Raw genomic sequence first — 72,089 nt, forward strand, 5'->3', positions numbered from 1 at the left:
ACAATAACAAGCTGTAACACCTGTGTTTCTTTGATTGGCAGAGCACCAGTTATGAAGCCTGAATATGAACCATCATATTTATGGGTTGAAGTTTTTCAGTCCTGAAAAATTTAGAAAAATATCCAGAATAAGAATAAATTTGGTATTTTATCAGCCTCCTGTGAACTCTGAGACAAGGGACTTGAAAAGAATAGCAGAGATACTTATTTAATTTTTAGGATATTGGTAGAGTTTACCTTCAAAGAAGACCAATGGGTAGGTTTATGTGCTCTTTCATACTTCAGAGACCAATAACGGTAAATTTGCATTAGTTACTTTTTAATTAGACAACTCTCTGCAACAATTTGATTGAATCATTATTTCCATTAAATATGTCTTCTCCTTTCTGAATTGTTTGACTTCAGCTTCTGATCACTGATTTTGCCATTCCTTTCTCATATTTCACTTCACTCTGTGAAGTTACACTAAAAGTCATTCCCCAGATTTCTTATTGATACACACTCTGTATTATTTTATTTTATCCATTAGTGTCCCGCATTTACTCCATTTCTTTAATTCTGCTGGTGTCCCTTTCCTATATTTGAGCACAGCACTTATAATTTGCCCAGTTACTTCTATGCTGCCACTGACAATATTTTGACAAAACCACATTTGCCTTTTCAGCTCAGCCAAGGCCAGAGTTGTGCTGGATTAGCTGGCTCTTTCTTACCATTACAATAATCCATCAAATTGATAATCCAATCCTCATTTGACTATCTCCCACGCACTCACAGCTCAAAATAGCCTGAATTTGGTAAGCTTCCAGGTGCCCTGCAAAGATGAGAGAACTTTAAAGCAAGGTTCAAGAAACACTTGTCATAGTGGTTGAAGGGGTAAAAATGAGTAACTCAAGATGTTTAGCTCATTGCATTTCTCCTGGAACAAGTTACTGAAATGGTGATTTTTGTAGAAGCATTGTCATACTGCACAACAGTGGAGTGGTAAGTTACTTTCCTGAATAGCTTTACATCCAAGTACAGTGAAAAGAAAAAGATTTCCAGAATCACACCAGGGAATTAGCCTTAATGTAAGTAAAGTTCTGTTTCTTTTATAGTAGAGAAACGGCGGATGAATTTTCTATTATTTAAATGTCTTAATTTTTTCCCCATATTTTACTTGTGCACATACTTCCTTCAGCTTTTGGACCTAAGATTGTCTATGTTACTTTTCTTTAAAGTTTGTTCACTCTTCAAAAAAGGGAATGAATATGTGAGATTTAATAAAATATTAAATTCAACTTTTAAGAGACTGAAAGAACAAACAGCTTTCAATTCCCAAATCATGAATATCAAAATGAGCAATTTGCTTCACATTTTTAAGTTTTGATTTCAAAACCCAGACAAAGATTCCCATCCCATTAATAAATTACTCTTTGGAACGGAAAAAAGAGGACTAATCATTGGGTTACCAGTTCAATAGTCCCATATTTAACCATCATGCTTGAATTGATAAAGTAGTAGTGATGCCTTTGAAATAGTTATGTGCCTTTGTTGTGTAATCACTAATTATTACAGCAATTCCAAATGTTTGATAGCTGTATAAAAAAGAATTTTTAAAAAAAGAGATAAAAAATAGGAACAACTTCACCACATAGGTATTCTTTTACTTTTAAGTTCAAAGACTTTAGTTTGCATGGGTTTTTTTGTATTCATGTAGCACTTACACTTCAGTCACCTGGCTTGTATTCACTTAGTTTTTCACCATTAGCAAGCACAGGGGAATTTCAGCTCAAAAGTCTGATCAAGCTGAGTGTTAGAGAAGTCTGAATCTCCTCACTATAGCCCAGATTTCTGCTTTTTCAGATTCTCCCCACATTGCAGGGATGCTACTTTGGCATCGAAATGAAATTTGTTCATTTGTTTCACTTTTCTTCATTCCAGCATGGAAATGAAAAAAGAGGAATCAGATGTACCAGCAGATTTTGCCACAGGGAAGGATTTTCTAGTGCTGATTCCACATTGATCCAGAAGTTTAAGTTCCAAAACCTCAGTAAAATGTTTCTTTAAATTTCTTGCCAGTCCACAGTTACTGACTTACTGCTAATTTTCCACCCTTCTCAGCATAGGCAATGGCATACTTGATGATCTGAAGGAGCAATATTGGGAGTTTGAGCCACATCCAGGCAGAGACTTATATCTCTCATCTTAGGATGGATATCTTGCATAAGGAAAATCATCTTGAGGTGCATACAGGAAAGAACTCAAAGAACCCCATATAAACTCAACATAAGAGTAAATATTACTCTAATTTCTGTAATTAAAGACTAAAGACTGGATTGATTCCATCTAATTTTAAGTCTCTATGTGGAGGTCCTCAGAGGAATTTGGAAGTGTCTAGACTGTCAGGCATGGTTGCACCAAGACTGTGTGATGCAGGAAGCCCCCCAGGCTTCACCAACACTTCCCTCATTCCTGGATTTGCCTGGCAAGGAAAAGTGAGCATGCAGACAGCAGGGAAACACAGTGACATTCAGCCAGGCTACTAGACTGCATAAGTGAGAGACCAAGACCTTGGGACAAACAATTTGGAAATAGCTGCTACACTTACTCTAGTCTTCCTCCATGGTCAAGAAAGACAGAGAGGAGTGTCTGGAAGACACATTTTGATCTAACCTAACTCTGGTCCAGCTCTGAAAATTTGGAAGAGTGAAGGGAATTTGTCTTTTGCCTTTCAAAAGTGCTTGTTAACTCTCACATAAGAATCAGTGCTTCTTTTGTCATAAAATAAATCTGGATAGCAAAAATTTTTGTTTGCTTATTTTAATTAGTTTGTTTTAATGTACCCTGAAAAGTATTCATGCGTATGTGTGTATCTATATATGTACAGATAGATAGATAGATAGATAAATTTATATGTAGATATAAATGTGTCTGTCTGGAATATCTTGTTTCTATATATACAGTGTCTTAGATACAATATTGAAGACTGTTAAGATATAATTATTTTTTAGCTAAAAATATGAGGAAGAAATTTTAGTCATTTTAATGGGAAAACAATGCTTTTGGAAAATACCGTAATACATTCTTTGACATTGAACATCTAGTTCATGCAGGCAAAATATTTATATTTTACTTTTAAAATCAAGATTATCTTTTAAAATATTTTTAATCATTCTGCGTCCCAGTTTTGAATGGAACACAGTTCATTTTCATGTCAGGGGCTGGTACAGTGTTGTGGGGTTTTTTGGATTTCTGCTGAACACAGGGTTGATAATATAGAGAAGTTTTTGCTACAGCTGAGGGGTACTTACATAGAGCCAAGGCCAGTGAGCAGGCTGGGGGTGCTCAAGACGTTGAGAGGAGACACAGCCAGACTGACTAGCCACAGCTGGCTCCAGCTGGCCACAGGGATATCCCATGCCATACAGCATCATGCTGAGCATACAAAGCTGAGGGGAGAAGAAGAGAGGGGGGGACATTAAGAGTAATGGCATTTTTGTTCCCAGACAACAGTTACACATGAGCAAGCCCTGTTTCCTGGGGATGGCTGAACACCTGTCTGCATTTGAGAGGCAGTGACTTAATTCCTTATGTTGTTTTGCTTGCATGCACAGCTTTTACTTTACCTATAAAACCATCTTTATCTCAACCCACTAGTTTTCTCACTTTTCCTATTCCCTCCCCCATCCCACTGGTGGTAGGGTGAGCAAGAGCTCCCTAGGGCTTGGTTGACACCTGGAGTTAAGCCACAACATTGTAATAAGAATTTAGATATTCAACTTACTTTGTGGAAAACTAACCAGCCTGAATACCCAAGGTTAGGTGCAACATAAACTGTGATTCTAAAGATGCAGTGTCTGAAATGTAGCAATGGCAACTGGAGCTTATTTCAGCAAAGTATTGATTTTTTTTCTCACTCCTTGCTACAAACTGGCAAAGTACCTTGTCTTGCCATGGACAGCAATAAACATGGAAAAAACCTGAGATATTCCTCAACATTGAAATTTAAATGCAGTCAGATCAGAGGGGAAAAAATTTAACCCTCACTAATTTCATCTGAGTTTATTCCATGCCTATAATATTCAACCTAGTCCAGTCTCTATTGCTGTGGTAGGGCTTTTATTGTAGCCAGCTGTACACCCCTACAAACACAGAATAATCTATTGGGAGCACCCTGCACTCTCACTGTTGAAGATGGCATGTGACACAACAGAGATCTGCTCTGCAATGAAGGATCTTAAAGGCTGAGGTGAGGAAGAACAAAGAAGAAATAAAATCAGCCCACAATCACTCATTATCTAATCTGTTTTGCTTTATTATTTTTTCTTCATATGTTTTTAAACCTCTCTTCATTTTCCCCTTCCCCCTTATTTCTGAGAAGTGTTTGCTTCTAAAACATTGTGTAGCACATGAGCATTGGAGAAATCTGGATTTGTTTTTCAAAGTTATATCTTCTGAGGATTCAGAAATTGCTGCAAAACAAGTCATTATTAATTGATCTGTACAATACTACAAGCTTTCGTACTTTCCTTTGTAGTTCTCTTGTTCTCTTTTTCTGCACCTACGGTTTAGTATTTTAAGGTCTCAACACCTACACCTTTTAATTCTGCCGTGAAATGTTCTGCAACTTCACTTTTCTGTTATCGCTTTGTGTTTTGCAGGCAGAGTATTGATTTAATTTGCAAGCATTCCAGCTTTCTATAGCTATAGTTCTTCATTTTGTAACCTTTTTATATGAATATGTCTAAATCTCTAGAAAATTGAAATGTCACTAGTAATACCTGCTTCTACTTAATATGTCAAAAATGTAGTTTTACAACGAGGTATAAAAAAGACATTCTGATTATTGATATTTAACTGTAAAGAATATGAGACTGCCATTATTTACAAGTGCTTTATTACTTTCTTTTATGAATAGGTTTAAAGAACTTTGTTAATTATATGCTGTACAAGTGCAAAAAAAAGCCTCTACTTATACACTTTAAATGCCCTTTTTTCTATATAATTACCTTTAAAGTAAGATGAGCATTGCTGTATTGCATTAAATTTATACTCAGATATGTTCTCTGAATGTGCTATAAATGCAGAGGTTCTTTCTTTCTTAATAGAATTTCACTTTTCTCATCTAGAGTTTCAATATTTCAGAGGCCTTTTCATTTGATTATACATGCAAATCACTTGGGAGACCTAATACACTTAGCTAAAAATTGCTCATTCCTGTATAACAATATCATCTACCGTGAAAAAGCCTTTCAAAAGTGGTTCCAGTTCTCCACAGATTTTCTCTATTTCCCTTGAATACAGACCCTGCTGCCTGGCCAAACTGTAACCAGAGCACTCCAAAGCCACAGGCAGATTAATGTTTATGTGAAATACAAAGTTTAAACCACATTTGAATACTTCATTTGGGGGCAGTCATCTGTATGAGGCATGAATGACATAGATTACACTGCAAAAAGTACCACCAGGAGTATGTTCCTACTGGGGTGTTGTGGGCTGATGCTGGCTGGATGCCAGGCACCTACCAAAGCCACTCTCTCATTCCTCTCTGCAGCTGGACAGAGGAGACAAAATTTAGCAAAGGGCTCATGAGTTGAGTTAAGGACCATGAGAGATTGCTCAGTAAATACCATCAAGGGCAAAACAGGCTTGACTGAGAGATGCAAACTTCTTACTAAAGAAATTATATCCGGATAATTAGAAACAAAATAAGCCCTTAAAAAACCAACTTCCCCCACCCCTCCCTCCTTCCCAGCTCTACCTCTTGCCCCAGCAGGAGGCAGGGATTGGGGTTTATGGTCAGTTCATCGCTCAAGGCTTCTCCTGCTGCTCAGGGAGAGGAGTTGTTCTCCTGCTGCACTGTGGGGTCCCTCCCACAGGAGACAGTTTTCTTGAACTTCTCCAACATGAGTCCATCTCACGAGCAGCAGCTCTGAGTGACCTGCTGCAGGGTCAGTCGATCCCACAGGCAATAATCCTCCCAAAACTGCTGCAGCATGGGTCACTCACTCTTCCATGGGGTCAGTCCTCCAAGGACTGGTTGCTTCAGCTTGGAAGCAGGGCCTTTCTCTCCATGGGTCTGCCATGGGGTAACAGCTTCCTCCCAAGCATCCACCCACTCCAGCATGGAGCTCCTCCTCCACAGGCTTCAGGTTGGTCTCTGCACCACCATGGACCTCCATGGGCTATAGGGGCAGGGCTGCTTCATCATGGTCACCACCATGGCCTGCAGAGGAATCTTGGCTCTGGCACCTGGAGCACCTCCTGCTCCACTGACCTTGGTGTCTTCGTGCTGCTCTGCTCACATATTCTCACTCCTGCTCTTCCCTGTACAACCTTTGTTTTGACTTTTTGATTTTTTGCCTCATACACAAATACCACCACAAAAGTATATAAATAAGAAAGTGTCCATTCCTGACTTCAGGAACTATATGCATTCATAAAAAGATATAACATGAGGAACCTTTGTATTTCATAGTTCCAAAAACACAAATCAACACTTAGACCATGACATTGTACAGAACAGGAAAACCAGCTTTGTACAGGGAGTTTGTTTGCTCACTGAGAAGCATCACAGAGAACTGGAGGGAAAATGATCCATCTCTAAACCACACTTCAGCAAACTTCAACTGTAGCTCTTGCTTCACTTAAAAAACACCGAGACAAACCACCCCCTTCCAATTTTTACAGAAGGTGATTTTTAATTTTTTTCAAATTGAAAAAATATTTTGGAAAAATTCTTCTTTGTCTGGAGAGTTAATTTTCCTGTTCTGAAAAAACGAAGACCTTGCAAATGAATGAAGAGAGCAAAAATATGCATCAAATAAAATATGTCAAAATTATTAGTCTATATTAGACACTCTTGGGTAGAGCTATAGTCTGAAAAACCTTATCTTTTTCCCAAGGAAGTGGTTGTAGTCATTTAATCATCTGAAAATTTTTTAATTGTTCGTTTCCTCCCTTTTTTAAAAATTCTGATACCAAAAATCTATAACGTTTTACGTTGAGAAATATTTAATTGCCCTTCTTTATTTCACATTGTTCTGGGAGTTTTAGAGGAGTTTTCTAAGTAGAAAAAGTTCTTTAGTGGTGAGCTTTGGATAGGAAACAAGGGACTATTAATGGGTGAATGAATATCATTTTGTTGAGGACAAAACAGGTGATCCAATCATTTCTAAATGGACTACTTTCTGTTCTGAAAAAGTGCTAACAGAACTAAATAGAGATGATCAGAAAAATGAAAGAAGAGTACATATTGGATACTTTCAACTTTCCCTCTACAGCACATTGTACTTTTGAATTTATGACAATTTGTGATAAGCTAGCATCTCTTCATATATTAAAAAAAAAAGGTTAAAATTATCAGTATATTCTAGAAGATATACTGGAAATTTCAACAAATGAGCTGTAGTCAGCAAGTAGTATAGTATATAAAATCTGTTGATATTAGAGGAAATGGTTCTATAAAAGGTAGAGAAATAGATACACCAAAGATGTTCAGAACAGGAAAAAAGTTTGATAGTACATGAGCACTTCTGAAATGAAAATGACAAATTCTAATAGAAAAGGGCTAAAATAATTGAAAAATAATTTTAAAAAGCCTAAAACACCGCAGTTGCAAGTACAAAGATCTCACATTTAATAATTCAATACATTATACATACCTTATTTGTGCTTTGTGTACAACATAAAATGGCTCGCCTCTACCTATCTGTGAGTAAGGGCTCCAAAGACCTGGGTGATAAATTGTATTCAGTTAACAAGCTTCCATTAAGCCAGCCATGATCCCTTTCTGCAGCCAGCCATGATTCCTTTCACTCTCGAGCTCCATCCCATTGCATATGATTTACATGGGTAGTAGCCAAACTATTTCGGTCCAAGAAAGTGACCATGTCCAGGCCACAGTACCTGGACCAGCTTTTTTTGCCAGCCTCAGTAGTTGCACAGGTAACACATGGAGGACAGCTGTTCAGATGCTCATACTGACCCTGCAGACCTTCCAAAGGTAGGCAGCAGAAGTGTCTCAGGTGAATTTGATGTACGTGTACTGTCAATCAAAAACAAGTTTATACCTATACGATACCAAACAGCTTTACGCCCAGTTTTCTACAGAGTTATCATGAAATGTACTCTGAGTTGATAAATTAATACAAAGTATTTATTTTAAAGAGACAATCTGAGGAAGACCAAATTATTTGTTGCATTCAGTAGTAAAACACTAAGAACTGAGGTGCACTTCATCAGGTTTCATTGTGGTCATTTTGATACTATCATTAGTTAGAAGATCTCTTTTTCATAGGATATTTGTTGGCCAATGCACAGGACAGAAAAAACAGTAAGACATCACTGTCTATAAAAAATTTTTCCCTTGGAAACTGTAACTCAGTGGCTGAAAGAAGAGGAGAAAGAAAAGGAAGGATTTCTGAGCTGATGCCACTAAATATTGCCATAGGAAATATCCCTTCCCTGCAGGCATGGGAAACAGAAGAATCATACCTTTTCATGCATTGTTATGGATGTACATATAGTCTTTCACTATTAGTGGGAATATACGCAAAAATATCTGCACCATGCAAGCAATGGTCTTTGGTGCAGGGGTATCCCTTGGTTTTGGAAAGCTCCACGCTGTCACAGACTGTGGTAACATCCAGCAGATGCTTGCTGTTGCTTCCCTAGGCTAGTAAATCCCTACAGGCCTGAATGTGTTCTTGTGCTGAAGAGCTTTGTTGTGCACAAAAGGAATTGAAGGCTCACCCTCCCTGTGCCTACAGGGAACAATGGTGTCTATGAGGCTTCAGTGCTGTTCAATATTTCTGTCAAGGTTTCTGAAGGAAAAGCAAGCCTCTCTTTAGTGACATTTTGTTGTTCTGGTTTCTATTGTTGTTGTTGCTGCTGTTGTAGTACTATTATTATTAATTATTAAAAACAACTGTTTGGATTCTATTAAGGATTAAAGACTCCAGGGAAAGCATACTTGATGTTAAGAAATTGTAGAATTTTTTTCATTGCAGGATCATTTCAATTGTAGGATCTTTTCTCATTTTAAGTATTGCTGTACTTCAGGGATATATTTTAATCTAAATCACTTGAAAAACTGTCAACAGTACCGCTAATGGATTTAATTACAAATAATACTGTTCTGACCTTTCTCCATCTAGATGTAGACATTTCACCCTCCAAAAATGCATTTTTAAAATTCACTGATGACATATTGTTATTAATAGTCAGAAGACCATTGATGATATCCACAGATCTGAAGCTTTTGATTTAATCATCATGTTCTCTTGATTAAAGAAACTGCTATTCTTTGGTCAATTATTTCTGCTATTATCTTGATTTGATTTTCATGGGCCATTGTAAAAATGTGAGAGAGACAAATTCTAATAAAACTGGTACATACATATGTTATTTGAAAATGTTGATTTACCCTTATTTGAGCTGGAAAAACAAAACATTCAATAAGGAACAGCTCTCCAAACTGAATACAGAGACCTGGGAATCTCTGTTTTTCCAGTTTGGCAGAATCCTGTGTTTCAGCAGAGGTTACTATGAATTATGCCAAGTCTCTTCTGGAAGAGCTATACTATACATTAGATGAACACTGTTGAGCACTGTTGATGCTAACAGTCTGTGCTGAGACTGATGGGCAGGGTCTGTCAGAAAACAGCTGGAGCTTTGTGTCCTCACAAAGTCTTTCCACTTGACCTAGGCACTATGTAGGAAGTCCTGGCTGCGTCTGTATCTCCCAAAACTCTCCATGCAGCAGCCTGGCACACTTGAAAGGAAAAGGTTTTACCCTCCCTTCACAGCCGCCCAGCTGGGTCTTTCAGGACCAAGAGAGCCTTTGCACAACACAGAAAATGACCTGTGCTTGATCAAACCTACCAGTTTTCCTTAATGCCTTAAATGCCAGAGGATAAAACACAATTAAAAAAATCTTATTGGTGGATTTCAGAAAATTTCTAAAAAGCACCTTTATGCCCTCTAAGACAGTGACAAATCCAAATGACAGAAATGAAATCAGAAATTTTTCTGCAACTACTTATATGACATTATGCCAAGCAACCTTCAGGTCGTAATCCGAGAGGAAAGCCACACTTGCATCCTACCTGTTTACATGAGCATATTGAATTCTCTGACAGTGCAAATATGTTATTTTGCTTTTATAAGCTCAGTAAGACCTTACAAGCTTACTCACTTACTGAGTTAAACTATATCTGATTCAAAAATCTTGTTCTTCCTGTTATGAGCTGACACTCTTCTTCATGTATCTTGAAAACATCTCTGAATCAAGCAATTTTAGTCATGTGGAAGTTTAGTCATGTGGATTTATTGAATATATTGCACATTTAAAAATCTGCAGTTTTATTCTTGCTGATTTTGTTCCTACATCCTGCAACTGACCCCATATCTTTCCAAAGAGAAATTATTTGCTTTCAGTTATGCTAAAACATGATCCATAATTACAATTCTTCATTAAAGGAGATATCTATACATATACAAGGTGGGTGGGTGTGTAGGTGGGAGGGAGCCTGTGTATGATCTTTGTCCTTAAGGAGAGATTCCTGAAGTAGCTGTGTTCTTGCAGTATTCCCTTGGAGATAATAACACCATTTCAGAACATAATAGTCACCAGCTGGAGTTCAACCTACTTTAAATAGAGAATTTGAAAGAAATTTACAGACCGTCGTCCTAATAGCAAAAATTCTCTGTGGCCATGCTATACAAAAGCTAACCTGACTGCTTATTTGCCATTATATACATGCTTATTTTATCTGCTAGCTAGCTCCAGAGGAGGAAAGGGAGAGATGAGAGATTCAGTCATAGAATCATAGAAATTAAACCTTGAATGAACAATGAGACAATCTAAGTTTCTCACTCCAAAGCTAGAATATTTCTCATTACACACATTTGATAATGCAGCCAAACTTTTCCACTTCTCCCAGATAATGAAATCTTTACTGACATTTTTCAAGTTACTTTTCTGTCTAATAAATTCTTGGTTTTAGGAGTGTTTAAACACTTTATTTTTTTTTCTGTGATTTATTTCTTCTTTGTCATGACTATGCACCTTAAAACTGCTACCCTAAAACTATTTCTCTCCTACATGTGAAAACTGTTACCATGCTGCTCTTACTCATAATTTAATAAACTAGATGTTTTCAGCTTCAGAATTGGTCCCATATTATTTTTCCCATTGATAAAAGTGAATTATATCTCCTACTACTGGCTTAAAAACTTGAAAGTTTTACACAAGTTCTTCTTTGCTGAATTTGCCACTTGTTTCCCTATGAAAAACACTTATCCAACTCAGTAGTGAGTGAAATTCATTATCATATAATGACAGCTGCTTTTATTACATATTGCTTTCCCCTGTGGCATATGTTTTCAATACTGCTATTTATGATACAGCTTGAATTCTCTAACAGATAGTCAAAATCACACAACAAGAGTGCAAGGTTCTGAGCCAGATGAAAATTCAAAATAAAAAAAAGCATTTCAGTGTCAGTGCCACAATTCAAATGTTCTTTTCTCAGCCTATGGACTCATAACTACCATATTTTTTTATCATGCCTTTAAAAGATGCGTTTTTCTCTCACTCAAACTCTATGAAAAATCTTTCCTAGTGAAATATTCAAAGTCCTTACATGAATTAGTACTATAAGGCACAATAACGTTACAGCTATTTTTTTTCTGAGAGACAATTTGGTTTGGAAATTTAACTTTTTATTTTTAATTAGCCCTTATAAATATTGTAATATTGATCTGCCTGAGATATATGGTCTGTCTGTTCTTGTACTCTTCATAACCTCCAAAACTCCTAGCCAAATTCAGAAAAGGATAAGAAGGAGGTCAAAGCCTTAAAGAGAAGTCTCACAAGTTCCATTTAAATTGCTGTCTACATAGAGGACATAGAGCCAGATTGCTGTCCCACTAGGAATAAAACATCAGTGACAGCTCAGCAGTTACCTTTTTTGATTGACCTCTTGCTACCCAGTCAGCAAGTATTCTGCCAGCATGTCAGTGCAAAAGCAGCTCTGAGCTATGGAGAGCCTGTCATGTCCTCTGCACAGCTGATATCTGCAGGCTTGAGAGCAGCTGAGCAGACTGGAAAGGGGCAAGTCTAATGGAGATGGGCATAAACCTCAGCATAAATGGTCAGAGCTGCTCTAGCAGGACAAAGGAAGGGATATAAGGCTGTCAAATACAAATCCTCAAAACACAACTTCATTAGCTCTGCTGTTCTCAGAACCATTTGTTTCATTGTTTTAACTTATTAAGACAATAGAAACCAAAACACAACCAAGAAGCCACAACAATAAAAAGACTCCTCATTACAATGAATTTTGAACACCAAAAGGAACAGAAAATAAGCTTAGTATCTAAAAGAAAGTGCATTTTCCTTTTAGATTGTATAGATTGTACACAGCCAACTAAGTGATCACATTATAGAATTTGGCAGAGGAGGTTGATGGGACATAGAGCTACATGATATTGCAGTTGCAGTGATAGCATCTGAGGAGTCCATCTCAGCACCCTGCTGCACTCAGCACAATGCAAACATATGAAGGAAACAAATATTTTCCTCTTTCCATCTGATTTCGTTTTCACCCATCTTCTTGTCTCCATCTGTATATAAGGATAATCCCAAGGGCTGGGAAGGAAAACCTCATTCATAACAAACACCTGAAAACACCCACTACTGTTAAATCAGTTCCGTATGACAGCTACTCTGGTGGCATACTTGTTGGTTTTTTAGTGAGTTTGTTCAGTGGCACAGGGATTAAATGACTCTGATGGACCCCAGAGGAGCAGTCCCAGCAGCATTCTGTCAAGTTGCTGTCAATTTTCACTCCTTCTCATGCCACCACTGTCAAGCCCGTGAAACCGGACACTCTGTTACCGATGCAGCGAGATCAAGTTGCACCGATATTGCAGAGGCAGGTCTGTGAGCCGCTAGAAAACACTGGGCTACTGGGCTTCTGATTGCTACTATCTTGTGTAGTAAATTTATCTCAGAGCAGAACTAAACTAAAAAAATTAAATTTTTTGGCTAGTTGTTTTGTTGGCTGGTTTGAAGGAAAAAAGAAATTTTAATGAAGAGGGGGAAAAAAACAAGGAAGAGAAAAAGAGAGAGCGAGAGAGAGGGAAAGGGAAGTGGAAGAAGGTTGTTTCAGTCCCAAAAATAGAAATTAAAAAAATTTAGGGACAAGAACCTTAAAACCCCTAGCTAATTCATACTAAACATTATTGACTTTTTTAAACAGAGTAAGACATAACAAAACCACTCAGTAACAGAAATATTTCAAGAGATCCTTTTCAGCTTTTTTTATTATTAAGGATGAGTATGGGGAAAAGTTATCCAAACACCAAAAAATAACAAGCCAAATATTTTCCCTCTTCCCCCTAAATATCAAGAGATTGCTTAGAAAAAAGTGATTTTCAGAAAACAACCTAATCTGAATTTTTATTTATGTTTTCTGAGAGTTTGGGTAGACTTTTTACTAGTAACCTAGAAATTTCTTTTAGAGTGCCACTTTATGAAAATCAAGGAGCTGAGTTTTTATGACACTGGTGTCCAAAATTGCATCCAGCCCCAAATATCCCTCTGGTTTGTTGTGAGGTGGTGAGAACTCCATTCTTAGGAATCTTTCGCTGCTGTATTGGTTCACAAATATCTCATTCACTTCTCTTTGTCCTCTCTGTTTCAAGGGTATCAATAATTCACTAGGAACCCATACCAGCAAGACAGTATTCCTAACCCAAAAGGTTACAAAAGCCAGCTGTAAGGGACCAGCCTCCATCTAACCTCCTCCGGGTGCTTTTGCAAGGTGCACTGTGAGCACCAAACAGGATCTTTTCCCCAGAACTGGGGACACAGGCAAACCATGGGATAACAGCATGGACAGTACAGGTGTGGGGTGGTACACAGCCTCGTCCTCACCTAACAGAGAGGAAAATTTTTATCCATTTTGTGTCACTTCACTGTTACACGGAAAGAAAAGAAATGGCAGACTACCGGCAGATAGCATTGAAAAATCAGCACTGTAGAATCTTATTCAAAGTATTTCCCTTGAAAATTTTCCAAGAATAACAATGCTCCACACTCAATGGAAAATAGCCACAGCTTGGTCATAACTGAGGAAACACAGCAGAGAACTCTTTGTGATAAAGCTAAAGATATCCTTTTTTCACCCTTTACTGACCCCTTCCTTTTGTGCTCTAGAGGTTCTTAATGAAAAATGTTCACTCAAAAGATATATATATACTTTTCACAATCTAGCATGTGCAAAGAAGAAGCTATTCATAGAGGCAAATGCCCAGCATCTTATTTGAAATACTGTTCCTGCTGATAGCAGAGTGGCACTCAGAACAGGGAGTTTGTATTTGGACAAAACATTTTTTACAGTTACAGTGTGATATGACTAGAAGAGAGTACAAAGAAAAGCAATGAGAGGAAGGCAAGGACAAAGCTGATGTGGTTTCTATTAAAATTACTGTAATTACAAAAGTTTTCAGCAGCAGCATGTACGTGGGTGCACAGTTCTTATTGAATACTTGAAATACATCACCTGCTTCCCTGAGAATGATGACTCCAAGTTCAGTGCTGGCAGGAAGGTATGGGGGATCTGATGCCATTTCTAGTCAGGCAGCTATATTCCCCAATCCTTGTGCGTTCTTCCCCTGCTCTTGTGCATCAAGTTGCAACTCTCTAAGTGGAGTTAAACCACTCGAAGTCACTTTCAGAAGTGGTCCACAGCACAGCAATTAGGTCCCAGGAACAGTTTTGTTGGCTCCAGAAGACTTTAAGCTGGGTAGGTGTTTTGCTGCTCTCTGGATCCAGACGCAGTTCTCATATTCCGGCTTAAAGATGCCACAAAACATTTCCAGAGAACACTTGTCGGTTTTTAAGAAACGTGTTTAGCCAAAGAAACATAATTAAGACAGCATGTTTGGACTTCACTTATTTTTTACCAGATTTCAAGGGAAAGCAAGCAAAAAATTTTTTCCATCACACAAAGTGATGGAGCCAGGGGAGAGGAGACCATGTCATGACATTCTTACATTTTGCTACTGCCCATAAACAGTATCCAGAAAGGGGCAGCTTCATTTGCTAAAATGTTCTTTCTGACTTAAAGAATCATTTCTTTGAGGGTAATGGAAAGCATTACACTGGTGTGGTTTTATTTGCTTTCTCTTTTTTGTAAATAAGGGACCCAGCTTTCATGTCACAGCAGCTAGCAGAGAAATCATCCTTATCATCAACTCACTTGATTCTGTCTTTGTCATACAATAAGCTAGTAACATGATAAGTCATAGAATAAGCTAGTAACATGTCAACTGATTGATGTGCCATGGAATATTTTTTTAAATAATTATAATTTAGGGAACTTTTTCCTCTGTCCAAGCCCAAAGGGTCTTGTATGCTGCTTCTACTAATGTAGCTACTTATGTCATAAAATACTGCTGAAATCAATGGGACTATTTATGGAGTCATTTTCTATTCAAAGGGCTTGATTCTCTGATTATTTATTCTGTTTTTTCAGAAGTGTTACTCTGCTTACTTGAACAGAGTTACTTCTATTTTAGCTGATGCAAAAGAAACTACAGTCAAAGGTGACAGAGTCTGGCACTAAATGTCTTTGAAAAGAGTCGCTTCAAAATAAAGAAAATAATATCTTTGGATAAGTGCAAATCGCAATTTAACAAAAAGCCCAATCTCAACTTTGTATGTTCAGTTGGATATTCCAAACAAAAATGAATGCTCAAAGGTAGCATTATTTTTGCAGCTCAAACACTCCCTATATGCTTGATAAATAGCATCTGTCTAGAATTAAATCTTGCCTCACTGATGTCGTTAAGAGACCTTAAACAGAGATTAGATTTCATCCTGCAGAAACAGGCTTGAAAAGGTTTTGTTAAGTTCTTCATTTCATAATGCTTAGGTGCCCAATTCATGGGCCATTCCAGCACATTTCAATTATTTAATTGAGTCCACAATCTGCTTCCCACTACCTCCTTTCCCAAGCACCTCCAAGACGGGGATGGCCACCAAGCCCTGGGTGAGATGGATAATCCTGATAGCTGCATCTTCCTATTTCACAGCTGGGTATGGTCCCAACACAGGTGTCCTGAATGCCTGATGTGTACAAAGCTTATCCTCTTGTAGGGCGACATTCGAAAGCTCCCCTTTTTGACATTTCCAAGGCAGGCAGGGAGCAAGAAATTATCTGCAACTGCTTGTGCATGAGCTACTGCGGGAAATAAAAAGGCTTCTAAGAAGCAGCAGACTTATTGTGCCTGCTTTGCATGGCTTCTGAGTAAATGTGTGCATACTTTCAGATTTTATGCACATGTGAAGATCAGCTGTCCCAGTTATGCATGGTGGGTGGCATGCTGTGGCAAGAAGAATGGGCTCCACGGTCGTAATTGGTGAGCTTCTGATGAGCTGACTGAGCACAGTACACATCATGTAGCACTTTTCACATTGCCAAGTTAACAGCTATCACCAGAGGTAGAATTTAAACTGCTGGAATAAACAAAGTCAAGGGGAAGTATCTTGCTGAAATGTCACCTCCCACAGAGCTTGTGGAAAGCCATTACTATTGTAAAGGTGTGTATATAAGATTCCAAAATTGATATTATGTCTCAAAATATATACCTCAAGAATGCAAAGCATACGTCAAGGGCAAACAATTATCTTTCCCAGAGATTAAATAAGATTGGCATTTTTTTATATGTTGAAAACTTCCTGGTAGGTTTCAGATGGTATTTTATTGTCCAATGTGGTATGTCTAAATCAACTAAAATAGTTTACTTGAGGGAAAAATGTAAGTAATTTGTGGTTATAAAGTTCTAACTTACCTGCCTTACTTTGTCTGAAAGACAGGGCTATAATCTCGGACAACTACCAGGAGAATTAACTGGCTCACAAACTGGAAGAACCTTATCTAAGTGGGAAGTGTACTTTAGCTGGTGATAGAGCTGCTCAAGCAGTAACGCTGTGCCAAAGTAGCCCAGAAGTGTGGGTCTAAAGACCAAATGTCTTCCTCTTTTATTCTGTCCCTTCTATCAGGACTGTAAACATAAAGATACCTGAGAGAACAGAGGAACTCTCCAGCTGAAGTTACTGGCAGAGCAGGGGTCTGAAAACGTGGACTGAAGAGCAGGGTCTGAAACCAAGCAATCTGTGCAATGTCAGCCCTATAGGTGTTTCTTGGGAATGTCTGGTGCTGGAGTCCTGAGCGGTGTGTGCTGCAAAAGGGAGGGCTGTGCTGCATGGAGGGGTCTGCAGGGCTGGGACAGTGCTCCAGCTGAGTGCTGAGTTTCATCTTTGGCCCTGTTGCCTGTACTTCAGGACCAGGGCACAAGGCAAGGGTCCCGAGGTGCAGTGACTGTGGGTATTTCTTGGTGCTGGTGGGACTTTATCTAGGGGCAGCCCCACCAACAGAACAGGAAGACGTTGAAGGCTCTGATTCCAGCTAATTCTGTCTGATATATTGTTTATGGGCACTGCACAAAGACTAGGTATCTAGGGCATGTTACTGCCCCCAAAGGAGACAACAGACTAGAGACTGCATATGTCACAGAGGTTGATACAAAAAACACATTTCCAAATTGACCCCTGTAAGTACTGGTGAGGTTCCCTGCCCTCTCCAGAATTTCTTGCTCTTTCCCTGGCAGATCCCACAGCAAGGTGCCATGGTCCATAAGAATTGTCAGTTTTAACCAGGGAGCAAATAGCAAGAGAGGGAATGAGTGGAGGACGGGATGGTGTCACAAGTGTGGGTCGCTGGCCAGAGAGCTCCTCGCGATCCAGCGCAGACCAGCGGGCACCGCGGCTGGGTGATGGGGAAGGAGGCAGCGGCTGCTCCGTGGGACGGGGACCGACTGAGCTGTCCACAACTCACTGCAGAGCGTTTGCAGGCAGCCGGGACCATTTTTTGTTTGCCAGTGGCTATACGTGTCGCCCAGTCTGGGGCACTGTCGCACACAGTAGCTGGTGATAAAATAAATAGCTGGGACATGAGAATCGAAGCAATTCAAAGAAGACCAAGAGCCCTCAACAGGGAAGAGATGCCTTGGAATCTATTCTATTCACTATTCTATTTGAAAACTTTGACATACACAGTAGAACTGCATCTTTTTGAAATTTTTCCCTCCTCAGCCCTTCCCTGTCCCCTTGGCTGAGGTCACTCTGATGTCAGCGATGTATGAAACAGGTGCATGTGTGCGCTATTACTAACACTGTGAAATCCCAGACTGGTGTCCACTTCCCTGCCTCTGGCACCATTCCCCTCCTTGAGCTGGGGGCAGTCAAAGTGCTGCTAACAAATTAGATAATCTATCAAGCTTCAAAAGCAACAAAGCCTGGTGAGGAGGTGTTAAAGCAGCCTGAGGCCCTGTGCCCAGGGGGGAAGGCGATCTCCGGCAATTCGGGAAGGGAGCGAGAACAAGGCAGTCCGCAGGACCAAGGAGAGAGCAGGGGTACCCTGGCCATGGCCTTGAGAGACCCAAAAGAGCTCCTGCCCTCCTGACTGCTTTAGGTTTTGATTGTTCTTCATTCATTTCTTCATAATTTGAAGAAAAGGAAAAAAATTAGTCTTTTAGGAAGGGGGCAGACAAGTAAATTATTATTTTGCTTCTTGCTTGACTTGAGGGCTAGAGATTAATCTATTTAGCCCTTTCGCTGGTTTGAATTAATGTCAGAAGGAAGAAACGCACCCGGGAAAATTAGACAGGAGAGGGATCACCTTTAGCTAAAACCATACTTTGCGTGCATTAGTTTATTTGTGCTTATTTTTCCTACGTCGGTTCTCCGATTGTAAGGAAATATACCAAGTGCGAAATAAACGTTTCGACAAAGTAAATAACTGTTATTACAACTACACGTCCATAAATATGGTCTAAAACTAATAATTGATCACAGTACTTTTCATTTCTCTGCTTACACTCACTGAAGGACACGGTGCACCGAAAGCCGCGGAGGGCACGGAGCGAAGGAGCTGCGGGGAGAGGGCGGCCCTGCTCGGAGGCGGTGGCCCTGCCGGGAAGAGGCGACACGGGACTTCATACCCGCAAGAGAGCTCGGAAGGGCCGTCTGAGGAGGGTGGCAGCCAAGAAGCTGGTTAAAAAGGAAAAAATAAAAGGAAGAAAAAGAGCTGGGGAGATGCTGCCCAGGTGGATGGCGAGGACGGAGCTTGCCCCTGGGGTGGCGAGGTCTGTCCCCCTGGCTTGCAGGACCCCATTTTCCCCAGAGCCCGGGGCGGTAGCAGCGCCCGGACGGCCGTGGGTCCCGCAGGACATCCGAGGGGTGCGGGCGGAGCAGGGGGAGCGAGGGCACGGCCGGGGCTGCGCTGAGCAGGAGCCGGGGCCCCGTCCTGGCTTGGGCCGGCGCCGCCTCCGCTCCCGACACATCGAGGGCACGGCCTGAGGCGGCGGCGGGGCCGGGCCAGGCCCGAGGCTGCTCGGCCCGGCCACGGGGCCACTGCCGGGGCAGGCAGCTCCCGACAGCCCCGCAGCGCTCCCCGGCCCGGCTATGGGGCGGCGGGGCCTGGGGAAGGGCCGGCAGGGTTGGCTCGTTCCCCTCGGAAGCAGCGCATCTAAGGCGAGATACATGGGGATGCTCCCAGGCATCCCTCAGAGACCTCCTGTGGCGGCCTCGGAGTGTTTTGGTCTCCTCGTCTCCAAAGGAGTCGAGAGCAAGCACGCGCTTCGTGGTAGCCCTGCTGACACCAAGCACGCTGGCAGGCACCTGAGAACCCCCGGAAAGGGAGGCTGGCACCACGGCTCGGAGGTGTCCGCCAGTGGACACCTTTCCCTCTGCAGGGAGCGGTGCTCTCGTTTTCCTTCCCACCGCGGCTGCAGTGCGGGGCTGCCGAGGGGTTATCACCTGGGAAATTGGATAGTCAGACCTAACCGCTTCTGCGGGAACAGCGAAAACACAAGGAACCAAAAAAAGAAAAGAGGGAGAGAGAAGGAAAAAAAAAAAAAAAAAAAAAAAAAAAAGAGGGAAATTATAGGTCTCAAATATTCCTTAATTTATCTGCCTAGGCTTCCAAGCAGGAGGGAAAACTAGCTCTTATCTTTTTTGCTAAAGAAATTTCTGTGCAATCCCAATCGGAGCCACATCTCTCCACTGCCAAGCAGCTCTCTTTCGAGTATGTTCACATTAGGTATGATGTTCATAATAATAACAACAACCCCGAGAATTATGAGACAAGAGCACGTTTGACAGTGTTTGAGAAATTCAAATACAGCTGCATCGGCTTTGTCTCTGGTTCAGTCACATTTATTTCCCTAAGCTAGGCAGACAGCCTGAGTGAAGCATGACAATGAGGTTTGTAAATAGCAAATGGAAGGGTTTGCGGGGTTGTTAGGTTTATGTTGTTTTTTTTTTCTTCCTCCCCTCCCTGTTTGATTTTACTCTCAATCCAAATAACCTTCCTCAGTGAATGTTTCAGACAAGAGAATGTGAGCGGGAGGGGACGAGGGGGGCTTATAATTGCAGGTTCCCTTTGGAGCTGGAATTAAAACGCTAACGGCGTGTGTTGCAGAGGAAAGGTGCAGAGGCAGACTCTGCTCTGACTGCAGGACGGCTGTGTTGTCACTGCTACAGCGTTTATTTACAGCCAAGCACTCGAGAGCAAACGACGCTTCAAAAGCGCTGAAGTTGGGGGCCCTACACTCTGTGCCGAGATGCCAGGAGCGCCCCAGGCGGGAGAGGGACCCGGGCCCAGGAACCGCTCCCTCCGCTGGGACCCCGCAGCCGCCCGGGAGAGCCCCGGCACCGGCGCTGCCTCTGGGCAATTCCCCATTCGCACCCTTCCTGCGCCTCCCGAAGTGGGGCTGGGGACAGGGGGAGATCAGCCGGACATGGCTTTAAAATGTCTTGGTAGAGCGAATAGGTGGGCATTAGGACAGCTAATTTCGATCGGTTACTCTTGGCAGGTCCAAGCGCCCTGTGCTTGGCACTGCGCAGAGACCTGTACCTTAACGAAAGCACTGAGGATGGGGTGAAATTAATAATTTCTTTTCCTTTCACCAGAATCCTCTCCCTTATTCAAGTCAGGTTGTCACTTCTACAGACTTCTCCTGCTTTCGCTGGTTGAGAAATTTATTCCTGTCTTTTATCAAGCTCTTACTCTCCCCTTCCTGTAGCCTTGTCTCAGGAAAAAAAAAAAAAAAAAAAGAAAAAAAACCAAAAAACACACCAACAAAACAAGCCAGCAACCACCCAATTTACTTCAGCTACTTAGACAAGTTAAAATACATTTGCAAAAATGTCTGCAGCTCTTCAAAACTTTCCCTGCTTCCTTATCAAAGACATCTTCCCAGCGGAAGATTTGGGAGGGCTTGTTTATTTGTTTTGGGTTGTCTCAAAACTCTCTCAGTCTGTCGCTTGTTACTGCCTAGCGTGCCCATCTCCTCACGGCCGGCCTCCCTGGGAGATGCTGTGGTCCTGGCAGCTGGATCCGAGCTGAGAACTTCACCTGCTGAGCAGATAAACCCAAAGTTTCCCGCAGAGACTATTGCGCCTTGCTAAGTTTTACTGAACACACCAGTAACTATTTTTCTTGGGCTCTTTTTAGCCACCGCGGCTTCAGCAAAAGCCTTTTCTTGTGGCTGCCTTTGCAGCCCCTATTCATGAGAAAGGGCAGGAGACGGACGTCGGAATCCTCATCTTTTCCTGGGAGGCAGGAGGGAGGAACGAGTGGGAACCTTTGTCGCTTCGGGAAGCCCGTTTCGAAGCGGACGAAGCCTGTCCCTGCTCTCCGTAAGGCAAGGAACGAGACTGCAATAATAGGATACAAACATGTGTTTTGTTTTCCATTAAGTCGATAGACCAGACAAGGTCTGTCCCGGGGAAAAGATGACTTGAGCTGTTAATGAGAGCTGACACTAGGATTTAAATAGTGAAGGCTCCTTTAGCTAGCCGTGTCTCCGCAATATTGCTTTTTGTTTTTTCCTCCCCTCTTCTTCTCAGGTCTGGGTGGTTCCCCAGTAGTGCGGGCAGGGACGGTCCCTGACAGCGGGGACCTCTCTCCGGGTGAAGGTGGCAGGAACCGCTATTCCGGCGCGTCTAGTTTTTTGGGGTTTTTTTATGGAGGTCCTTTGGAGGCGAGAGGGGGAGACAAAAGTGCTTATAATTCTCGATGCCCCGTGTAGGTAAATGTAAAACCGACCCGATTTGTGCTGGTACGAGCACTGCACAGAAAACTTTATGGCGTTTGAGGCGCGGCACAGCGCTGGCTGAGCTCACAAGAGCGCGGCCCGTGCTGGGGCCGGGGCTGCGGGGCGCGTTCCCGCCGGGGCCGGGCCGGGCCGGTGCTGCTGCCGCGGGCGCTGCCGTGCCGTTCCGGGCGGCGGGCGGCGCTGGCGGCCCGCGGCCACTAGATGTCGCCGGCGCCGTTCGGATGGCGCCCGCTCCCGCCGCCGCCGCCCGCCCCGGCCCGGGCCCCGCTCCGCACCGCGCCGCTCCACGCGGGCCCGCCCGGCCGGAACCGCGCACGGCCCCCGCCTTCCCCGCGGGGACCGGGCCCCGGGGGAAACCTCGCAGTCCCGGGGCGGCAAGGCTTCCTGCGGCCCCGGCTGGCGATACGGCGGCCTGCTGGGTGAGGGGCTTTATGGTGTGAATTTCCACGATAAAAGGGTCTCTGCGGAAGACGCGCATGAGGTTCGAGCCGGGAACATGGGCAGCGTGCTCCCGCGGAGATGTACGGAGTTTGTGCTCCGGCTGGTTTGCAGGGGACAGAGCACGGCGGTGCTTGGCTCCCACGGGAATGTGGTCCCAGCGGTAAAGGCTACTGCGCACACTGGGATCCCCCACACGGAGCTCCGGTGCCGCCAGAGGCAGATGCGAAGCACGAAGTCGGCGGCTGGCCCTGGGAAAAGCTCCCAAGCTGAGCATTTCTGTTGTGTGAAGTGCCCGCATTAGCAGCCCGAACACGTAGGGAAAGGCTGACATCTGCGATTTGGTACGAGGCACCCGAGAAATGACAGACCTCCCGGTTCAGAGGGGCGCCCCCGCCTCGGCTCCCGGCGGGGGAGGGACCCACCGAGTCCCGGCGGCGCCTGCGGGAGCGGCTTGCCCCAGGGAAGGAAACCTCCTCTCCTGAGCTTCCCTCAAATCTGAAAACAGCTATACGACAGTCTCTAGATTTGGAACGTTCACGGTCAATGCCCAGAAGTAAAAAGATAGAAGGGGACCTTCGGTATAAACTTTGAGCCTGATTCCAGTGGAAGTACACAGAACAATATTTTCCAGGCTTTTTGTCCCCGGTTTACAAAATAACACCTAAAATCGAGGTTGCACCGTGGGTCGTTTTACTCAGCCTTTGTGCCAACGCACCTCTGCCTTTTGACTCCTCACTGTATAGTTTGTACACCACCCCCCTACCACCCTCCCAAATTTTTCAAAGCCCATTCACATCACTGATCTGAAGTAGAAAGAAACCAGAGCTACTTTGTTTTACAAGTGCGGGCGAGAGCCGCCAGGGCAGGAGAGACCCTTGGGAGCCGGCAGCGAAGGCGCGGTCGGACCGAGCTGCGCTCTCCTCACGGCAGGAGGGACGCGCTCGGACCGGCGTGGGGTCCGCCCGGCTGTGAGCACGCACACACACACCAGGAGCAGAAATTTGAAGACTTGTCGGGGCGGGGGAGTGAATAAAAATTGAAAATAAGAAAAGAGAAAAAGAAAAAATCGTTCGGGGTTAAACCCGAAAATAGCAATTTTTCAAAGCCCCCTGACAGAGGAGTCCTGAAAGTTTCTTCTCGCTCTCTTGGTATTTTCTGTAGTCTGTAGTTTGTACTGGGCTGTTGGAGTCGCGTCATGGAGGGCACATGCCATTCCCAGGGATCTGTGTTTGTGTGGTCAAAATGGTAAAGGGCACTCTCGTTACTTCGATGGGTTTCCGAGCTCTTGCTGGGCTACGGCTAAATGGCACCTTTAAGTACCGAGATACGGGGCAAAGGATGCATTGTAAGAACGGGTGGGAGTATGCTTGGCATAGCTGACATTTATTGAACTATCCAAAATTTTAAAAGTTAGTTACAGATAAAGAAATGTTAGGTGTTCCATGACACAATTGTCGCACGAACTGCCTTCAATAAAGTTGTTTTGTTTTCAGGGCTGTTCTGCAAGCGTCTTCCACACGGTTGGTGGAAAGGAGAGATCTCATGGGCTGTTCTGCATTTTCAGAGACGATCAAGTCAATCCTAAGAGGGGGGGGGAAAAAAAGTCGCTTTAGAAGGAGAAAAACTGCTGCTTCGGAGAGTTCAATGAATTATTTTTAATGCCGTATCTCAGAGAAAAGGCCTCCTATAACAGATTCCTAGATCGTGTCAAATTATAATGAATTGAATCACAAGAAGCAATTACAAAGCAAATATTGTGATCGGTGTTGTGGGTAAAATCGGAGCCGGATTTATAGAGGAATATTAACTCAGATTTTTTTTTTTTTTAAATCAACATTGATTAGAATGGTGTTAAGCCTAGAGACCTCTTCCTGTAGATGGCGTCCTTTGGGTACTGAGTAATCAATAATAGTACTGTCATACTCAGGAGACTTTATTAAGCTTTGGATAGTAAAATAATTAATATATTTTTAGTTATATTTTTATTGAAATTTAAAACCCCTGGATTTATCGTAAGCAAAAGTGTGTTTCTCCTTCACGTGGATGCAAATAAAAACTGTTTGAATAAATAAGTTCTTTCTGAACATTTTGTTGTCAAAGTGTTAAATGTCCCCGTCATTTTTATTCAAACACTAACATGATTACAGCCAATTATATATTCACCACTGTTCTTTATTTTAGAGTAATTGTACTTGTCACTAATAAAACAGAGACATAATGGATCGCTACTGTTCTGAATTTTAAAGCAATTTTCTGTAATTTGATTGAATTATACATCATCTCCACTACTTTTTTATTTCTATATTTTGAAATCCTATTTTCTTGAAAATTGCAGTTCTATTCCTGTTTTGTTGATCCTGAAGTAACGAAACCTTCTGTAACATTTATAAATAGAGCCTCGTCCCTTTTGAAATGTGGAAAATCATTATTTCAGTCCCAACATACTGAAAGCTTTAGATTGAAAATCCGAAAGTCCAGAGAAGTGCCTAAACCAGACCGTTGGCTCAACACGCTGTCCTTGGAAATGAGAAGCAGAACAAGCAGTGAGGAAAAATTCTCCAGTGTGCATAGGAAGGATTGATGAGTTTACTGCAATGATTTGAGTTTCCTGGGGCTCAAACATAGAAACACTTCAAGACAAGAAGTTCGGTTGCTAGTATTTACACGGAAGAAAAAAGACACGGGGAAAATACACGCCAATTGCATTCCTGAGGAAATTTAGAGCCACTATACTGTCCGTATGTTCTTTTAGGCAGGCGATTATAGGTGAGAAGCCCAGGATTGACTTGGCTGTCTTTAGGAACAGACAATAGAGAGGCGGAATGATACAGAAGTATATGGAGATCCCGTAAACACATACACAACAGTGTGGTGGGTTATTCTACTGCTCTTTGGGTTGTTTCTCTGGGAATGAGCTCTCAGAGGGCTGGAGTTCTGTTGTTGTTTTCCAGAGCCGAAAGCATGCCTTTAATTTAGCAATTGTATCAACCATCAACGCGGAGAGGTATGATCTGCGTTGTCGACAAACACAAATCAAAAAATGATACAAAGGCTTTCACAAGTTAATTTCATCTGACAAAACACGTGCCCACCACAACAGATAAAGTTGAACTATCGTTTGCAACCCGTGCGATTGCGTAAAAAGGTGTTTTTTAAGTACAGTCAAACACGAATGTTTTCTCCATTACTTTGTAAGGTAAAGCTAAGGGAAGGTGCAGGAATGAGCGGGTGGCTCACTGTGAGATGCTTTCAGTGAAGCTCTAGCGGGACACGATACCGACCTTCAGTGAGAACCACGCTTGTTGCTTTTGAGGATTCCTTCTTTAGTATAGCCACAAGAATTAGCTTGAAGACGCCTCGGAAGGCAGAAAAATAATAATAAAAAAGAGCTATTTTTCGTTTAATTAATTCCAAAGTGTACAACGACTTGAGAGACTTTTCTCTGCCCTTTCACTGATGTTTGGAAATTAATGCGAAAATAAAGTGTAATGTCACCCTCTGCAATATTCTGCTAGAAGACAAATGGAAATTACTTATTTGTTGGAGTTTCCGTAGCTACGGCATGATTTCATTACTTGGTGGCGTGTATAGCTCGATTATAATAAACATTGTTTTCTAAAAACTCCTAGGAAACATAACCTCAGTGTGTGTGAGCGTCTATGCGAGTGCCTCATCTTAAAGATGGAGAGAAGAAACCACACCAGGGGGATGCATTCCGGGAGAAATCTTTCTACGTTTTTCTTCTCCGCATTGTCAATGCCGGGAGAGTCTGTCTGCAGCCACTTCGTTTTCTTGGTCATACTATTAGCGAGGCAAAACTACAAGACCCAGGCTTTAGCGAGGCATGGTCCGTGCTCGGTGGGAGGGACACAAATGGGATTTAACTTGTTGCCAGTCATTTTTGTGTGTTTGTTTGTTTGTGCTGGTGCTTTAAAAGCGAAACAAATTCCAGAAACAAAGCGGGGGGGAGGGGGAGGCTGGGGAGAGAGGGAGGAGGAAAACAAGCTCTATATAAAAGGCATATCGTATTAAAATAATACATGGACACACCCACTGGTATCAAGGGTACGATATCAGCCCTTCCCCAAGAAACTTATTTCTAAGTGGTAGCGGTTATAATCATCCAACAAGCCCCTTGCCATCACTCCCCCCTCCCTCCGCTAAAGAAAGGAAGAATGAAAGAAAGAAAACATGGAGACCACCCTGCCTGATATAAAAAGTGTTCAGAACAAGCTACACAAAGAGGCACATCCTGCGAGCCCTACTTGTGCCAGGACACCAAGGAGCGAGCAGGGTCCGCTTCCCGAGCAGTCATTGGCGCTAGCGCCAGCCCCACCATCCCGACACCCGCCAAGCGCGGCTCCGGCCGGGAGCGGGACCGGCACCGCCTCACGCCTGAGCCCCGGCACGGGCAAAGTCATCAGCATCCTCACTCCGGGGCTGCCGAACTCCCTCCCTAGAGCGGCGCACGGTCCATTGTGCCTCTCTTTCTACATCGGGCATTTTGCTGCGGTGACAAGGGAACCCCGGGGCGGGGGAAGATAGGAGGATAGGGGAGGAAGACGCGCTTTTGTAGGCCCTAAGAGATGGATCCGCAGCTGACCCGGCCGAGTCCGAGACCCCGGCGGGCCGAGGGCTGCGGCGAGGTGCGGTGCGGGGACTGGGCCGCGGCGCACGGAGCGGCGGCGAGCGGGCAGCGGCGGGCGCGGCACGGCCAGGTAGGACGGGCGGATGGGCACCCCCGGGCACCGGCGCCCCCCCGCGCCCGGATGCCTTTGGCGGAGCCAGGGAATGGGAACAGCGCTGCGAGAGAGACCCTATCTGTCCTTCTGCTGAGGAAGGGGTGGAAGCCGGGGAAGGGGGGCGGGTGGAGGAGGGGGGAAAGGGCGTCTTTTCTCTCGAGTCACCGAAAAACTGCAAAGCCAGATTCATGTGTCATTTGCCAAAGATTACGTTTATAGGAGGCTGAGGAGCTTTAAAACAACACCAAGAAAATATTCCAGCAACAGTTTCTTAGGAGTCAAAGAGCAGCTAAAGGTCTTCTTCAAGCACTACTTGGGGTGTGTTTTGTTGTTTTTCTTTTTTCTCCCCAGGTCCCCCGTATTTTATTTCACATTCTTTGCTTCAATATCACAACGCCGACAAAAGCACCGGCCTAGAACCTTTTAAACAGTAAACCCGACAGAATATAAAATTATGTATTTAAACCTCGAGAACAAACAAGGTTTTTAAGTTTTTCATTTCTACCTTGCATTTTATTATTGTCGTCTGCACAACGCTGTGGATAACTCCTAAAGGATATTTTATATTTTTGTTTGATTTCTGAATTAAGGAGAGCTTTCGTTACACAAGACAGACCTATTGCCTATGCAGCTGTAACGGCTCTTTTCTGCACACTGGCATATAAAATAATAGCGATATTTAGGATCTAAAAACCCGCAGGTCTTCAAGTTGGCAGTGAGTATAAAAATATTCTGTTCTGAAAAATTCTGGCAGTGGCAGCTGAACACAAATCTAGTGGATGCTCTACACCGCCTAGATAGGCTTTCTGTGGATAGTATTCTACAGCTACAGGAATAAATAAATAAAATCTTCAGCCTTTAATTAAGGCGATTTAATTCAGACCTCTCCACTCCGCGTAGTCGCCGTGGGAAATGTATACTCCAATGTTTACTCGGATCTCTTTCTGTCACTATTCTGTCTTGTTTTACGCTTACGACATCAGCAAAGCTTTCTGGCCCCTACAGCCATTGTTTCCCACTTCGACGTTCTGCGTTCAACCTCTGCCCGCCCAAGAAACTCCCTAAAGTTCAACAGGAGGGGAACTCAGTGCACTTAGTTTATTAATGTCATTGTTTTAACGCTACCTCTCCTCTAGTTGCTCAGGCTTCTCTAAGGTATACAGTGCCCCGCTGGCGGTTCCTTATGGTACAGTGCAGCTTCTCAAAAGATCATCAGATGGAGAAATTTAGCTCTTTTTGAAACATTTAAGCAACTGAGCAATTAGTTCTGAATGGGGTGGGGGGAGGGAAAACTAGAAAGCTTAAATAAGGAGAGCAGGGGGGAGAGACACAATACCGCTAGCCCAAAAACAACAGGGATGTGTATGCATGGGAGGAAAACTTAAAAGGTTTGTATTTAAAGTGTGCTTGCAAGGTCTTCGGCACAATATGTGCTGCTCTCCTTAAAGGGGCACCGAGTGCCAATAACCATTAGTCATCCAGTAGGGACCTTTCATTACAGATTTATCTTTAGGTGGAGTTCCCCGAAGGGAACATAGCTGCGGATTTCAAACCCGGTCCAGTTCCAGTCACACAGTGCGTACCTGCTTCAATAGAAGGGAGAGATACTTACCAGAGTTTCGGGAGTGCGCGGATAGCACCAAGGTCTCTGCAGTGCTCCTTTCCTCTGCGGAATACTATCTTGCATCCGAGGCAGTTCCCAGTCTATATTTGATATTAACAGCCTCAAATACGAGGCTCTCCCATAGACATTTTTTTCCAGGGTTTTCAAGCAAATTTCTCGGTGCCACAATGTTATGATGGAAGGATGCTGAAATGACAGGCCTCGTAGACGCTTGTCTTAATCATCGGCTTCTTAATTTAGTTTTAGTGCTGTGGTTTTGTGTGTGTGCGCGTGTGTGTCTGCGCTTGTGTGCGCGCAAGAGAAGCCTCTGACAACCTGCAGCTTCCTAATGACTGACGAGGCAGGGCTGCTGCAGCAAAGTAACACTTCCCTGGTGTGAAGACCTCTTACTGGGAAGTTTAGTTCACTACTGTTCTCGCAATCCTAATCGTATAACTTGTAACTAAAACCCAAGGAAGAAGGATATAGCATGCTAAATAGACTAACTTCTAATCACTAGAAGCTGTTGAGGATTAACTGGATGCTGACTAGAGGCGGACACCTAAACTTAAATCTACAAATTCAGAGAGAAGTCTGGACCATTGAATGCTGCTTCCTCTCCCTCTTTGCCTCCATTCATCCATCCACCTTCAGTCCCATTCACCCCTCTTCAAAATGTTTGACTACCTCTTTCTCTTTGTTAGCGCACTGCTCCATCCCCACTCGCCATGCCTTAGCAGCAGGGTATCAGTATCTGCTGAGCAGTCCTTACCTTAATTGCCCAGGTAACCTGGAATAAATAAGGCAAGGTTATAGTCAAGGGGGAATAGAATTATATAAGCGTACATGGAGGCATTTACTGTACCGAATGTGATATTACTGATTGTTAAACCAAAGTGTCCGGACTCGTTTCATGGAAGCATGATGCCATCGAAGCGTGGTTACTAAATACCCTTTCTTCATGGCTGAAAAAAATCTCATTCATTTCTTAAGCTGTCAGTACATTTTAGCAGCTTAACTGCCTTGAAAGAGCCCGAGAGTACAGAGCCACTATACCCGTGTGAAGGGGGATTGAAGGCTGAAGCTGGGGCGGGGGGTGGTGCAGGGGAAGTACGCTATATGCATTAAGTGTACATTGGAGAGGGTCTTTTCTTCCTTTGGCCTTTAATTTAAAAACGAAATAAAAATTAAAATAATAATTTTAAAAAAAGGTAGGGGGGAGGGCGGGGGCAGAAAAGTATGTGGTTGAAACACTATCCCTACGAGTTATACCCAAGAGCTGCACGGAGATCGCTGTTGAATGGCACTTCAGCCAGGAGGTTTCAGCTCAGCTATTCAGCCCCATCCTGACCCCTGAGCTGGATACTCTCGGTCCATCCCCGCCGCTCGGTTCGGTGCATCCGCAGCGTCGACGAACGCGCAGGTGAGGCACCATTCACACTCTGCAGAGAGCGGCTCCCCTCTGCACACCCACCCGTATTTCACAGGGCTGGGGCTTGTGCACTTCAGTTCCATGCACAAGCTTCTACTCCAAACACTCCACAAAACCTTCCCTGTTAGAAAATCCTGCCATGAGGGACTTTCTTAAGAGAATTCGGGTTTAGCCAGAGCTGAGCAGCCAAACCTGCCGCTCATGCAGTGCCCCGATGCACAAAGGTACCACTGAAGTGGAGTCGTGTTCGGGGCAGAGCTCAGGAAGGAACTGGCGTTGCAGTAAGACTCCTGCATTTCCAATGTAAATAGTTTTATAAACGATGCCTTTTCTGCCGAAGGAGAGAGAGGAAAATAAAAATAATTAAAAAAAAAAGACTCGAAAGTTTAAGTCCAGCAGAAATTATAATTATAATTGACGTGGCTTCTCTCACATATCTTTTTCTCTCCCGTAAACAATGAATTAGTCTTCATGGACGTAGAAAGAGATGTACTACATATTGGACAAAACATTTCCTTTTTTGGTAGAACTGTATATCCACAGCATTAAAATATATATATATATATAAAAATCCTAAGTTTGTGCACAGAGTTTTATTCCTCAGCCGTGACAAATGACCAAATGTTAAATCTAGATCATCAAATGTTTTTAAAGTGTGCTTCTTGCGATGTTAGCCTTTTGCTCAGAAATGCAAAAAAGATAAAACTTCTATTTTCTTCCCTGCTACATTTTCATCCCTGAGCATAACACAAAGTAAACTCAGCTTTGACCTAAGAAACACCTCAAGGCATTAAAATTTCAACAGGCAATGTCAGTGTTACATTAAACAAGAACTCCTCCAGTTCGCTACAGAGCTGGGATTTGAATAAAACGTTCAATGTTAACAAACAATACACACGTTTGGCACTTTGTGTATTAAATGGATCAAAGAGATTTGATAAGGCACAATACACCATTTGTACAGACCTGATTGAGTTAATATAATATCAGCAAATTTTACAACGAAATGAATCTGTTTCTTTTCTTTGTGTTTAAAACCAGCACAGATTACAAATTTTAATGATCTGAAAATGTTTGGTATACAAAATCATGCTTATTTCAGTATTAGCAAAAACACAAGAAATTTTTCAACACAAACACCCAGCTGTGTCTATTTTAAAAGCAGTTCAATGACAGCTTGCACTTATGAGCATGCAATCAGCTAATTTCGCTTTTTTTTTCTTCTGTGTTAATCAACACTTTCCTTCCTGCATATCAGAGTACAAATAGTATAGTTACTCCACATCAGTAAATGTTTACGTAACCTGTCCTTTCTCAAGAATCTGGTTACACCGAATCATTACATGCTAGACCGAGTAGGAAAACGCACTGGGCCCAGCCACCCTAATGGGATCCTAGTGCACCATAATGACACATATTAGTTAATGATCATCATAATCATAATAATATGCAGGAAGCTTACCTTTCCTCTTGCCCCTTGCCATGGTAGAGTCATACAATATCCTCCTCATTGCACTCTTCGTCAAGAAATCCCATACATTGACTTCAGTGTTGAGAAACGAAATAATTATAAATTGTCATGATTCAAAAAAAAAAAAAAAAACAAAAACCAAAACATACAACCTGAATTTCTAAAAAACCCCCAAAATCTAAAACTACACAACAAACAAAGGAAAAAAGAGTGGTTGTTGATCATTAACTTGTGTGTGTGTCAGTAGCAACCTGTTATGAAATTGGTTAAATAAATACAATTGTGGTAAGGTCATTCGAGGTTAATCCAATGGCCAGAGTTCATGGCATCCCCAATTGCAATTGTTTATTACCGGCCCATTTTACTTGTCCTCGTTATTTACTCTCTCTTTCCCACACTAGCTTTTCCTCCCTCCCTCCTACCAGACATACACAAACACATATATAAAACGCACGTCTGCACAGAACTACATTCATTGCATTGTGCTCTAACCTGAATTTCCTTGGGATAAGTTGTTTTAGCTGGGGTTGAGCTGCACGTATTGTTTCTACAGAGCATCTTTTCCTCCAGCACAAACGTGAAGCAGCTTAACGCGCTGCTAGAGGTTTGCCACAGCTTTGGTCTGAATGCGATCAGCACGCTCTCTGTCCATCACATTTCCCCTTCTCCTTTCCGAGAAAGAAAGCTGCGCGATGTATTTCACTTTGTTTTCCGCTTGATTTTTTTTTGGTTTTTTGGGGTTTTTTTTTTGTTTTTTGTTTTTTGTTGTTGTTGTTGTTGTTGTTGTTGTTCCCGTGCTGACAGTAAAAAACGATAAGCTGTGGACAATTAATACCCAACCCTTTGGTCCCGGCAAAGCGCAGCCGTAAGCCCGAGCCTGTATCACCGCGTCTACTTGCGGAAAGCGGTGCCAGACCCTTTCCCTGCCCCAGGAGAACCCGGCCCGCTGCCGCCCGCCCTATCCCTTCTCCCACAAAACGAAACCCCGCGGAACTCAGACCCCGCGGCCGGGCCCACGGGCCGGGCCGCCGGGAAACCGCAGTGTCCATTTCATGGGCTACCAATGCCAACATTTATTTTGTACGCCTGGCGCGCGGCCTGTGCTCGGCCGGCTCCGTCCTGCGCGGAGGAGGGGCCGGACGGAGCCCGGCGCCTCCCGCCCGGCTCTGGCGGCCGCGCGAGGGAAGCGGCGTCCGAGCGGGAGCGGCGCGGGGCTGAGAGGGCGGCGGCGGGCAGGGAAGCGCGCAGCCCGGCTCCGGCCCCGGTGACACGGGGCGAGCGCAGGGGAGGAGATGGGCCGCTCGTTGCCGAGCCTCCCCACTCACAGTCCGCAGAGCGGCGGGCACGGCCCGAGCGGGCCGGAGCACACCGTCTTTCCCCGGCAGGCCGCGGGCAGCGGCCGGGCCCATCCCGCCGCCTGCGTCCCCTCCGGACGATTGTTTTGTTTTCTGCCTCGGCAAAATAACAAACAGAAATAACCGGGCCTGGGAAAATAAACTCGCCGAGCGACTTCGGCGGGATCCGCAAAGTAGTACCTCCGCCGCCACCGGTGTGCCGCTGCCGCTTCACCCACCCGGCCTCCCACCCCGCCTCCTTCGTCGCCAGAGGAAGGGGCAAAGCGGCTCGTGGCGGCTTGAGTCCGCCGGAGCGACTAGGGGAGCGGGCGGCCGGGCCGGGCCGGGCCCGCCGCCGCGGGACGGGCGCGACTTGTTCGGCGCGGGGGGATTTGTGCTCGCGGCGGCGGCCGGGGGGGGCACGGGGCGGGGGGCGCGCGCACCGCGCGGTGATGCGCCTCTGCGCCGGTATCCCTGCGCCGCGGGAGCCGCGGCGGCGGCGGGGGCGGGGCGCGCGGGGCGGGGCGGGGCGGGGCGGCGCGCCGCCATTGGCCGGCGGGCGGGCAGACGCGCGGGCACGCCGCCGGCCCTGATTGGGCGGCCGGTGGGAAAGGTTAAACCAAAAAATGTTTTACAGCCCCGGTGCGTGCCGGCAGCTCTGAAATTAATTGCGGCCGGGGCGGGCTGTATCGCCCGTCTGCCTCGCTCCGCGCCGGCCCGCGGCGGCTGCTGCTCCCTCCTGCCTCCCCCTGCGCTGCCGTGCCGGGGGAACCGGGCACCATGAAGTAGCTTTTTTTTTTTTTTTTTTGGTGTGTCTGTGTTTGTGTGTTGTTGCCTTTTTTTTTTTTTTTTTTTTTTTTTTTTAGGTTTCAGAAGGTTTTTTCCTTTTTTCACCTTTTTTTTTCTTTCCTTCGCTGCGACTCGGTTCGATTTTTCTCTGATCGGTGATTATTATTACCATTATTTTTTCCCTCCCCGGCGGTTCCTGTCCGTGCTACATGACTTGCCAGCGCTCGAGACTGCGGTCCAACTGCGCTGCCGCCGCCGCCGCCGCCGCCGCCGGTGGTGCCGCCGCCGCCTCGGCCACCGCCGCCGCTTCGGCCGCCGCCTCCGCCGCCGCCCCGCGCGCAGCTCCCTCAGCCGCCGCAACTTTCCCCCTCAGACTAGTGTGTGATGTTGGACATGGGAGATAGGAAGGAAGTGAAAATGCTGCCGAAATCCTCCTTTAGCATAAACAGCCTGGTGCCCGAAGCCGTCCAGAGCGACAACAACCACAGCAGCCACAGCCACCACAACAGCCACCACCCCCATCACCACCACCATCACCACCACCACCACCACCACCCGCCACCGCAACAGCCCCAGCGAGCGGCCGCAGCCGAGGAGGAGGACGAGGAGAAGGGCCAGCACCTCCTGCCGCCCCCCACGGCCGCCGCCTCCGGCGCCCTGGAGGTGGCCAAGGCGGACATGCTGGCGGGCAAAGGCGAAGCGGGCGCGGCGGCGGCGGCGGCGGCGGAGCTGGAGGAGAAGGAGAAAGCGGCCGAGGAGAAGAAGGGGGCGGCGGAGGGGGCCAAGGACGGGGAGAGCGGGAAGGAGGGGGAGAAGAAGAACGGCAAGTACGAGAAGCCGCCGTTCAGCTACAACGCGCTCATCATGATGGCCATCCGGCAGAGCCCCGAGAAGCGCCTCACGCTCAATGGCATCTACGAGTTCATCATGAAGAACTTCCCCTACTACCGGGAGAACAAGCAGGGCTGGCAGAACTCCATTCGGCACAACCTCTCGCTCAATAAGTGCTTCGTCAAGGTACCCCGCCACTACGACGACCCGGGCAAAGGGAACTACTGGATGCTGGACCCCTCCAGCGACGACGTCTTCATCGGGGGCACCACCGGCAAGCTCCGCCGGCGCTCCACCACCTCTCGGGCCAAGCTGGCCTTCAAGCGGGGCGCCCGGCTCACCTCTACCGGACTGACATTCATGGATAGGGCAGGATCCTTGTACTGGCCTATGTCCCCCTTCCTCTCCCTGCACCACCCCCGGGCCAGCAGCACTTTGAGTTACAATGGGACCACGTCCGCCTACCCCAGCCACCCCATGCCCTACAGCTCAGTGTTGACTCAAAACTCCTTGGGAAACAACCACTCCTTTTCCACGTCTAATGGGTTAAGTGTTGATAGACTAGTCAATGGAGAGATACCTTATGCCACTCATCACCTCACAGCAGCAGCTCTGGCCGCCTCAGTGCCGTGTGGCTTGTCAGTTCCCTGCTCCGGCACCTATTCCCTAAATCCCTGCTCTGTAAATCTCCTAGCAGGACAGACGAGTTACTTTTTCCCCCATGTTCCTCACCCTTCAATGACTTCTCAAAGCAGCACTTCAATGACGGCCAGGGCAGCCTCCTCCTCCACGTCGCCACAGGCGCCCTCCACTCTCCCCTGTGAGTCCTTAAGACCTTCTTTGCCAAGTTTTACAACGGGACTTTCCGGAGGACTTTCTGATTATTTCACACATCAAAATCAGGGGTCTTCTTCAAACCCTTTAATACATTAACATCCATTGGATCAGACTGTAAGTGAACATTTTACACACATTTGCATTGTAAATGATAATTAAAAGGAAAAAAAAAAGCAAAACAAAAAAGTCCAGGTATTTTTTATTAAGTCCCCCATTTTCTGTACGTTTGTTCAGTCTTTAGGGTTGTTTATTATTCCACCAAGGTGAGGAGTGTCAGCAAGGTGCAATGTGGGGAGATTGCATTGTAGACTATGAAGTTTGGAAGACAAAATTATAGTAGAATGTGTATCTAAATAGTGACTGCTTTTGCAATTTTTTTACTCAAATATGATAAGTCTATCACTAAAAGCCGCCCGATTCTCCATGTTTGCAGTATTATAAGTTATCATGGATATGTCGGTGGGTGCAGACCTTGAAAGAAAAAAAAAACCAAACCAAACCACTAAATTTATGAAAACTATAAGAAAACCTTAAAACATAATTTGTATTTAAGCAGAATTAGTACTGAAAAATGCCCAAGATCTACTTTTGGCCATTTATTATTTTATTATTTTCTTTACCGAATTGCTTTTTTTTTTTTTGTTCATTTGTTTGTTTGTTTACTTTTAGACCAAAGATTGGGTTTTAGAAAATGCACTCAGTGTACGAAGTAATTTAAAAAAACAGCAACATTATTTCAGTTTTCAGCACTGCCCGTTCAAATTAATCAGAAGGGGACAAAATTAATGATTGCCTTCAGTTTGTGTTGTGTATATTTTGATGTATGTGGTCACTAACAGGTCACCTTTATTTTTTTTCTAAATGTAGTGAAATGTTAATACCTATTGTACTTATAGGTAAACCTTGCAAATATGTAACCTGTGTTGCGCAGAAGCCGCATAAATTTGAGTGATTGTTAATGTCGTCTTAAAATTTCTTGATTGTGATACTGTGGTCATATGCCCGTGTTTGTCACTTACAAAAATGTTTACTATGAACACACAGAAATAAAAAAATAGGCTAAATTCATATATACTTGATAGTTTTTTTGTCTCTTTTATTAACCCTGATGTGGCAGAGGCTTTAAAGTTACAGTGAGATCAGAGCGCTGCTTATTGCACAGTCCACCATTTTTCACATGCTCCTTTCTTTCTCCCCCCGCCCCCTCCCATGCTGTCTTTAGCTGCAGTATTTTCAAATGTAAAGGATCAGGGTATTTAATCAAACACCATGGCCAGTATTTCGATGTCCATTTTGGGGCAGAACTCTTATAAAGTCTGCTTAAAAATTGTTAGTAGGAGGTATGGTGTTTTACTAAAATCTGACTTAGGCTGAAAATGCTTAACATTGCATATGTATGCAAATATACACACATACATATACAATTTAAGTACATAAGCACACATTGGGAAAAAGGCCAAGGTGCATTATTGTATAGGTACGTGTTCTTCCTGCAATCTCTGAAATGCATTCAAAGTCTTATTGTACCGAAAGAAATTAATTTCGTCTCTATGATGACTCGAGACATATTAGCAAAGGATGTGTATGTGTGCGTATACACACACACACATCAGCTATCATATGCTCGTTTGACCAAATTTAGCAAGCCGTGGTATGTGTGTGTATAAAATATAACCCTTATCTTAGAGGAGCGCTCTCCCGGAAGTACCGGGGCTGTGTGTATGGATGTGCTTTGGTGCTGCGGGCCCCGTGGCTGTAGGTGCTGCGGCAGTGGCGGTGTTTTTTGGCAGCGGCCCGGCGCTGCGCCCCTCGGGCCGGGCAGCGGGGCAGAGCCAGCGCGGCGAGGTGAGGGCGCAGCCCATGGCAGGGAGGCAGGGCGCCGGGCCCACGTGACGCCCTGCCTCGCATACCGATGTTCGAACCTTTTAGGGGGTAAAAACAGCCCACCGACCAAACAAACAAAGGAAAAGAGTCAACAAACCAAACCTGCGTGGATGCGCTTACATGTAAAGTTTTGCAAACCAGCTCTTTTTTTTTCTCTCGGTGCCTGCTGAAGCCCAGTAACTCACGCGGGCGTCCCTAAGAAAGCTGCTTTGCCCGGAGAACCGATCCACTGGTTTTGAGGGGGCAACGCTGCCAGTAATTTTAAGAAGCATTTAATCCTTGAAAGAATTGGTGTCTTGATGAGTTTAGGGAAGCCTATAAAGGCCACAACTCTTGAAAATAATTAGAAAACTTGTGCAAAAGGTTTAGGAACTAATTGGATCCCGCGGTGAGTCCGCAGAGGACAAGTTGTTCATTTGTTACGTTTGTAGCCCAAACTGAGCTCTGCAGCAGTGCAATAAATCGGCGACTGCTCACAATAGGCCGAATGAAAAATAATCTCTAGGTCGGAGATGTTATCGCAAACGCTTTAAAGAGCTTATCTTAGAAAGACAGAAAAGAGGAAGAAAAAGAAAAAAATGCCGGGGGGATGAATAATGAAGCAGTGGAAAATCTGAATTCTTGCAAACAGTGTATTTGTCGTGCTGAAAGAATAAGGGGAGGAAGAGGGAATCTCCTGAAAATAAGTAATATATAAACAGATGCAAACAGATCTACAGGAAAGAGAGGGAAGTGAAAGGTTACGGATGAGAGATGGGACACCCAGCTTTGCACTGTGTGGGGGAGAAGGAGAGAACTCTCTGATATTCTTAGCTTTCACTCTCACTCCTGCAATTCAAAATTAATCATCACTATGAGAAAACGATTGCTTTGTTTAGGGATGGAGAGATGATACCACCACTTGGAAGCTCCTACCCTCCCCCATTTTCTTGACTCTATTGTCATTAAAACAAGTGATGCAAAAATACAAAAAAAAAAAAAAAAACAAAAAAACAAAAAAAAAACCAAAAAACAAACAGACCTCTTTTTCAACAAAACTATTGGAAATAATAAAATACAATAGGTGTGATTTAAATTCGTGAAGCCTAGAGACCCCATTCTGTGTACTAGTGCCTAAACAACTTAAAAGAGAAGCATCTGCTGCAGCTGACAAAGAAAATGATTTATTATTTACCACTTGCAACTGATTGTATGCTGTAGGAAATCCAATAGCGCATATGTAAAGTATTATTTTGTTTGCAATGTAAAAAAAAAAAAATCTGCTGCCAGTGTACTGAAGGGAGGAAAGAGACAGATCAGGTTGGAGGAAAGCACAATCTCACCATGTCAGAGTTTGAGGTTGGCTAATAAGCATTAATTAGATAAGCGTGATGCATAATAATTCCTGAAAAGGGTAGCCTTGATGCATGTCTCTCCAGACTTAGTTTAAGCCAGCACTCGTTCCCAGAGCTCTCCTTTAGGCTCGGCGTTGCAAAGTGTTGCCTAAGGAGTTCAGGTGCCACAGACTTTTCCCTCTTTCTCTTACACCAGGCGCAGGGGTGGCTGCTGAGCTGGTAATTTATTCACTTTTCCATACACGTTACCAGGAATCAGACTATTTTTGTAAAGGAAAAAAATAAGTACAGCCCAAAACAAAAATAAAATAACACCAGTAAATCGAGAAAGTTGTCACGGATTGTGTCAGGACTGCTAAGGCCCCAAATATGTCTTTACCTCTGCCTGCTCCTCAGACAGAGGAACCCTTTTGTTCGCTGAGGCTGATCTTTGGCTTCAGGCTCGTTCGGCACTGAATTCGAGGTGCTGGTTTGTTTGTTTTTCTTTTTGTTGTCGCTTTATTGTTGGGGGGGGTTGGTGTTTTTTTGGTGGTGATGGGTTTTTTGTGGTTTGGTTGTTTTTTTTTTTTTTTTTTTTTTTTTAGGGGGGGTGGCTTAGCATACAGTATTTCTGTTATCTGATACTTGTTTCCGCAGTGGTTTATATGTCAAATCCTCAAGCTAAGCCTCTAGGATTTTTTAAACATGTACATATCTAGAATGATGCAGTGTCTTAGCGTCGTTTCTTTAGCGTTTCCTAATTTAGAGTGTTTATGGGGGACGGGCGGTCTTTATGGAATTAAGGAGCTATTGTTATATTCTTAGTTGATGTTGGAGGTGATTAACTTTGCTCGCGTAGATCGTAGGAGAAGAAATCTGCTCATCAAGAAACATCCAATTACGACTTTAAGACTGCCTTCGCAAACATGTTTGAAGCATAATAAACAGTAACTCGAATTCTCAACGCGATATTTGGCCAACAAATTTTTGTCATGTTTTAAATATCTTTCTTTTGTTGCAGTAAAATATCATCCCTTATGTGGAATGTATTCTTACGAAAGGGTTTAAAAGCAAATGAACAAAAATGTAATTTGGCTTAAATGGCACAAAACTTCTGCTTGGGGGAGTGACATTTTTTTAATCTGATACTTGAAAAAAATAGTTTAACTGGGACGTAATTTTGCTCTTTATAACTTCTTCTGATGATTATTAAGATTTATGTCAGAAATTATGATTCAGGTACACACCCCCTCACCACTTGTGTTAATATGAGGTCTCAATCACCATGTATTCAGTATTCACTCAAGCAAAACTCCCACTGAACTCCGGTTACGTTTTGACTGAACCGCATCAGAGTTTTGCTTAAGAAAGAACACTGAGCAATACTCCTTTTATTAGCGACTTTATTCTTTAATTGTTGTATTTTCCCTTAGGATGGGAGATAAACAAACAAATAAACAAAAAAGTCTGCCTGTAGATAATCACCGCTATTGCACTTAATTGTGTGATCGCGAATAATGCACCCGCCCGAGAAAGTATATGCGCATACATCTTACGCGACTACAAAATCAGCGATTGGCAATAAATATGTATACACACATAGAGACACACACAGACTGCAGAGGTGTCTATCCATTGCACTAGTGTCTGCAGCAGCTTCTCTGCTTTTCTGTGCACTGAAGTGTTCTTGTTTTCATTACACCCCCCCACCACCACCACCCCTTTCCGCCCCGTGGTGAAGGTGCCTGGGTAAATGGGTCAAAAACTGGTGGGCAAATGGGTTAGGAAGAGGTGAAGGTGAAGATCAATAGAGGTTTTAGGGCTGGCTGTATCTGTTGTGCTGGGTTTGTGTGACTGTGCCCAGAGGGCGGAGTTCCTGCACATTCCTACCTCACCGGAGAACCTGCCCTCAACTCCACTTCAGCTACTCCAGAGAGATGGGACCCTCCAGAAGAAACCTGCCCAGCAATCCTTCCCGCCAGAAGGGTAGGTGCACTTCAAGAAAATCTTCCCTACCTCTTATCCCCACAGGCAGATCCATGTGATATGAATGAATAGAGATGACAGACTTCTGTCTAAACGCACAGTTTCCCCGTGGCCCCCGATAAACAGGTCGCCCGTGCAACCGAAGCACAGTTTCAAAGCACCGGTTACACCAAAACTGCCTGTGCCTAATGTCAGGATTTTCGCTCTCTCTCTCTCTTCTTTTTTTCTTTTCGGTCTCTTCCTCAAAGTGTTTCCTCCCCCGGCCTTCCCCCTCCCCCTCGGGCTCTTTCGTTTCAATCGGTAAGTTGGAAGTTTCTTCGCCGATTTAGCAGTTCTTGTGGTTAATCTGTAGATATTTTAGCTTGTTTTGTTAGCGTGCTCTTTGTTTGCTTGTTTACCACCAATGTCAGAGAAAGTCACACGGGTGCAATGTTGTGTTTGCCTTTTTTAAAGATGCCAGGAGAAACTGCCTCTACCTGCAAGAAAGGCGCACGACGGCACTTGGGAATAGGAGTCCTCCGACGGCACCGGGTGAGTGCGGATTTTACTCCTCTTTTACACTCAGGTATCAAGTAACTTCACGCGCGATTTTTGTCCTTTGGTACCAGAAGGGGAGAGAGCGCCATTCCCGCAGATCCCTGAGCGTGCTCTGCCTTTTTGAAATATTACGGGGGCTAGGCAAAATTCCCCTCCACCACTCATGTCGGGAGGAAATTTGGTCCTTTATCCATCTCTGCTATATGAAAGACGATTTTAGCATGGCGAGTATAGGCGGACTCTGTAATGAATTATTTCTAAAAATTCTGAGCTTGTCATTTGAGAAAAAGCTACAGGCTTATCGCACCTTTCGGGGTTGTGTAAAGAGTGCTAATATCTCTAAATTTCCGGGAAAGCGACTAAATGGCAAAAATTTGGGGAGATCGAGGAAACAGACCTTGCAAAGAGCCTTACTGAGCTGAATTTTGCTTTGAGTGCTCCAGTGGAGAAAATGCGCCCTTAAAAGGGATCACGGGCAGCGTTGATGTCCATGAGAGAGCTGCAGGCACTCTCCCTTTGTCTTCCCACTCTCCAAATTCCATGACTGAGTTCGGTGTACGTTGAGATTTACGTGCCGAAATCTCGGAATAGGGGCAAAAGTTTAAATGACTGATAAAACTGATGTGCTCACTGCGCTCATCCTCGCGGGTGGGGGCAGGCGCGCTGCTGCGTGGGCAGGACCCGGGATGGGGCCCTCCGCGGACCGACTCGTTCTGCTTTGGCTGTCCTGATGTGGCAGAGGGGAAGAACCGCGTCTGGTGTCCCACCCGGCCGATGACTTTGACCCCTTTGCTCCTGCTATTTTTGACCTCACGAAAATAATTAATTTTTTTAATATACAGCGAGTGGAGTACTCCGCGGCGCTGTGCTCGGGACACCTCGGCGCGGGGGGCAGCGGTACCGAGCGCCGGTCTCTTTCGCACGGCAGAAACCGGCGCAGGTGCAGGGAGACGAGCGCCCGCACACGCACAGCGCACGCCGGCGGTGACTTGTGACAGATCCGCCGGCGCGTTGTGTGCCCGGTGCGAACCTGCCCGGGGACGGCCCCGTGGGCGCCGCGGGGCACCGGCGGAGCCGCCCACGCCCCGCGCTGCGCAGGGCGGCTCCGCACTGGCGTATCCTCGGGACGGCAGCGACCGGCGCCGCCGGCCCCCGGCCCTTCCCGGCCCAACCGAGCGAGCGGCCGTGCCCGCACACGCGTGTCCGCGGGGCCCGGAGCGGCGGCGCTGCGCCTGCGGCGGGCTGGGGGCGCTCTCGGCCCGCGGGAGAGCCGCCCCGCCGGGCCCCGCACCGGCCCCGCAGAGCCGCACACCGCGGCGGCCGCTCCGCGCCGCTCCCGCCGCCCCGCAGCCCCCGCCCGGCGGTGAAAGGGCGGCTTGCGGGCGGCGTTTGTACTCGCAGGGCCTGGGGTCCGCGCCGCCTCGCTCCCCTCAGAAAGGAGGGAAGTGTCCTTCTCCGTGCGCACTCAGCCTTGCGTTCTTCTAGCTGCCAACAGACCGATGTTGCCATAGGGAAAGGCGTTTAAAGTCCTCTTCCCAAGAACTAGCCCAGGGTACTTCGATCCAGGAATGGGATTGTTAAACTCACCTCTCTCTCCGCTAGAGCAAAACAAATCAGGGAAAACTTGAAAAACAAAAAAAAATAATAATAAAAAATAATTAAACTGCCAAAATAAACAAATAACCAAAGCAACTACCAGCAACCTCCCCTCCTCCCCCGCTTCAATACTGTGTAACAGAATACAGTATCAGGCTAGCGAATTAGACTCAAAGCGAGCGGATTTGCTGCTCTCAGTCGAGGAAATGAATGCAAAGTCCATTTCAAAGAATTATCTCTAGGGAGTCCTTCAAGTGTATTTGGGGTTATCCGTGATTTGAGAGGAAAGACTAAACGAGAGGGGGTCTGAGAAAAGCCTGCCATTGTCACCCTACCCTAAGGTGAGTAAAGCATCCCTGTAAAGCTAGCTGCAAAGAACTGCTTAACCTAAGCCCGAGAGGTGAAACCTCTCCTCGCCCGGAGCCGCCTGACCAGGGAGCCTGAATTTCGAACTACAAAGGCGGCACGAAGCCTGGGCTCTCTGGGGTTGATTTTTTTTCTTTCCTCGGTGGGGAATTCAGAGCTCTTTGCAAATGTTTCGCAGGGGCATCTTTTACAGGAAAGTAGAAACACGTGAAAGGAGCTCTTCCCCTTCGGGGCGCTCCCGGCAGCTCTCGGAGCCGGGTTTGCCTCGGCCGCCCCGCGGGGAGACCTCGCCGAGGTCCCCATTAACTTGGAGGCCCTCCAGGCTCAGTGTTTGCCCTGCACTGTTCGCTAGTGGAAGGAAGAGAAACCCTCTCCATCGCCTCTCGACCCCACACCCCCACCTTGCTTGCTTTTACTCAGAAATTCTCTCATCTCAAGTGTTTAATATTAGCTAGTCTAAGTAAGTTATATCCAAGAAGAGACACATACCTGCTGAACCCTGACTATAGAGTAAAAAATCTCACCGAAGCCTGACTATAGAGTAAAAAAGAGGAACCCCTTTTCAGCCTCAGAACACAACCAAAAGAAAAAAAAAAAAAAAAAAAAGAAAAAGAAAAAAAGAAAAGAGAGAGAGAGGGAGAGAGAAAGAATTATCATAAAAGGGAAAAAAAAAAAAAAGCATAATCTCATTGTGAAGCGTGGCATGTCTCAAAACGATGCAATCCTTTTATAAATTAAGGAAGGGTAATATTCACTTGTTACCAAACTGTTCTTTTAAATCAAAAATCCTGGCGATGTTACACTATAAATTGCGTTTCAAATCTTTCTATGATGCTTGCATGCCCAAACACACTTTCATCCCCACACCAATATATTTTCTAATGGAGATGATGGCTCCGATTAGACTTTTCACTAGACCCCAAACAAAGCAAAGCTGGGACCGATTATCAGAGAGGTCTGTGGCGGGGTATGGTTAAGCATATCACATAATCGTTTATATATTTAATGCTGTGGCTCATAGGTAACTTCACAACACGCTGGTGAAGAGTAAATCTCCCTGTAGATTTCTGAACTGCAGTTCTGATGGCGAGTGCATCTAGAGGGCTCTAAATGCATCTAGAGTTTGTACCACAGTGGTACAAAATGCCAAGTGTGTTTTTATTAGCATATAGTATACACACACTCATATGGGCTTATGAGAAAACAGATGAGAATTCTGCAAATAAAAATGGCATTGTTGTTCCATCAATGAACTTTTCCCTCTATATTTATCTTTCTATAGCTATACATATACACGTGTATGTATTTGTCCGATCTTTTCTGACTGTGAAGGTGTCATCTAGCATTCATCAGGAAAGGCAGCTCTTTTCTTGCTTGCTTGTTTATTCTCTTTGAGCAAAGTTGTTTGTTTTGCTGGGAAGCGCAAGTTGCCTTTAGTTATGTCATCGCTATCATTTGTATTTAGATGGCAGGGTAGGACTTATTACCTCTATTTTTATTACTAAATCAGTGGAGGTAAAAGTACTAATAATTAAATACAGATCTCTGATTGCGGGTTGGAACAGCAAAATCGATTGTCTCTTCATCAATAAGACAAGTGTTGAGTAGCTTGCTATTGATTAGTATGTTTATTTATGCAGATCTTTAGGTATTTGCTTACATATTTCGGGTTCTTTGTCTGCTAATTATTATACCAGATTGGTTTGAAAGAAAGAGCTTAGACTGGGAAACACACTTGACAGATCCATTCTTAGCTAACCTGATAGTGGATTATTGCAATCCAATAAGTTTAACAAATTACTTATACGTGCTTGCCTTTCGAGCAATTAGGAAACCGTTTCAGATTAAAATCCCTTGTTGCATTCGGGGTCGGTTCATTTAAATAAAGGGGCATTATGTTTAGATATTTTCCAAATGAAAAATGTGTTTCTGGATCCGCAGAGGTTGAACAGGAGTTGATGTGTGCTTCGCCTTCCGGGCCCTTAGGTTCCTTTGTAAGTGTAAAACACCTTCCCAGCAAAAGAGTGGCCCCTGGGGTTTCCTCATAGATGGAAGGTAATCTGAATATCGAAATCAGAAATCGATATATTAAAAGAAAAAAGCCTGCCAAAGCAAACCAAACAAAACAAAACAGAAGGATCGGCATCCAAATATCAGAGTGTTCAAAGCAGGCGGTATTTTGTGATGCCGTTTTGGCTTAATGATTTAATCGGTCCGAAAGGAATCGCCCCAGCCTCTCTGCTGAACGGTCTGTTTTCCAGCCGTCCCGTCTCAGGACCCCGGAAGGCTGACATTGCGATCTATATTTTAAACACTCCTTTCCAGCCGACACCCGCGTTTTCTTTGGCAGCCGTTCCGGGGAGGGCTCTGCTTTATCGATACCTTCCCGCACCGCTCCGGCCGTGCCGGCACGGGCACCTCGGGGCGCGGGGCGGGCTCGGAGCGGGGCTGGAGCGGGGCCGGTGCGGGGCCAGGTGCGGGAGGGGAGCGGCTGCGCAGGCCCCGCTCTGCCCCGGCGAGCGGCGCGGCGGGAGCCCGAGCCACGGGCCGGGCAGCGGGAACGGGACCCGGCCGTGCTGAGCCGTGCTGAGCCCCTCTTCACTCGTCTGCCTCGTCTTTGCTTTCGGCAAGTTTTGTAGGCGGGAGGGAGGATTTTTTTCCCCTCTTTCTTTTGCCTCCAGGAACTGCTGCTTTACAACCTGTAGAGATAAGACAGCCTCGCATCAGATGATCACAGAGATAAGTAATCTCTCCCCTCGGCCAGTGGTATAGCTGACCGTATGCTCTTGAATCTTAGAGCGCTAAGTCTTTCCTGTGAATGAACGAGAAAACACTCGACAGGTCGTGAATAATCGTTTTAATGAGTGTGTAAAAGCGTGCGACGGGGTGCACGGAGCTGTCGGGTTAAACAAACAACTTGTACCCTGACGAAATCCGATTGTTAAAGTGCAAAGTGGTGTCAGTCCAATTTCCATCCCAGTTCTAAAAACCACAGATCTAAGTCGCGGGAGTCCAATTTTCCCCATTAAGAAAAATAACAATATTTTCTGAACGTAAGTGCGATCGTCCCTAATGTTAGCCTTTGGCGAAAAAAGACCAGTTGCATATCAGAGGTACCGAAGCTATTTTTATTATTTTTTGTTATTTTTAAAGACGATAGTTAAAAAGTGTGTATTTGACATTTTCCTACATATTATCAGATCAACGCGGTAAATATTTTCCTTTTTTATGTGTCCGTCGCCTCCCTCTCCGTATGGCTTTTTTTTTTTTTTTTCACAGATCACTGGAGGCAAACATCGAATTAATTGGATCTCAATGACTGAGGTTGGTAACTTTGTATTGAACTAAGGTTATCTCTGTCATAGTGTTCAGGTGTTTACAAGACATTTTAGGAGTTTCCAGAAAAGGTAAATCCAGACAATACATACGATAAAACTAAAAGGGTGTTACAATATTGCATACTTCAAATCCGAGTTATACTACCAATGTACAGGGAGATAACACTCTATGGGTCTGTAATAATCTATCTAGAGTTCATAAATTTAAAGAAATTGAGGTGTTTTTTGTTTTTTCTTTCTTTCTTTTATTTTTTTTTTAAGCCTGACATCAGAATAGCCACGTCTGTTTCCTGTACTAGAGGGCCTTCCTTGCAGTATTTTGTAAATGCAAATACCACTCTTCTAAGCCCAATGATTATTTTTTCAAGGTTAGTAATGACGCATATTCCCAATGTTTATTGTTGCTAAAGACTTTCAGACTGACTGCAGGTCTGGCACTTTCTATGAAGAGTCATTTTCAGATGTGTCCTCCCTTTCTTTGAAAGTACCGGCTTGAGCAAAGTGAGGTGAAGCAAGGCAACCCCAGCTGGAAACCAATACTTTTCAAAGTTTCTCTGCTCTTCCAATTAATACTCGATTTTTCACAAATAATATGACATAGGAAAATGAACCATATGACAAGATGTATTATTAGGCTATAGACATAATGGGGACCCAATGCACTGGCATGAATGCGAAATTTACTTTTGATACTTGTGGAAGTTGAATCTGGCCACTCATTAACTAGATAGTAGTGTCCATATGGCGTTGGTCTCAAACTGATTTCCAGCGTTCATAGCATTTTGAGTTGAAAGATGGGTTTGGTGTTTTGGGTTTGGTGTGGGGTTGGGTGTTTGGGTTTTGTTTTGGTTTTGATTTTTTGGGTGGGTTTTTTGTTTTGTTTTGATTTTTTTTTTTGTTTGTTTGGTTGGTTTGTTTTGGTGTTTTTTTTTTCCTCACAAAGACAGTTTTGTGTTGTGCTTTAGAAACGACATAGGCACTGAGAACAGATATCTGTGAATTTCGTGTTCCCAAGCGTGGCAGAATCGTCTTTGCATACCTTCCTCTGAAACCAGTGATAGAAAGCAAAGCGAGAAAGAAGTAAAGAGAGGGAGAGAGGGGAAGAAGGGGAAAAAAGACAATTCAACCCCGCTGAATTAGGTAGCAAATCTATAACTAATGAACCATGCAGTCATATAACAGTATTTAACAAGCATCTGACGAATGTTCTGAGCAATTTCAAACATGGCTTTATTCAGACTATGTCACTTGAAACACATTATTGCCCGGACCAGTGTGAACGCTGGAAACTCAAAACCAAAATATTCCCACCCTTTTCCTTAACTCCCTACGTGAGAAGAAAAGGGACACAGGCTCAGTCCCAGGGAAGAAAGAGAGAGGAGAAGGAAAGACAAAGCACAAGGACGTGTGCCTCCGGAGCACAACAGCGCAGAAGTCTGCACCCTGAGAACCAGGGAACATTTCTCATCCCCTTGAAAGACTAATGCCCTCCTTCTGCAACTGCAATTTCCTTTGCAACAAAACCGTGTATTAAATGGGCATGGTGGATAGTAAGGACCTATCAGTTTCTTGCTGTAGTTCTGCTAATAAATAAAATTCTAAATGTTCAAAACACTCTATCTGTCACATTCACAAGATAGGTACTGTAAATTCCTGTTGAAAATATACAAACAGAGATCCAAGAGGTTGCCTCTGTTTTTGTATCTCTCTCTCACAAGAAATGCACTATCAAAACATTAATTATATTTGAAAGGGAACAGATTATTTGTTTGAGAAAGAATTACATTCTTGAATTTATATTCCACGCAGACCTCTCCTCCTGTCTACTGAGAGGGTTGAACTGTAAATCTGTCTCAAATTATTTACCCCTAAAATGTAAGTAGGTGTGTCACATTAGAGTAGTAGAGAGATGAGAGATAATCTGTAGGTGCTTTTAGACACCTCTGTGGGATGGGTCGTTAGGGAATGTCGAAATGAACACGAAATTGCAAATCTAACATGTGAAGAACATACACGCTTATTCTTTGACAATGAAAATACAAAGGCACGTAGAGATGCAGAGTTGAACCTAGTTAGTTATTAAACACGATGACTCACGGGAGTTTGGGCCCGCAGTTCCTTTTTGTTTGGTTGGTTTTGCTTTGGTGTTTCTTTCTGTTGTTGTTGTTTTTTCGGTTTTGTTTGGGGTTTTTTTTGTTTGTTTTGGTTTTTTTATGCTTTCATGCGCATCTTGTGGTAGCCGATAGTTGAAAAGCTATTAACCGTGTGAAGAGTCATCACTTAAGTGAAGAGAAATCTCTTAAGGATTGTACCTTCTTTCATGCTTTTAAAAACACTAATAAAAGGGTAAAATGGGCGCCCCCATACCTTTACCTTTCTTCTGAGGAGAATAGTTGGACTTTACTAGGAGCTCTTGAAAAACTCTCCTCGATGTCTGCTTTTTGCACTCTCCGCTAACCGGACCTCCAGCATTTCCTAACCTACTTCCAGACGCCGTTAGCTATCTCAGCAGCATCGTTCTCCAGCACTGCAAGTGTTTTGGCAGGAATTGATGTGGACAGTCCGTTCAGAAAGTTTTTGGTGCTGTCACGTCATGTTTGGGGAAATTCGTCACTGAATCGGTGCCCTTAGCTTGGGACCGGGAAAGCTGTGTTAGCACCAGGTCCTGCAGAGCTGAGCCCTTTTCTCTATTCCTGTATTTCTTGAGTCCTGGGGAACCGAAGCCGTGGGGCCTGAAGGGCGGTCGCAGGGAGCACGGGAAGGTGGGGGTGGGCGGACTTTTCTGCCTTGGATGTGCCTGGGATGTGCTCTCTCCCTGATTAGGTATCTGTGGAGGAAGAAGGTGACGTGACGAGAAAAACCTGACAGCCAAAGTGGGAACTGTCCGGGAGAAGGATCCGTGATGAATGAGGTCTGCGAAGTCATGATGCACAAGCAGCCCAGGACAGTGTGTTGGCATCAAGTGCCGCTTTTTGTTCGCTAGAACCATAAAGAAAAGTGGGGAGGGGGCGGAGGGGGGCGGGGGGGAGAGATGAAGGTGAGGTGGGGGAGGGGGGTCCTGGGGAGGGGGTCAGTGAGGACTGGGAGTGAGAGATGGGAGAAATCAGTGGCTGAAATGTGAGCACGAGTTCATCGTCTCCCCGGGAGAAAGAGAAGCTGCGTTTGTCAAATGGGCTAGAGCTCGGACGGGAGGCAGAGGCGCCATGGGAGCGCCCCGAGATGCGGCTGTGAAATGTGGATCCCGACCGACGCCAGGGACAGTACTTTACGTTATAATTATGTTATAATCTATCTCAAAATCTTCCAGGCAGGTGTACGAGGTTAAGTCAGGCTCTTCGATAATCGCCGACTCATCGTAGGGAGCAAGTTCTGCCCCGGGGTAGGGGATAAGATGGGAAAAGCGGTTGTGAAGTCGGAGAGACATTGCTACATAAACTAAAATCCTACTAAAATTGCAAACATTATTTTATTCCTGGAGTAATTCGTGCAGAACTGAAGCTTCTTCCTCGGGCTAGGAGGGAAGGGCTGCCCTGAACAAGCCTGTAACTTCTTGAATTGTTTTTGACCGTGCACTGTATTGCCGTAATGCCAATAAACGCTTTAAACGCGTCCTGCTAGCGGCCATCAGACACCCCGGCCCCTCAAGCCCGGTCTAGAGGAGATCTGGCTCGGTTCGGGGCTGCTGGGTCACTCCCTGCCGTCGTGTGCTCTTGGTGCTCCGGGGAGATGTGGCTGGGCGAGCTGGGGCTGTTACGCTGACCTCGGGGTTCTCTTTCCTCCGAGGGGCCGCCTTGGCTCGCAGGGGTCGCAGAGGAAAGCGCTCCCCTCGTGTCAGCGGGTTCAGGATTGCAGGATTTGAGTTCAGCGGCCGGAGACAGCCCTGCCCGATTTGTGCCGGACTTGGTGTCTGCCTGCGAGGAGACACAACTCTCCCAGGCACGGCTTCCCTGGGGGGCAGCACGGCCCATATCGCTCACCCTTTCAGTGAATGTCAGCAGATGGATGCAATTAAGCCTCGGCTGTGCTCCCTGGCTGGACACCGATCCAGGGTGTGAGAGGGTTGGCCATTATGCAGCGCCTATGGGCTGGTGCTCACCGCCGACGGCTGTAACTGGGAGGAGGAACGAGTCATGGGTGCTCCCAACTTTCCCGTCTCACGGCAGCCACGGGAGCACGGCAGGACCCTAAGGGCTCGTGAGAGAAAATGCCAGAAATAAAAAGAAAAAGATAAAAGAAAGCGCTACACACCTATTGGGAGAATTCAAATATCTATGTAATGTTATTAAAAATAATAAAATCCCAGCAAAACAAGGGCTCTCTTTTAAAGGAAATCTGAGGAGTGCAGCGAGCTAAGTGAAAGCTCTGTTTTCAAGGCAAGGCAGGATTAGTTCCCTGCACATAATAGCCAGTGTGTAGGAATTGCAAATGAACATCACCAGCAGTGCTGGAGTTACCCTCTTTAAATTAATATCGAACTGGCTTCCCTGCACAACGTGTAAATAACAGACATTTCTCAGCTTGCGAGGCGAATGAAGATTGAAACAAACATATATTTATATTTCCCCGTAGTTTAATCCAAGAAACTCCTTTCCGGGGGTAGCCAGTCAGCAGTGGAGGAATTTGGGGCAACGCCCCCCCGGCCTGTTTTGCGGGTTAACAATGCCACCAGCACAGCAGCTCCGGAGCCCCCACGGCCGCGCAGGCCGGGCTGGGGCCGGTGCCCGGCTCGGCTGGGCTCGGCTGGGCTGGGCTCGGCTGGGCTGGGCTCGGCTGGGCTCGGCTCGGCTGGGCTCGGCTCGGCTCGGCTGGGCTCGGCTCGGCTCGGCTGGGCTGGGCTCGGCTGGGCTCGGCTCGGCTGGGCTCGGCTGGGCTCGGCTCGGCTGGGCTCGGCTGGGCTCGGCTGGGCTCGGCTCGGCTGGGCTCGGCTGGGCTCCGGCCCCGCACGGCCCTGCCGGGGAAGCTCCGCGGTTCGGGCTCCGAGCGGGGCCCCCTGGGCTGCGGGCCGGGCCCCGCTCCCGCTGAACCCGCTCCTCCGTGCCGGCATCGGGCGAGAGAAAGGGGAAGGTAATACATCTGATCTCCCGCCGCAAAGAGGGGAGAGAGAGAATGCTGCGAGCTCCAGGGCTCTCTCAGACACTTCAGAAATTAATGGGGGAGGGGAAGGGGCTAGGAAGGATAGATGCATTGGAAACGGTAAAATAAAAACATGATGTGAAGATATATTTACTGTCAGCTCAGAGCCAAAACATTTATGCTCCCACGCCTTTTTTTTTTCTTTTTCCTTTCTTTTTTTTTTTAGCATATCGGAACTTAAGTGATGCATTTTAATTATTTTAGGAAAATAAGCAAGAAGGCTTTTTTTCTGAGTCTAAATAAATAGCAGAGTGTTCTGAGCTGATGATGTCTCCGGCTCGTGATGGCCTCATCTATCCAGCCACTACTGCGAGCTCTGAAAACCGGGGAAGAATGGTGTGTTACTGGCACTTTCTGAAAGGAACTATCCATTATTTTTAGGGTTTTCTGAAACAGAAAATGCAAAGAATTTTCTGATCATCTGAGAGGTGAAAAAGGAGCAATATTTTCCTAAAGCTTCAGCTCAGTATTGTTTAGGCCTTATGGGAATAACAATTTTCCTTATTTTTCAAATAGTTATTTAAACTCCTTGCAAGTAGTAGGAAAAAAGTACACATTGCCCTAAGAGACAAGGCGTTGCATGCCTTGCAGTCTCTGAGATCAGCTCGGTGATTTCTTTTTCTCCCCACTCCCCTGTCCCTCACCAATCCCCAACTTTGATCTAAACCCTGACAACTTTCTTCCTGCATACGTGTCCCTAATCTTCAAGAGATTGCACCGACCTTCCTAAAGGAGAGTGATACTCCAAAGAGCCACTTTGTATTTTGGGGAGAGGGGAGGAGGATAACCCTACTTCACCTAGAAGTAGTTTCCATTTGATTGTAAGTGGAAGAAACCCAAAGCCCAAAACCCACCCCCCAAATCCCAAACCAAGAAAACCAAGCACAAAACAAATCCCAAAGCAAGTGAGAATGCAGTAAAAGAGAGCCTCTTTATGTTAACATTTAAAAAAATAATGAATCAATGTAGTACAATTGTAGGGAACATCAAAGCACGCACACAAGCAGAAAATATCAGTCATAATCTCTGTGGTTAAAAAAAATTGAATCAATGATAGGTTTCAGTTCTCTGCAGGAACACCTAAAATATTTATGACCAGGAGGGCTTATTCCACAGTTTTCTTTCCAAAGAGGATATATTTTCTCATCTTTAGTAAAGATTTTCATCATGTTTCTCTTGCTCCTCTCCTCTACTCTGACTTCCATTTAGGGTAAATGCTGTCACTCAAACATAGCGTCCTGTTCCTGTCAGCTCAAATGAACTCAGTGAAAAGTTCAGAGTACCTACAGGCAAACTCCTTTTTTTTTCTCTTCGTGGTGTGTTTGCATCTTCAAGATTCATCTATGGAAAGCCCAGAGCTGTGACTTTGGACTCTGTGCCGTCACTCTGAGTGGTGCAGAAACTGTAAAAAAAGGGGAGAGCTAGAAAAGTCACAAGTTTTTGGTTCCTAATTCAAGCAAAACAGCAGCATCAGCAACAGCAACAGTGAGACTCTATCAAGGAAATAAAGATAGAAGGAAGAAGAAAGAAAGCCTAACAGCAGTGAAAGAAAGCAAGTAGAAGTGTTTTGCAGAACAGAATGGTACTACTGATTTCCAGGCTACCTGATTCTTACCCCAAAAACAGAGCAGACCACAGCTTGCAGTACCCTAAAACATGACAAGAGAGAGTAGTGTAGGTCTTTGGGTGTCTGATCAGTCTGTTTTGCAGCACATTAACCCATCTTTGTTAATGTCTCTAAGAGTTTTTTGACACATGGCCCTACAAGCAAAGCAGAAAAGTGCTCACTGCCGTGTTTTCATGTAGATCCTAAGGATATCCAGACCTTCTCTGTAAAATTCCACCATGATCCCCATTGAAACTGTGAAATAGTGTTGTTGGTTTACAGGAAGAAACTTGGGCATCAGGGCTTGTGTAAGCAGGTGCGTACAACCAAGAACCACCCCCCTCTCTCTTCCTACAACACATGAGAATTCCTGACACTTCCATTTTCAGTCCTGTTCTGCCAGAGTCCATTGAATCTTCGCCTCCTTGCCTGATGACCCAGAAATATCACTGGAAGAAACAGATTAACAATAAAAAGCTGTAAAAAATGTTTTAAATGTACTTGAAATGTTTCTGATTGATGAAAACAGGTGGAAAAGATTTTTGAGATTATTTACATAAATGTTGGAAGCCCCACAGATCTAATAATTCAATGCCAAGTTTGCAAAAAACCTCCAGAGATTAATGTAATCTGAGCAATGTCCTTTCATTGAAAGAAAATAGATGAACTTCTTCTGTAGATCCTTCTTCTATAAATTTTTAGAATTGCTACTTTCACAAAAACATAAGCCAAGTTATATACTATCTTGGTGTGCCCATTTAAAAAATCAAATATTTCAGATTTATTGGTGGAGCTGAATCTGATAAAGAAGTATCAAAACCAATGTTGATGATGCTGAACAATGTTGATTTACAGTGTTATCATTACACTTCAGAAATAACAGGGTACTGCTAAGAAAAGGAGTTTTTCAATCTTCCTTTAGGACTATTGATAGGGAGTGACTTTCAAACTTCCTTCTGGCACCTAGAATTCATTCACTACTATTGAAAACCTGCCTGAAGTTTGGAGGAGCTAAAAATCTCACAGTTAATTAATTAATTAGTAGTGAACTAGAAGGAACTGCATAAATTACTGAAGTCACAAGACAAAAAGATCTATTTTCTTTCTTTTTAACATGTTGATCTAGTATTGAAATATCACAAAAAGCACTGTTGTCTTTGCCCATACCAATCTTAATAAAAATAATCCTCAAGTCTGGATGTATGTATTTGGGTTTTATTTATTAGGGATGGGAACTTCTATTCAATTCTATTATCTGTTTTGGTTACTTGCTCATTGATAACAGTAAGTCTTCTGGGGTAGTTTTTGCAAGATACTTGAACTCAGCGCCTTGTAGGAATTTCAGATATTCTCTGGGTAGATTATGTGCCTGGTGGGAACTGGTCCTATGTACTGATTAAGAAGTACACTTAAATAACTTGGCCAATGATTTAGAGAATATTCTGTATAAGTGTGCATTTTTCCATAAGTGGGACCACTCTCCATGCCATGTAGAGAGCTGATTTCCACACACACAGCATGGAACAGGAAGTCTGATGTAAGAATCTATGACACTCCTGTACACAGAAAGAGGAAGAAAACCTGCTCCTGATGTGTGGCAGTCCTCTAAGACATATACTTTTTGAGGATGAGGAAGATGATTCTGATTTACCCCTCTGCACTGAAGTAAAGCCCATGCCATCAGCATGTGGGCTTCATGCCAAGCCTGATCTCAGGCTTGCAGTTTTGCTTTTCTGCTCTGCTACTGCAAAGTTCCTCTGCTCTGGGGCTGAGCGTGAAGAAGCAGCCATGTTGAGGCCATTCTCTTGGAACATGGGCCTGAATTAGCTTTCAGAGCTATTTCAGAAGCCACGTGTCCGGGCTAGAGTTTCCAATGTTTAATTTTACCAATGCTTTTCTTCTTGAAAGCATGATGAGGAAAGGACAATTGAAGCACTTTATGTCCAGAATACTGCAGAATGTTGCAGCCCAGAAAGCCAACCATTTCTAATCTTCTAAAGCAGAATGTGGAGGTTGAGGGAGGTGATACTGCCCCCCTACCCTGCTCTGGTGAGACTTCACCTTGAGTACTGCATCCGTCTCTGGGGTCCCCAGACCAGGAAAGACACAGACCTTCGAGAGCAGGTTCACAGGAGGGCCAGCAAGGTGATTAGAGGGATGGAATGGAAAGGCTGGGAGAACTTGTTTTTTTCAGCCTAGAGAAGGGTTCGGGGTGACCTAATTGTAGATTTCCAGTACCAGAAGGGAGCCTACAAGAAAACTGGAGGGGGAGTTTTTATGCAAGCATGTAGTGACAGGACAAGGGGAAATGACTTCAGACTGAATGTGATTAGGACTTCTTTGAACCCAAACCATTCTATGATTCTATTAAGTCCTAAACAATTTTCTGCTGCCATGAATTACTGTAGAAAAGATAGTGTGTCTTAAAAACAAGGCAACAAAGGGGAATTCATCATTGCTGGTCTTGTAAATAGGGACCAGAGACCATGGCATGGTAGCTCTCCTTTACTGAGGAATCCCCAGATGTGCAGGGCACAACATTTGTTTTTATTTCAGGTTTTCATGTTTGACATGGTCAGTTCACATGGTGAACTTCTCTTCTGGATTTGTAAGTATCTAATATATTTATCTGCAATTTATCTATGAGTGCTCTAACTTGGACTGATATTTGTCACGCCAAATCCAAACTCCAGCTGCAGGTTGAAGGCTCAGACCTAGAAGTAGAAAACTGAAGGCCTGGTACCTCATTCTAAGAGTTATTTTCACGTGTGCACAATACTATTGGCTAAATGGACAAAGAAGCATCTCTGCCTAGGACTTGCATAAAGATGGCTGGGATGGTCTGCTTTAGGCTGCTGCATATTTTAGACACTAAAATAGGAAAAGAAGCTTCCAATTTAATAAAAAGTGATTTGAAAGTTGCTAAGCAACTTCTAGAAATCTTGCTTTTTAAGAAGTCCATTTGTTTGTTTAATTTCAGGAAAAGGTTGCATGTTATTATCTAAGTTGCATAAATGAAAAGAGAAAAACAAAAAAGGAAATGTAATAGGACATTTTCTTTGCTTTCTGTCTTTTGCAATTAAAGCCCTTTTAATTGTCTTGTGGGGTTTCATTAGGTATTCAACAAATGTTATTTATGTATAAAACTTCAACTGTTTATTGACTATGCAAGAACCAAAGGAAAAAAATTAAGCAGGTTTGTCATATGGTATGTGTTTATCTTAACCTTTCTTCTTCAAAAATCTTATCTACTAAGTACTTTTATCAGACACTAATTATACTCCCTCTGAAAAGAATTTCTCCAACACCCTTCAGTGCCTACACCCTTTAATCATATCTCATTACATCTACCTAATCCATCTCTTTCTCGCATTGCCAGGGCTCATTAATAGTTTTAAAAGCCAGTCCTGGATATTATCTTTCCTTTCTGTAGAAATATAAATAATAGCAATGCTGTTTTATTCCTAGATTTCATAGCCATTTCTAATTAGATCAAAAATTATTTGAAAATATTGAGATATTTTTCAGAAAATAACTCTAAAATATGTGACAGAACATCAGTAGAATCTTATAAGTCTTTTTGCAAATTTTTAAAATAAGCTATTTTAACAGTTACCACTTTGAAAGGAAGCGATTTTTGACTAAAATTTGACAGATATTGTGCTTTGCAGATATATTATAGGTGAGACATGCATCACCTTGTAAACAAAGTGGATGACCCAAAGGGTTTCTACATGATTGTGAAAGTAAAAATAAAAAGAAACTATGAGGACAACAAAAGGCCTTCCATTATTTCTTTGTGCATGCCTTACATCAGCATGCCTTACATCTTTGTATAAAATGTCTCCAGTATAGTGTCAGCTGAAGTGAACTGATTGACACAAATGAATAATTGGTGAAATTTTGTTTTTTTTCTGTTCCCCAATTGTTTGCAAACAGGCTACAAAATTCTTTACTACTGTTACACTTCAAAATTATTTGTAAATCACTTCAGTGGGTAATCCTCAATCTATAGACCCTCTTCTTTGTTGTCAGTTTTGACAATTTGTAATCTACATTTTATTAATTCCTTAAGTAACTTATGTGAATTAGTGCTCCTATTTTCAGGATACATAGGTCTACATTATGCCAGCTTGCCTTGACTGAAAATCTGAGCAGAGTACTGGTTAATTTTCAAAAGTTAACATGTCATGATCATGGCTTTGAGGTAAAACCAGCTGCCAAATTTCAACTAGGAAGATTGTTTTCCCCCGGATCTGATTAGAAGAACCACTAAGAGGTTATTTTAATCTCCTTTTGTAATGAATAATATTATCGTGTTCTATGGATTATCTGACAGTTTTATTCAATATATTGCAATTATAATTTCAAGAACCTGTGACATTTGTTCTCATCCTCTGATACACCTTAATTCTAGCTTTTGACTAAATCCTAAATTAAGTTAATACTGTGATTAAGGAAGTGATTACTTGTTTGTTTGTTTGTTTTTTTAAGAACCATGGACGCAGAGTATACATCCATTCACACTGGATTCTTTGGAGGTAGGAAGAGCAAGCATGATTTCCTGAATTTCAGGAAACTTGGGTTGACCAAGGCAATCTTGTATAACTGTTGCATCTATTCAATGCCTAACTGTGGCTATAGGGAAGCATTATGGATCCTTTCAATGGAAAATTCAGAATTTATATTTTACTGTGAAATTAAAATATGTTTGCAGGCAATACAACTGATACGTCATACAAACACATTCAGAATAACTGACATTATTCACAAAGCAAATGAATATAATCTGGAGTGTCATCTGTAAATATGGTACTGGTTAGCTATGTTTGTAATTACTGCTTCTTTTCACTGAAGAGCTGATTTATGTAGGTCAACACAGCATATGAAAAAAATGTAGATATAAAAGTTACAGTCAACTGAAACTTGCTTTTAGAACTACTAATGAATTAGAGCTCAAAAATATTTTTGTAAGTATTCCTTATTACAGAACTGCTGTATTCCCTTCAGGAAGCAAACAGAAAATGTCATACCTTTAATGAACCTAAGGGCAATGTGTTATTTCCCAATCTGTGAAAATATGTATGGTTTGAGATGTCTTTTTGTTTCACACTGAAAATAAAACAAAACTCTTTGGAACACTTTCATGTAATAAAATTGCATACATCTGTTTTGGGATCAAATAATTTTTTTTTTTTGTTTGTGTGCATTTCTCTTTCCAGTCCTTTGTTTCACTCTCTCATTAGGAAATTACTAAATTGACAAGCCAGGATATTTAGAACATTCCCATTGTAAACATCATTAAATCTGACACATTTTTATGGAACATTTTGGCTTCAGTGGAGAGATATATTTAGATGAGAAAAAAAGTCAAATAAATATAAGCGGTTATAAATCCAGTCAAGCAGATATGCATATTGAAATTTGAGCTAATATTTACATGATTCTTTTTCCAAAGATTCTTCAGACCGAATAACTTGAGTAGGCCTGGGTTATGCTAACAGCTCCCTAGCCAAGTATCTTGCTGTAAGATAGGTTTGGAGTTCACAGGGAACACGAGCTGTGGATGTTTCCTGTGTGCTCTCTTGCCCATCCAGTCTCTGCCATTGGAGTCCCCCTATTGTGGTCACCTCAGTGTCTGTGCCTAAATGCTGTTATTGAAGTTTACTAGGGATAGAATTCCTTCACAGTTCACATTGGTGCTTTTCTTTCATTAGCTATCTGTTATGTTTTTTCAATTTTGCTATAGCTAAGCCTAATGTTAACACTCTGTTTCAGAAAAGTGGAAAATAGTGCATTTTTTCTCCTAGTCCTGCTTTGGTAATTGTTTGTCAGGGCTCAGAATCCAGCACAAAATCTAGATTTCATTATGGCCAGTGGGATTGTTTAGTGGCCACAGGATTGCTATGGACATCAATATTGTCAGAAGTCAGTGCAACATGTTTACAGTTAACTTTCCATTTGCTTAGCTGTAAGTGTGGGACACAGAAAATGGCTAATGCAGGAGTAATAAATAATTTGGAAATCCTGTCTTTCTAAAATAAGCCATTTTTTGGCAATGGAAGCCTGGGTTAAGTAAATTAAAATTCTGACCTGTAACAAGGAACCCTTACATATTCCAGAAGAGAACATCATACCCTCTTCACGTTTAGAAATCAAGGACAATCCCTACTTTTAGGAGAGCATGCTCTACTAATATGAATGGAACATTGAATTAAAGAAACATTCCTTATATGCAATTTTTATAATTTCAGAACCATCATATTTTGTTTTAGGCATTAATATTTCTGAGGGATAGCATAAAACCTTACAACCTAAGCAGAAAAATGATCATTAAGTCCAAGATAAAAGCTGAAGTTATAATTTTATGCCAAAGATTTGATTCCACAGCCATTTAGTATTTAGGAGGGTTAAGAAGGCATTCTACTTTTACACAATTATTTGCTTGCTTGCTCTTCAGACACAGGATGAATCAGCACAGGGATTTGAAAAGAGGAGTTGTCAGATTTGTGAGCGCTGCAGATTACCAGATATTATGTCCATCTTCATTATCTACATCTATTTTCATAGAACAAAGTTATTGGATTTTAGAGTACAGGTTGAAACAGATACAGAATTGTCATGTTTCTTGGAAATGACATTTGCTCAGATGAAAACTAACATTTGGAATGGCATATATTGGTTTATTTGGGTTGAAGTAAAGAGGAGAGGTGAAGTAAAGGGATGGAAATTATGGCACTAAAAGTAGAGTCATTAGTTCAAAGTATTCCTTGGATCAGCAAAGCATTTTACAGATTTAATGGAAGATATTCCTAACTAGAAAGGTACATTGCAGTGAAATATCACAAGTCTACCATGAAGACTCTAGATGTAAGTTTTGTTGTCTTTTCAATCCCCTGCAAGCCAATTGTTTTAATTTATCTGTTTAAATCTGGGTGTCTGCTCAGATCTCTACAGCAACACAGTAATAAAGTCTGCTTGCCTTTCTCTTCAACAAACTTCACAGCAGACACTAGCAAATGTGAGTAGTTGCTTTTGATTTCTTTATATCCTTTGTAGAACGATAAATCTTGATGAGATATGTCATGGAAGACTCTAAGGAAATCATCTATTATCAGGAAAATGAAAAACTCATCTTTGTTAATCCATATACATTTTTCCTCCCAAGTAAATTAACAATTCAAAATCTTGCACTAAACTTCATTAATTTTCTTCATGAATAATTCCACTTACATCTCAGCAATTTCTGTGTGAGAAGGTGAGAAGACTTGTCCTTTTGTATTGCACTTGCTTGTATAAATATAAACAAATCAGAAGGAGCTAGTGTACTGTCCACATTTGACAAAGGAACATAATGCTCTTGATGTTTATTGAAGTTTTTAGGTTACTTGAACAATGTTCCTGTTCAACTTAATTGTGACTGGAAATATTCTTAATGAGCATCCTACAAACTGTTATATATATGTTGGATAATGATACACAGAAGTGGTATAATATCCTCAAATTAAATCCCCAAGGAGTCTCATTAGCTGCAATAGGAAAAAAATACAAAGATTTTGTAAAAGAAGAGAAATACTCCAGTCTCAGACAGTGACATTTTTGCACTTTAGCATAAGCTTCAGTTTAAATCAGTAGTTCAGAAAAAAAAAATTACATGTTTAATGATCACAACTTGCCAGTGGTCATTACTTAACCCTTGGCTTCATCTCTAGTTATCATAAACCATCTCAAATACCAACACAAGTTTAAAAATAGTTATTTGTCAAATCTGTATCTGTTAATGTTTGTTCTTTGGTCATGCTCCAGCCAAGTAAGCAAGTGTTTTCCTTAGCGCATGAAGTCATGTCATGTGTAACTTTAAAGCTAATTAACATTCATTGGCAAGCCATTTAAAATTGTATGTAGGTTGACATTTTTTCCAAAAAGTTGTTATATTTTTTCCATGTTGCTGCATTGTGGATTTTGTTCTTAGCATCTGACATGTTTTCTCAACTACAGCTTTTTAATGAAAACACAAAAGCACTCTGGGGAATGTGATAAAAGCAAAAATTCTATGATGTCTGCAAGGTAAATGACAGCATGGAATTTGTCACATCTGGATCAAAAATATTTAATCTATTTACCTAAATAAGCATATCTAAACATGGGTGATTAGGATTGTAATTCAATATAAGTTTCCTTTAACAGCTTCTCCATTTTCACTGATAATTTCATTTGCTCATAAGCATTTAAACGATGTATGTCTTTCTTTTTTCTGTTTCAGATAAATAAAAGATGATTTGAAAAAAATTACTTTTTGTGTCTCATCCCTTTTCCTATTAACACTTTGTAACTTATTTTTCTCTTCACAGGAAATCATGATAACTTAAATTTTAAAATTGTATACATGTAGAAAATAACATAAACGATTTTTGAGACAACAGGATAAAAACCAGCAGCAATGTTGATAGTACTGAAACTTCAAAACAATCTTTTGTTCATGATAGGTGAAATTTTGCTCCTTACTCACACTGGTAAAATCACTTATACTAAATGGACTTCTTATATGAACAAGCCATGAGAGCTTAAGCATTGCTTCTGTATCTAGCTACAAGAATTACCTTATAAATCTGCAGCAGATTTGCTATCGTGCATATGTAGAAATATAGTGTTTTAATTCAACATACTAGTAAATATGTTAAAACTGGTTCATTTAAAATGCATTTCATCAGAGAAATCAATTGGTCTAGGCCTTTTATTTAACTGATTTAATTATTTTAGCCAGCTCATGATTTGAAAGAAGAGTTTTTATGGAAAGATACTTTTTAAATTGCATTTATTCACTTTATTTTTCAGTGAAACTATTTTTTAATAACTGTAAAGACAGAGACAAACATTTTGTTTCAGTTCTAGTCACATGTTTTGCTTTGAAATTAAGATAATCATACCTCCTTGTTAAGCTGAAAATGTTTTCTTTAAATTTGGTCATAGGTCCTACTGTTCAATTAATATAATCATACCTTCTTCTGCTGCTGAAAATAAAGCAGTTGTTTAATTAAACATGCCAGTTGTTTGTAATATAATGTTACAGAAATACTTGTTTGAAAGAAAGGCTAAAGATTTATATCAAACATTTCAATCTGACAAGTAAATTACATTTCCTCTACCATAAAGAAAGGTAAGGCAGGAAAATAGTTGCAATATAAGAGTAACTAAGGTTGTTGCACTGAGGAAAAGCACACTTGTTCTCATTACTTGGAGATATGATAATCATCAGTCTACAAAGGTGACCTTTTCCACTCTGGAGATTAAAGCTGAGCGTTTTACCTTCTTAAAATAAGGAAATAGACATTATTTTGAAATTGTAACTATATTTTAATAGCTAATCAGCTCAGAGATGAGAGAAAAAGTGCGAGATTTTAAATCTAAAGAGTGAACAGAACGAACCTGAAGAGTATCTGCACCAACATCTTTAATAAAAGCAAGAATTAAGTTTTCTCTAAGGGTTTAAAAAGGTCTACTTATCCTCAATTGCTTTCCCAATCTCAAATTATGACACTGTGTGTCTAAGACCTAAAAGATACAGGCTGCAAGAATGGTCTCTCCAGTACTGAAGCTGGCATAAGTAGCAGCCTATTCACCCCTGCAGGCAGGTTCTCCCATTGGAAGCTCCAGTGCTGGAAATGAAGCACTTCATGGTCTTCAGAATTTTATTGAAGGGGTTCAGGGGTTCTTTAAATTGACCATGTGTTCATTGAATATTTTAGAAATGAAAACGTGTTTTTGAAGGGAGAAAGATTTTAAGTGATCTCTGTTATTATTATGAGCAGTCAGAGCTTCTTGATGTCTGCCTGTCTGAAATCAGAAAACATCTCTGATAATAAATGGATCATTTGAAGAGAAGGAGGCAACAGTATCCACCTGTCATATGAATCTTTTTCAAATCCTGAAAGACTACTGCAGTGTGCTTTCATAAACCAGCCTAGGCAAAATGCAACTTTCTCTTGGTGTCTGAAGAAAAAGAAAGTTTAGCTGCCTCCATCAAGTAACGGCTGAGATAGAACAGTAAAAAAGTTAGCTGAAATGATGTTTATGCCTAGTCTTCAGCATTCCATGGGCATGGAGAGTTTTTATTTATCCCTCATGGGCCACAAGAATGAAGATGGGTATGATTTTTGCAAGGGTGAAATAGGTTGTCTGTAAATTGGGTTTAGGCGACAGTCTGTCTGCAGGCCGTAAGATGATCTGCATAGTGCCAGAGGAAAGCAGGCAGAATTCCTGGCTTGCAAGCACAGATATTGATCTACCTTAGCCACCTAAACAATGCCTCACCTGTTTGCCTTGTCCATACCTTATTTTACGCAGTCTAATGCTTGTTTTGTTTGACTTTTCTTTTATTTCTGTGGATCTGAGCTTTGATACACTTTGGGGAGTACATAAACACAGTGTTGTACTTGAACATCACCATCCTGCAGAGTAATCTAGTGGCTCTGGACCACCCCTCCCTGCATGAGAACAGCAGTGTTATTGAAAATTATGAGTGAGCAACTAAGTAAGTAGGCCACATACACAAGTGTTTGATCTATCGGACTAGTGTCCGATGACATTGAATGTGAGATGCTACTAATTACTGCACTATGTACTCCCAGTTAAAATTTCTTAAATTGGAGCTACTAAAAAGGTCTATTTTTATAATTATTTTTTTTCAGCTGATGGTTACAAGATAAGCCACCACAGAGTTTAGAATCCTATCTACTTATTTTGAAAACAACTATGTTATTGTGTACTGTCTCAAGCAGGAATGAAATAGAAAACGGCATTCATTTTCCCAGTAAAGTATAACATAAATATTTTACCACCATTTATTATTAGTTTGCCATTTCCTGCTGACAGCAATTCCAACTTTGCCAGCAGGCACTGTGTCTCACAATCATATTATGTTTGGAACAAATTAAGACAAACACAACTTCTTATAAAATAAATGAACAAAATTTGCGACAAAAACCTCTTCTGAAGCTAAATGAGCATTTCTTTTAAGTGCTGACACTTGGTATTATTTAATTTGCATACAGCACATTTCACTTTTACTGGAAAACAATGGAGTTAACGAAGAACTAAGTCATCTGTACTTTCAGGGATAATTGAACATTGCTCGATTTAGAACTGTTTTATATTAATGCTGTGAAGGAGCAGCCTACATCATGGTAAGTTTGTCAGCAGTTTCAAACGCACGCATACTTTTGGCCCAGTGACATATGAAGTGGATGGATCAAAATGGAATATGAAATAGATTGTAATGACACTTAATTTGAGCTGATATAGAAATACTTTAAATACAGGGAGTGACACTGAGCCTTTTTCTTCCTGCGAGACATAATCCTCACTTCATAAGATTAGTTGATGGTTTAAGGTTAATAAAGAGAGAAAATCTTTATTTCTTATAAATGTGCTCTTGTCCCTGTGCTTTCTCTTAGACATTAAAGTGTTTTCCTGGATGAAGCGGGACGAATAAAGGAAGTGATTTACGTACGCTGGGATTGCCTTCCAGTTTTTGTTACAGGTGTGTGAAGGTGCAGTGAACCCATGATTTGACTTACTCCCCAAAGGCTTTGAAGATGTACTCTACCTATAGTACCTATGGTACTGATCTTGAGAGTGTGAGTTGTTCGACCTTTTTTAAGACTTACACAGTAGAAATAGGTAATACCTTTGGATTTCTGGTGTAGAAAATTACAAATTAAACTAATTGCCTAGAAATAAAAAACTTCAGATGAAGAACTGTAATCAGAGGTAGGAATTGGTCCAACTCATTTATGCCTCACTTGAACTTTGATGTAGAAGTGCAAACTTTGAACTGTACATTCCCTTTTTGATTTTCTCCTCTCTTTGCTCAGTTCACTCTTACTGAAGGCACCCAACTGATAGCATAGATACCTATAATCTTCAGATTTCTATGGACTACATGCAGCATTTCTGAAAGAAATTCCTTGTAAAATTCTGTAGATATGCTCCAAACTTTAACTCAAGTAGCCCACCCTTACAGATGAAAGACTGGTTTAACCTCTCCCTGCTGATTCATTCTTTGGCCTCTCAGCTGGGAATATCAATTGTGATAGTAATTCTTCTTCTTTAAATAATTTGGAAGGGTGACAAATTATAACTGCCTCAGAAATTTTGCAGTCAGGAAAAAAAGCACAATTTTAAAATACATTCCTTCAAAAAATTTAAATAAGCAATACAATTAGCTAAGCACTTACATTTTATTAGCAATAGCAAGTAAAATTAATAAGTAAATTCAATGAAAAAATGATTATGTGTCACAGTATATAGTTTTTACATTGACATTTCACATAATCTGACTTCGCTGAGAGGAGAAATCACTCGTCTGTTAAAATTACTTTTTAAAAGCTGTCAAAATTGGAAAACCTGCTGTCAAAAATATGATGAGAAAAGTTTAAAAATGGTAAAGTATGTTGACTTAGACAAAAAATATTACCTTTAGAGTGGAAAACTTGAATATTGTATCATTATCTTCTACACAGAGGAAAAGCGTTATCTTTTTCCAAGCCATCCTTTTTTTTTAACATTTTAAATTTATGTTTTGCATTTACATTTCAATATGAATGGGACTTCATCCAATTTATGCTGCAGCAGAAGCTGAAAGTAGCAGGTATTTGGACATTTATATTTTAATTGTATGCTTGCATTTTGCGATTTTTAAAAATGACGAGATCCACAGGCCTCTAAGGGTGAAGCCCACTGCTCATCTACTCTCTGGTGCTGCACGCTGCCCCGTGGAATGGAGCTTGGCTCCTGGCTGGCTGGTAGTCTGCTAGCAGAGAGAGGTCCATCCTGCTCTCAGTCAGCATTTTGGCATCACCAGCGGTCACAGACCCTGCTTCTGCAGCGTGTCTCCACTGTGCTTAAGGAGGACAGCTTCAGAGAAGGTGACAATTCATTCTCCACGCACATTCAGTCTTTGGCCTCTTTGTTGAGACTGCCAGCAAGGATGCCAATTAGAGCCATTCAAAAAAGCCCAGATATGCTGTGGTAATAATGAAGTACAGATTTAGAGGGATACAATCCAAAATCATAATTAAATGGAAATGAGAAAAAACCAGAATTTGAAATAAGATTTGACTAAGAGTTACAGAAGTATATCTCTCTAAGTATATCCCAGTTTTGCCAGTTACTTTTTCAGCCATTGCTGCCTTTAATATTATACAGCCCTTAATAATAAATTTTCTGTAAATTGTTGTCCCTGCATGCATGCAGGTAAGACTGACTACACGGGAAGCAGTGAGAGTCACTCTGAAGGAAGAGTGCACATGGCATTCGAAACTGACTGTGATGCCTAAACCACAGTTCTAAACACATACTACTCAGAAGTCATTAAACTGGACCTGGGAGGTGGAAAGTAATCAAAAGATTATTTTGTTTTTGTTTCACTGGTACTTCACATGTTCCGTCATTATGTCTGTGATGTCCTTTCACTCTCATCTATGCAAAGGGAGTGAAGTACTTTTTCCTTCTAACACTGTTCCTTAAAGTACAGCCTGATTTAATTTTGCTGTTCAGCCTGCATTTAAAACATCTTGAAATGTACTCATTTTTTCCAGTTTGGAGAATGGCTACTGAAAACTGTTAATGGCAACATGACAAAACATATAGGGAACATACATTCATACAAATGATATTTCTGCTCAGGTCATGAATCAGAGCACTCCAAGGTGCCTGTTTTGTTTCCTCCAGATCTGAGCAATTCTTTACCTTTCCACATCCAGGTGCCCTTGAAAGATTCTTCTTCCCAGGTTTTCTACACAAATGATGCTTTGCATCTTTTCTCATAGAGTTTTTCTGGCCCACTTGTCTGCTTCTGCTGCTTAGACACGTTGATTCATGTCCTTTTTTAAAATTAATTTGCACTCTGATGGCTCAAAAAATCTTTTCCAACCTAATCCAGTAAGCAGTATTGTCTGAAGGCTTGAGCATATTTTGCTCTGTCTCACACTGACCACAGAAAGGTTTAACAGTCTTTAAATGAATTTGATCAAATGAAAAAATTTTGTTAGCAGAACAAATGGGAATTTAGAGTCAGATGTGGGAGGCTGCATCCCTTGCATTTTATAATCAGCCTGACTCACTTCAGGCTGTGTGGGGGCTGCTCTTTCAGCTCATGAATACCACCACATCAACACAAGATTCTTTGAGGTCCATTTATCTGTCTGTCTATCTGAACTCCCACATTGTTTCTTGAGTGCCTCTGGTGCGTGTTGTCCAAGCTCTTGGCACTTATTTACTGCTTTAGGTTGCTGCAGAGGGAAGAGGAATAATTTCTCCGTAGCCTAACACACCTCACGAGGACTCTACTTCTGATTCTACTTTGAATTCTAATGGTGATAAAAACAGAGATAGCTTACCTCCAGTAGTTACTTGGGGCAAAACAGAATGATATGTCATTGCTCCAGAGAAGACAAGGAGATATACAATTTGATGAAAATTACCTGAATCTATTCTGAAGAGAAGTCACAAGGGAAGTATCTATAAGGACATAAGGCATTTTAGACCACTAATAAAATTGCTGCAAAATCTGACCATACATGGCAAGATAAAACATTAGAATCTGAAGCTGAGACAGGATAAGAAAGGAAATTAATCAAAATCAAGAGACAAATGAGAAAACATTCTTTGTAAACAGAGGATAATTGGATTTCTTTGGAGAAGGTTGTCCAGTATTTAAAGAACGTGTATAGCAGTCTTTTATTAGAAACCTAGTGGACCCTTCCCTTATATCAGAGCTGATCAGGTATCAGAAGAGTCTCAAGTACCCCTGTGCAAAATAACAATATTGCTAGTGATTCTTTGGAAAGGTTGGGCCATGCTGAATATAATTCTAGCAAGCCATGAGAAAAGGTATATACAGGTACAAGAAGATATTGGGAAATATGATCGAGGGGCTCTTATGTGTTTGGAATAATTTGTTGAGGAGGTAAACAGATGAAAATAGAGAATAAAAGGAAGATTTCACATGGGCTTCTGAAACTCACCCCTGCCCTTTGTAGCTGGCCTTTATGTGGCAATAATAAAGATTTTAATACAACTTTTCCATAGTAGACAGACTTAGTGATTAATTTATATAATCTCTTTTGTTAATTTAAACAGCTGATTGCAGCCATCTTCTATAACTAACTGCTGAGATTTAAATTAAGATTACTTTAGTTAGGGAGCTATTAGAGACAAAAATACCATTAGTGACTCTAAATCTGACAGTTTGGAGAAATAAAGGAGTTTATTCTAATATGTCTCTATATTATTGCTATTACTATTATTACCACCTTTCATCAGATTTCATTTCCCTGAGAGCTGTATCAGCAGACTGCATGTTCTGTTTTTTCACCATCCTGATCGGTGCAGCCATGATATACAGCAAGAAAGAGGAATTCATGCTTATAAAACCAGTCTGTACTCTCAGTAGAGTAGACCATCAGATTAGCCAGAAAGCACTTTTAAAGAGTAGAGAAGCTAATTAAGACACAAGTAAGATCTATAGTACCTCCATGGAAACTCAGGCTCATTTATGAGCTGCTGCTGTTTTTATGCTTGTTATGTGTTTTAGGTTAAACAGTGTTTTTAATGGCAGGTTTGTTCATCACGGAGGAAATTGCACAGACTCATCAGCATTAACGCACCAAGGAAGAAAATACAGGCAGAAATGTAGTATGAATGTATTGCCAAAATATGAAAAAAGCATTCTTAGAGACAGAAATAAAACACACGTGCTCAGCTAAAAGAGACATCTCAAACATTTTCATATAGTGTACAAAGAAGCTGGTCTTTGCCCTGACCATTCTGCTTCAAACCAGGGTATGTAAAGGTTGAGAAATCCCTGATCCCCTAGATTATGCGGCACCAAGGAAGTTGATGGAGGGCATACAGCAAATAATTTTCCTTTCTGGCACAAATGATGCTAAACAGTACTTGTAGTGTTCACATAACTTTCTTTAACTTTAAACGCTTGAAAGGAAGTAATTTTGCAATAGAATTAGCATAATTATTGATTTATCATGCATCAGCTGCTCCAGGTTAAACGTTTGAGCCTTGACGCTTACTGTTAAGTTAATTCAAAGTACCTCATGATCTTTATCATGTATGCTGTGGGATTTCTCAGACAATCTTTGCCACAGAGCAGAGCATATCTGATAACTCATTACTCTGTAATAATTTCTTGTGTTTCAAAGTCCTTTGGATTCAGAAGTATTATGCAAATATTTGAAATATTCAGGAGCTATGTAGTGGGTGCATAAATCATGAGATTGCCTTAAAAACTGAGACATACTTGAATGAGAAAGAATGGAGACATAACTAGAGAGAAAGGTAATAATAGAGGCAGGCAAAGACATAGAATTAGAGGTAGATATATTTATGGTTCTTTTTGCTCACATTGATTCAGGCCTAATTTTCCAGATCTTTCACCCAAGTATTTTCATAGAACATAGATGTGAATTTTTAAAATAAGATTTAATTAAATTCATAACTTTCATTCTCATTTCTAATAAACCACCAAATTATCTTGACAGTTTGCAACAAAATCACAGCATTCAGCAATTCTGTGGTTTTTTTTACACAACAGGTCTTCAGATTGCTCTTGACTCTAAAACTGACTTAATGTTTAACATGTTTTGAAAAAGGAAGGCTGTTTTGCACAGATTCTTTGAGAATGGAATCTTCCTTTAAGCAGCATTGCAACAAACCTACTGTTGATGGAAAGAATTATTTTCATCTCACCTTCCCATATGCTGCTCAAAAAGAAATTCGATAATCCAATTTTAAAAGAGAATTCTCTATATTCAGATACTGAAAATACAAAAATGGTGTGGAATAGAGGATGGGGCTTGCCATTGGAATGATTAGAACATGTGTAAACATTGTTTTGCTTGTAAGAGGTATTAAAAAAGGAGTTTGAATTGATCTGAAAGATTTTAAGATAGAATAGTTCAATAAGTAATGCACTGAAGAAAATTGATAACAGTAGTTTAAAATCAAACTGCAAATGAACTGCAGTGACTAAAGAATGTGTTGCTTATTCATTTCTTTAAAATAGCATGCCCAGCTCCTAATCCCTGTTGTATTCTAATAATGACAGAGACCCTGTCTGCTGGGTAAGCTTATGACTCAAATTCACCAATTTCAAGACGCTTATATGTTCATACATTTTTCTGCATGTGTTCCTTTTGCTCTGTCTTTAATTATAATCAGAAATGAGAGTAGGCTGTGGAGCTGAAACCAGGGAAGTAGGGATCTTGGAACTTCCTGCTTTATGGAACCAAGAGAAAAATGTTAAACTACCAAAAAATTGTTATACTCTTGTCAGCTTCTCCTGGACAGATTCTGATCATACCTTCTGTAAATCTCCATACTAACTTGAAATGCTGAGCTTAAAATCTCCCATTTTTCTAAGGTCATAGATTCCCTAGATCTTCCTGAATAAGACTGTACTTACATTTAGACGAAATTCTTACAGTACAATTTCTCTCAGCTTTATAGTGACAGTAGCAGTGACATACCAAAGTCATAATCAGTTCATAGCACGATGCATAGCCCACTCTTCCAACTTTGCTATCATGAACTTTTGTGTAGGAGGATCGAATGTTGGCTATTAATGGTTTCTGGAAGAGGCAAATGAAAAGAAGAAATAGGACAATCCTCTCTGTATCTCTCTTAAGAGGAAATCATCAAAAGGAGAGCCTTTTGGTCAAAATGAATACTTCGGCACTTTAAAAAGTCATGTGCAATAAAGCATTTCTGAAATGTCCTCGTAGCGAAAGGATTTTAACAAATGAAACAAGAAATTATAATTCCATATCAAAAATCTGAAGAGGGAGGGAATATTTTTGCTGTGTGCAAGCTGAATCAAGTTAATGAGGCATCTAACACTGCGAAAAGAGCGTTCTCTATAAATAAATCCCGTCTGATTGGGATATATTAGTCTTCTGATAACACTCTATAGCATACAGATGCTTTGAATAGAACGTGTATGTGTGCAAATACTCAGATCTATTGGAGTTACTGTTCTCCAAGTCCTTGTCCATGATGCATATTGCAGTCATTTTCATATTTAAGCACTGAATAAAACCTCAGTCTCACTCCACTGCCCGGTTTGAATAGGTAGGTTTAGCAGCTAGGCTCTGTGAAAGCTCTGGAGATCGTATTTCACACACAAGGATGTGGCTAAAGAGCAGCTGTGTAGCCTGTCAGTGGAGGACTCTTCATCTGCTTGCCCCTCTGGTGAGCTCTCCCAACACTTTGCTAGCACTTTGCCAACACTTGGGTAATGCTTGTGCTTTCAAGAGCTTTAAAGGATCAAGGGGTGAGTCCTCGTGTCACAGACTACTTTCCCCTGTCACTATCCTGGCTCTACGCTTCTATGTGTCATTGAGACTGTGGTGACTCTGAAGGCAGCATGGGTAAACAGCCAGGAGAAAAATTATATGAAGTTACAGTGTCTGGTAGCTTTCTCAGAAGTCATTGTGTGTTTACCTTCAAAATCTGTTGTAAGAGGGTCAATTGGTTGGGGCTTTTTTGGTGGTTGTTGTTGTTAATGATTATTTTTTTGTGAGGGAAAGGATTTAGGAAGTTCCTTTGAAAAAGGTTTTCTCTTTTTGTTTGTTTTTTTGTACGCTTGTTTTTGTTTCGTCC

The 72,089-nt window shown here is 42.5% G+C and overlaps 1 protein-coding gene across 1 annotated transcript; it reads left to right on the forward strand.

Moving 5' to 3' along the window:
* The first annotated feature begins 34,371 nt into the window (after positions 1-34,371).
* On the forward strand, positions 34,372-36,697 carry FOXG1 (forkhead box G1). The gene has a single exon (XM_058807502.1). The coding sequence runs from the start codon at positions 34,372-34,374 to the stop codon at positions 35,749-35,751; it is 1,380 nt and encodes a 459-aa protein (XP_058663485.1). The 3' UTR covers positions 35,752-36,697.
* Positions 36,698-72,089: the final 35,392 nt, after the last annotated feature.

The sequence above is a fragment of the Ammospiza caudacuta genome, chromosome 6, assembly GCF_027887145.1.
Source record: "Ammospiza caudacuta isolate bAmmCau1 chromosome 6, bAmmCau1.pri, whole genome shotgun sequence".
NCBI classification, from domain to species: domain Eukaryota; kingdom Metazoa; phylum Chordata; class Aves; order Passeriformes; family Passerellidae; genus Ammospiza; species Ammospiza caudacuta.

Coding starts and splice junctions, on each gene's coding strand:
- FOXG1 (XM_058807502.1), top strand. CDS start 34,372: ATGTTGGACATGGGAGATAGGAAGGAAGTGAAAATGCTGCCGAAATCC.